Below are 56,174 nucleotides of genomic sequence, written 5' to 3'. Positions count from 1 at the left end.
TTGCACCGAAACCTTTCCCCAAAAAAAACCCAATCCAAAAGTTTAAAAAAAAATCATGTGATTCCCCCCCCCCCCCAGTTTCCTGTTACTACAACCTTGTGTCACTGTGAATTTGGGCTTGGTGCCAAAGTGACATCTGTCGTGCACATTGTCACGTTGCGGACCTGATCAGAATAGCATGGAGGATGGAAGTTTTCAGCTGCAGCTTTGTTTTCAGGATGTTTCACAGGCGCTATATTTAGTCTCCTTGGGATTTAACAATATACCTGCTTTATATGCAGCTTTCCTATCCGTCTCTTTATCCTGAGTGGAAATTTGTTTTTGAAAACAGGCATGGATGTAAGCTGAGATTTTAAAAAGGGGAATCCGATTACAGTAACTTCCACTAGTATTAATACCTATATTTTTTTTAAACATTTAAAATTCTACAACTATAAAGTTTAAAGTTTGACTGGGCCAAGAAAAAAGTAGTGCGTGATTTTGAAGTAGGTCGTAAATGATTTTCACTTTTCCTATCTCAAAACAAAAATCTGGAAATTGTGGTGTGCATAGTATTCTGCCAATGAATACAATCCAGTGCGATGACTTCTCTGAAGATCTGGCCTAATTAGATCACATGGCACAAGTACAGTCTTGCGCCATGTGAGCCCAAAAGGTCAAGGTAAGAAGAATGAGGGCCACAAAATATTGTTTTAAGAAACTGGAAATGCATAAATCCTAATCTCATATTGGAAAAAAAAGAAAGCTTTGCTAAAGGATGATGATAGAAAAAGCCTGTTTGTCACAAGGCACATAAAGGACATAGCAAACACGTGAAAGAAGGTTCGCTGGGCATATAAGAGCCAAATGGAAATGTTTGACTTAAATGTAAAATGTATGTGGCAAAAAAAAAAAAAAAACCTCTACATTACTCTCATAACACTACACCTACCTAGAAAATAATTAGTGGTTGCATAATGTTGACAATACAGCAACATTAAACAGACAGTCATGCTACAATGGAAGCAGACTGACTTTGATTTGAATGGACCAGTCAAAATCTAGCTGTCCAATCCAATTGAGGATCTGTGGCAAAACCTGAAAGTTAATGTTGACAAATCTGACTGAGCTTGAGCTACTTTACAAACAAATGGATGAAAATTTCAGTATCTACATGTGCATAGAGATACCTGTGATAGCAGTTAAAGATTATTCTGCAAAGTATTGACTTAAGGTGAACGGAAAAGCATGGCCTGTGTTTCACATTTAATTTACAAAAACATTGAAACTTGTATCATTTTCCCCTGCATTGTGTTGGTATCCTGGTAAAATACACTAGTGGTCGTGAAATGACCAAGTGTGAAAAACCTGAAGTGGTTTCAAGACTTTTGGAGCTGTGTACCTCTTTGCAACAGTGGTGAGGTAGAGGAAAAAATGGAAGCAGTGAAGAATTCAAGACAATAGAAACTTGTAGGCCAAGTAACATGCCAGTTATGCAGATGGGAAAAGTGAGCGATTACGTAATGCAACATTAAATGCTGCCCCACCAGAGAGTTCCTTTCTCCATTTTCCTTTTCCAGTCTATCCACCTACGGTCTTCTGATAGCGCCTGCAAATATAGAGGTGTGATTAGAGCAGAACCGAAATCCTCAAGGGATGCCAACACATTTTGAACACTGTTTGTAACTTCATGGAGCATTATCAGTAGATTGCTGCTTTAAAAAAAAAAAGAATTTTACTGCAGAACACTTTTCTTCTGTAATTATTACATTTCTTGAAGTCTGAGACCATGGAGTCTGCACAGAAATATTCTCCCTTAAAATTTATTTGGATTATTTGCTGTTTCACAAATTGTCAGTCTCTGACAATTAACTCTACATATTTATTTTCATATACTGATCAAATGTGAGCACTAGTATAATTTTTCAATACATATCTTGCTGAAATGAAACACAAAAAGCTAATGCACTATAAACTAAATACAATCTAGCCAAAACCTTCATTCCTAGAAGTAATGTGTTATGCAAGCCTTTGCTTATCACTGTTCACAGAGAGCTTTTGCTTCCAGGCAGGCATCTGTGGAGACAGCTGGCCTGTCTTTACATGTCAGGCCTCAGACTTAAAAAGTTTTTAAAAAAAAGGACGATGACATAAAGCCCCCTCACTGCAGGTCACTGGGAAGACAAGACTGGTCCCTTTTGAAGATTGCATTTATTCTAAAAGTTACATTTATGCAACTGTCAAGTTTAGCATAAACTTATTCCAGTTTAGCAGACTGATATTTATGCTTAAATCATTTATTTTCTATTTAGACAGTCTTTGTTCATTCCACCATTTGGACAATAGGCAGATTAACTGCACATACCATAAACTTAAAGCTACAGACAAAATGCATCTTGTTGCTAAAAATAGGTCCTACTGTTCTTTCTCAACTTTAGCTTGGATAAAACAACAGGAAGTTGAGTTCTTTGTGCGTTTATAAGATTGAATGTTAAAGGATGGTTCAGTTTAAAAGAACTGAGATAGAGTGAGCACAGTTCAGTTTAGAAATATAATTCTCAGTAGTTTTGTCTCCACTAGCAATCTTTTAATTGACTCTTAGCATAACTCCAATCCCTCGCAAAGCAAATGTTCAATCATTCTTTTCCCACCGTCATATTATAACCCCAATTTACATTTATCTATTTTAATGGGATTTTATGCTGTAACTTAAAGTAGTGTTTAATTTTTTAAGCTGAAGGAAACTGGTACTTTTTTTTGTTCCATTTGTTATCATGAAATTGTATTCAACCCCTCGGTCAACTCTTTTCAGAATCCTCTGAAAAACAGCTTCAGATTTTTTGAGGCATCNCTACCAGCNGGGCACATTTAACTTTTTTGCTCATTCAAAGTAGATCCAGCTACTGGACAAACTGCTGTTCACCAACAGCAATTTGCTGTTTGTGTGTTTAAAGCAATTTGCTGTTGCTGTTCAACAGCAACAGCAGCAGCAAAATGTGAAGAAATTTTTGTTTCTTCACATAACCAGAACAAAAGTACAGATTTCCAGTTATGGCAAAAATTTTCAACTTGGCTTTACGTGTTACTTTTTTAGTGTGCAGATCTAACACCTGGATTATGCTTTGATCCTGCTAAAAGTTTAACTTCCCTTTCAGTCTCAAGTCTTTTACAGCCTCTAAAGCCTGACACACACTGTACTGTTTCAAACATTTGACAGGATCTGAACGTGTCACACTGTACGCAGCACGATGGAACATGAGAGACTGCACAACTTGATGCTGCAGCAGAATCGTGTCCCCCTCACCACCACTAACACTGCTGCAGAGTCAGACGTAGGCACACACACGCAAACACACACTAAACAGCTCACAGCTGTAAATGCAGAGTTTTTCATCTCTAACTAAAGCAGCAGTCTTAGCTTTATTAAGCTAATCACCCAGTTAGCAGCAGGTGAGTGATAAACTGACGGCACAACAACTCTGCCAGCTATGTGAACTTTCTGCATTGACAGCTCACAATGAAATGACACCTAAAGCAAATCACCAAGAGTTTCTCTTAATTCAGAGAAGCACCTAACTGAGTTATCACGGGTCAGACCAAGTTATAAGAACTGAAGGAATCAACATAAAAACCAACTGAAGACATATCTTCATATTGGGAACAAATCTGTTCCCAGGAAATATCAAACACAACTTGACGTGTCGCAGGTCCTCTTTGTTTGTGGGATCCTTGAATCAGCAGGCGGTGCCTCTGTCACGCTGAGCAGCCACATATTTTGAAAGCATGATGCTGCCACAACCAAACTTCACAATGAAAAGAGTGTGTTTAATACATGTTTTTCTTTTGTCTAACATACTTGTAAATGCACAAAGGCCAAAAGGTTCAATTTGATTTCACATAACCAGAACAAATTCTCCCACATATGCAGTGTGTTCCCTGAAGTGTTGTGGGATTTCTTCATGCAACTCTTCCACAAAGGTCAGATTTGTGACCTTTGTCACGTCAAGTCAACATGTGTCGTCCCCATACACTAGTAAAGCAACTTCTGAAGGGATTTAGTTGCTCTTCATTTTATTTATCAGAGTAAAGGATGATGAATAGAAATACATGCCAAACTTTAGATTTTAAAGTGTAATATTTTATAAACCCTCTATCATTTTTCACTTCAACATTATATGCAACCTTGTGCAGGTCCATTGATTAAAATATCAAGAAAGGACATTGAAATTGGTGGTTGGGGACACGACTGTTCTGATTACATAATTGCTCGAAAGAGTATTTTCTCTAAACTGAAAAATCTCAATGTTTGTCAGTATTTATTTGCACAGAATTTAGCTTTTTGTATTGATAAAAAAAAAAAATCCACACGTATATCTATTTAAGGTTATCATATGTCTACAAGTCAAACATCAGCAACTAGAGGCTAATTTTCCCATGGAAGATAATGATTCCTTCCTCTTCACTTGTCCTCTCAATCAGAAAAGAAAAGAGTCACTCTTCTTAAGTGTGCCACAACTGTCTTTTTTTTTTTTTTTTTTTTTTTTTTTTTTTTTTTTTTCCTAGGCATGCCCATTGTAAGGCCTATCTCATTTTCGTTAATAGCTTTTGGAGCCAGTGTGTAGGTGGCTCAAGCTGATATTTCCTTTTTTGTGTTTTAGCAACTCTGAGAATGGCTGTTCAAGAATGGGAGGTGTGTGATAGGTACTTTTTCTCGAACCTATATAAAAAGACCACAGACAACGTATATGAATTTTATAGACAAAGCTTTTGCAAAAGGAGAACTCTCCGCCACTGCCTCTCCAGGCCGTTCACAGTGAGTTCTGATCTCCTTCCACGCGAGCCCCTGTTTTATTGTCAAAGCAGAACAGCCAAAAAAAAACAACAGAGGTCGTAAAACATTTAACCTAAACAAACCAGCAACTCAGTTCCAGGTGTGATATCTGATCTACGATCTGAGCCCAGTTCAGCTCTAGGTCAAACTGTCAACAAAGAGGGAGGATAAACAAGAGACAAAATACGACTGCTCACAGGCAGTTAGGAGGTATTCTGGTTGATAAGAATTAAGGTCTGGGAAACACAGAGTTAACTGTCTCACATGAAGATGAAACAGTCAGTCGTAACCTCCAGGTCAGTTTATACACACATAAGGAAGAAACACTTTAAACTAAAAATCACAATCAAAATGATAATACCAAAAATCTCTATCAGTGTGCATGTGAAACATGAATTAATTTACATTCCAAAGAACAAAAAAAAAAAAAAAAAAAAAAGAAAAAAAACATTTCCCAAGTTTTCACTCTCCATCCTTTGTTCCTCTTTGCTTCACAAACTGTTCTTGTGGCAGAATCTTAGGTTCCCATGGAGACAGGATCACCCACGTGTCTCGTCATGAGGAGCCTCTTATCCATGACAACACAGCTGTTTCCTCTTTCCTTCACATTTGGTGCATTGCTCATCACTTTGCATATTCTTCACAGGACTCGAATCAAAGGAGCTTTTGGAGCCCAGCATCCTGCCTAAACTGCTAAAGACCTTCAGCACTGCTGCCATGATAAGTGCCTCTCTGAACTGTCATTCCTGTAAGCAGATGCATCTGAATGAATGTGTTCAAAGGGAGCATTGATGTGTGAAAAGAAACAACATTTGATTTGTTGGTATTGGAACAAACACCTCTTTTTCTTTTTTGGCAATTTGAGCACAACTTTTAACCTTTGTTCGTGTTGGGTTAATAAATGATTATCTTACTTTAAAAGGAATAGAAAGGCTCACATTGCCTTTCCTGGCCACTGTCATGTTGCGTCAGCTTCACAAATATGGGCATTTCCGCAGCTGCTTCTTTAAGAACTAGTCATTCAGAGAAGTTATCTTACGTGAAACGTGAGCGCCCAGAGTGACGCAGGTGGTGATTAGAAATACAAACACCTACACATATAGATACTACGTCTGAGCACAGAAAGAAAGGAAATTGCATTGCCCACTCACTGTTTATCCTCCTTGTGGAGCTGCAAATATTTACAAAACAGAATCAGAGCACAGATAGAAGCGCCAGGTTTTTCAGCATTTAGACCCTTTTACATAAACTTTAAGCTGATACATTTTCTAGGAAATTGGAAGGGTTTACTTCACGTGAAGTGGAGACTGAGCCTCGTCTTGTGATGTCCTACAGCGATGTAAAAAAGTTTTTGCCCTCTTAGGAATTTCTTCTGCTTTAGTGTTTTTGTCACACTTAAATGTTTCAGTTAATCAGTTGAAGTCTAATATAAGGATCAGAATAGGCTTTATTGGTCAAAGATTGTGAACACAAACAAAGAATGTGACTTCGGTTTAATGGGCTCAGTGTGTACAGTATGTTCAGTATGTAACTTTTTTAATAATATATGTTTTCTACATATTTCTTAAAACCAACATGTTGTGACAGTGTAATAAGAGACAGATAATCTGTCTGAAGAAATGCACCGCTCCAGACCAAAAACAACCAATCAGAACCAGGAGAAGTGTCTTAGCGCTGTCAATCATCCATGTGTACTCATTGTTCAAGGTGCTAATAGTTATTTATAGGAACACAATGGCTGTGTTTGTCCACAGTCATTGGTGGCCATGCTAGCTAGCCTAGCATTCATGACAGGTGCTGCTACAGGAGGAAGGGGGGAAAGAGTAAGAGTAGGGTGATTAGCAGGGCTAAGATCCACCTCCTAATTTTGATTGGTTGTTTCTAGGTAGCACTGAGAGAAGGCAGAGAAGCTCAAATTTTTCACAGATTATCTATCTCATACCATTCTGTCACAACATAGAGACAGTTTCAAAGCAGAGTACCTGTCTACCCAGATGGTGTCCAATGTGTTCATCAGAGAGACATCCTGTTTCCTGCTTGTCCTTAAAGAAGATTTAATGGAACACATACCTTCCAAAAAGTTCCACTTTTGTCCTGCCAATCCACATAAAACCTGTAGTCTTGGGGGATCTTCCAAATGTTAGGGAAATGTGAGAGTAGCCTGTGTTTCCCTTTTGGTCAAGAGTGGTTGATGCCGTGGCAGCCATGTTTGCTGAGTGAATGAACTTTCTGTGCCTTTTCTTATTCTGTATCTCTATGACAGAGAGGACAACTCGACTCTTTCTCTTGCAGTTCTTACAGTTTCAAGATTGTTTTTCCCTTCCCAAAGTCATTCAGTGTGTGCTCAGCTAAAATTATTGTCTTTGTGCCTTATCTTTGTGTTTACTTTTGTAGTTTTAGTCTTTACACGAATGACTTTTTGGTGAAGAGTGTGTCAGGTATTCTCTGTTAGCTTATTTTCTCTTGGTATACTTTAGGAAAAATATGGTTCTCCTGCTGGTAATATTTAATATCTACCAGCAGGAGATGACTCTGGGTAATTTTGTCACAATAGGTGGAAACAGAGTTTAATATAAAATATTCAGAAAAAAAATCCACAATTCAGTTAAATTATGTAAGATTTTAGCATATTTATAATATTTTAGCTGGCTCATCAAAGTGATAGATCACAGGATAATGAATTACTAACAGAAAGAAACTGGCACAAAAACGTTAAACATGAATACACATGAAATAATTTACAGTTATGAAACTGAACTTTGTTCTGATCCTACGATTAAATTTCAGAATCTTTGGTCAGTCATGCACATATATCTTACACACATTGCATGAAGGCAGCCGGTGACATATTGGATCTGCTGTGCAGCGCTTCAGAGCTCAGTGAGGGGCCGAGTTCAGAAGCAGCCCTGCTAATTCCCACACTAACGGTTGATGCATGCTTCAAACTCCCTAACCTCACCAGCAACTGAGGAGACACAACAGATTCCTCACAGACTGCAGACAGTCGTGTATCAGCTCACAATGGCTGCATTAAAATGAAGTTAGATAGGTGCATTAGGAGGTGATTTAATAAAGAAACAGTTCTGGAGTTTTCAATTGTTGGAATTGGTACACTTAGCAGGAGATAAATGCACCAAGGGTCCTCGACTACTAAACAATAATACAGAGTTAATGTAAAATACAGGGAGAATGGTTACACCAAAAACTGTAATCATAACCAGGCTGTTTTTTCACCGGGGAATTATTTTGGCCTGTCCTTTATCTCTGCTTTAACATGCATCTTTTTATTCAGTGAGGGGTATGCTCTGTCTCAGAATGGGCCAAAAGAGGTTAATGTCAATTCATACTCAACAAGAACAGAAACAACTGTTCTTCTTTCCAAAAGCTGCAAGAACAAGATCACGTTTTTCTGTTCCTTCACCTCTGCAGTGGGAGTTCTTGCAGCTTGTGCATCAAGCATAAGAACTTCTTTCTTGTGTGGTGTCTGAGAAATAAGAATTGGGTGTGCTGCAATGGAATAGAGCAGAATAGAATAGAGTAGAAACTTAAGGCAAATAAATGTGGAAGCTCGACTTCAATAGAAAATTACTACAGGAGGTAAGAACAGCAATAAAAAGCTGCCATGCTGTGGAACTGAGACACAGCATGGCATAAGGTGTTACCTAACTTCTACCAAATGTGGATTAGACGTGAGCAGAAACAAAGAAAAACTGTACAAATGTTTCAAAATACAACAAAATTCTAAACCTATATCTGGCCTAAGATGGCACAAGTTATATGCAGAAGCTTGCAAAGACAGGCAAAAAAAAACTTAATGTAAAATGCCAACCGAAAAGAGATGTGACCAAAGATGCATATGAACAAAATTAGCATGAAAATATTATGTAACACAAGCTGGAACATGACAACATCGTAAGCAATAATGGGGTGCACAAAAACATCTCTATAAGGTAGATGTTGACAGCCTGAAACTATATGCATGATTTGTGTTTGTTTTGTCTGCTTCAGTTGAGGTGTCCTTTCATCATGGCAGAAATAGTTGTGTTTTTTTCAGTCCGTTCCCCTTGCCCACATCTGTTCAGATGAGCTCTTAAGAAGTACTTCAGCACCTTTATCCAGTAGAATCATACATAGGAAAAATAATGACTCTTCCACTGCAGCTCTTACTTCATAAGAGCGTCAGTGTATGAACACATGGTTGCTAATGTACCCTTAAAAATAAAACAGCCCCTTCTGAGAGTCTAGATGGGTGCATTTCAGAACCAAAATATTAGAGGTGTTTTATTTTTGATCTCACTAACAATTTTTTTTTTTTCTTATAACAAGCCATTTTTGTCCCCGAGCCACCTCTTATTTTTCAGGAAAAACATCACAAATAATTAACAAAACACACAAGACCTGTATTAGGAAAACCTTTCCTATTTAACCATCTTGTCGTATTTGTATGCTGAGGAAAAAAAGTCAGAGAAAGTACACATGCAAAAAAAAAAAACCTTTGCACTTAAAAAAATGAATTATGTTTCTTTTCTCCTATAGATGATACTACACTGTCTAATCCATCTGAAACTAGAATGAATGTGGCACAAACCTACCAAGATACATCATCTCAGTTAACTTGACAGGCTGGACTAGGAGAGCTTTTTCTATAGAAACCGGACAAATATTGGTAATGCATCCCACAATGCGTCAAAGGTCTATTTATACTTTCTAAGATAGTGAGTGGTTCTGCTCTGAGCATAATATATATTTGAAATATATTCAAGCAATATTCAAGTAACTTCACTTATCTGTTCTCATTCATACAAAATATTATATGTACTATAGGATCTGTTAGAGCAATCACAAAGTGCCTAAATGCAGCTTACATGTGTTTCTCATCAACTAATTCAATCTTGATCAATGCTTGCCGACGGAGGCTGCTTTCGTGGTTGTATTTATCTTCTTTGTAAACTGTTTACTTGCATCTATTTCCAGCTCATTTCATGGGCCAATGCAAATAGTGACACATACAATCACTTTTCATGAGTTTAGTGGAAATTACTTTGTTACCAAAAAGCACAACACCGTGTTTATGCTTAGGATGAATAATATAAACTTTCAAATGGCGAAGTCCTTCAGAGGAGTTTGTTGACACTGTGGAAACTGCTCTGCAGCTGCTCACTGTTTATGGTGGACTGAAATGCTCGGCTTGATAAAACAGACCTGTGTCATTGCGCATGTTGGAGTTTCCATGATTCATCCAAACATAGCACAGTGATAATGCACTTTGTGTTTTGTTGTTTTATTTTATTCTATTTTTTTTTGGGGGGGGGGGGGAGGGAGCTTCCGTTTTTTTTTGTTTTTTTTTTTTGCTGCAGCACTGCTAAAGATGGTGTATTAGCAACATAGAGAAAATGGAAAAATGCTTTAGCTGAGTCATCTCGAACCCAAAGCATCCACACACTGCCACCTGGTGGTCAGTTATTTTATGGAAAGCGAGTCCCCAAGTGTTCATGGAAAGTACACGGTGAACTTAAAAAAGCTTAAAACGGGAACAGGGTTCAGAACATATGCAGCAGGATTCAGCAATGTTACTATTTTGTCACTTTTCTATCCCATTAAACAGCTCAGCTAATAAGCGATTTAATTGCACAGATTAATAGATTTTTCTTTATTTAAAAAAATATTTTAGTCATGATGACTGATTTTTTTATAGTATTAATGACATTTAATTTTCCTCATTGTATGTTTTTCAAAAAAACTTCTTATTTATTGTTCTTAATTAAATTATATTTTATTTTATTCAACATAAAATATTATATTATATTATATTATATTATATTATATTATATTATATTATATTATATTATATTATATTATATTATATTATATTATATTGTATTGCATTATGCTATATACCATGCATATAGACAAGCTGAATTGATGACCACTTTAATTGTTATAGTCTAGCAGTTTTTACATTTCAGTCAGTGTGCCATTCCTAAACAATGCATGATATTTAGCTTGATCAACATGCAGTGAATCTCTCCATTTATTCTGGAGCATAATAGATGATCATCAAGTTGTTACAATGCACTATGAGGCACATCAGCTGAGTGGGTAGTTGCCGGACTGCTGCAGATTCAGTGTAGGTGTGGGCCGGTGTTAATCATGCGCTTCCGGTTTGCAGTATAACAATGGATCGGTGACCCTTTCTAACCCGCCTCTCCACAACCTACGTCAGAGAATAACTTGTTGACCTGGCAATTTCACTCATTAAGTAAGGGCCCACATATCTTCCTGACAATATTGTTGTGTGAAAGTAGGGATTTAAAGTGCTTTTAAATGAGTAATCATAGATTTGCCAGAGAGGCAGGGATGAAGGGGAACAAAACAGGTAGAAAATGCTGCTTTTATTTTACTGTGCTCATCACAAGGGACGCACCAGCTAAGAAATCCAACAAAAATTATGTTTGATGTAAACTAGCCAACTGCCACAATATATATTCTCTCTTTGTTATTTCTTTCTTTCTTCTTTCTTACTTTTTTTTCTTTATTATGAACAATGATATTCATAAACACTTGATTGCTATGTTTTAAATAAAGCTCTTCACAACATTCTCTTAAAATCAGTATTGTAATTTAAATATTTTGCATTCTCTTTTTAATCTACTTCAGCTTAATTCTATTTTTTGTTTTATTTTTGCTTTGTTTAGCAAATGTATTAAATTGCATGTTTAAAAATCGTCCTTGCTTTAGGGCAATGTTTGTTCAACACAACCAATAGACATCAACAACTGCTTGCTTGCCTGCTTGATGTCATTGGACTAATCACAGCTGAGATGCTGAACATCAGCTGACACCATTTTCTGGACAGAATATTTGTGCCACTACTTGTTACACAAGCAACATCAAGAGAACGGTTAGGACACACTGATAGTATGGTGATCTCTCTGATTGACTTGTACTCATTTAACAGTTTATGATATGGTTCAGAGGAAAGTTCCTCCCACTTTTCATTTTCAAATGCAAGATGCTTGAGAAATTTTGTGTATCTAATGTTGCTTTTACACCCAACAGTCCAAGTACCTGACCAGGTCATGCAGCAAGCAGCAAAGCATCCCAAACTATTTAGATTTTGTGAGATTCTTTTCTGAATATATTTCTCTCACTCCAAACACATACTTTGTTCTCCTGGTGTACAAATAAGTCAGTTTTACACTCATCTTTCAAATAAAACAAAACAAAACAAAACAACAAAAAAAACACATTATTCTAAAACAGCTGGTATTTGTCAATGATCTATCTGGCAAACTTTATTCTGTCCTACCAACACAAGTCTTATCTTACAAGGCGTTTTCTCTTCATTTCTCGTTGCACGCATGTCCTAAAATGTAAGCATGTATAGTCTTATTAGCTGATGTCATATGTAACTTAGCCATTTTAAGTGGGAAGAATTTGGGATTGTCTTAATTTATTCCCCATCAAAAATTTTATTTGTTTATTACATTTTAATCAAATGCATAACTTGTTCCATCCATCCATCCATCCATCCATCCATCCATCCATCCATCCATCCATCCATCCATCCATTTTCTGTACACTTTTATCCCGACTGGGTTCGGGAGGGGTCCTGGTGCCTATCTCCAGTGAACGTCTCGGCCGAGAGGGGGGGAACACCCTGGACATGTCGCCAGTCTGTCACAGTCATAACTTGTTTTCTTCTTAAATTCTTATTGTTTGCTTATATAATTTAAAAAGGTTCACAAGTATTAAAATTGATATTGACCCCTTAACTGCCATGCTTAAAGTACTTACATGTACAAAATACTCCCTGGTGTACCTTAGAAAAAAGACAAGCTTTCATAGGGTGCCCTAGTTGTTTCTCTGGAATGTATGGGAAGTGGTGTGAAGAGTAGTACATAATATTTACCTGTTAAAACCCTCTCATATATGGTTCAAGTATAACCTGTGGAGGGAGGTTCCTCTGAATAGTCTGAAACTGTGACTCATAAGTCCTCCAATGCAGCCCACACTGTTTGTCCTTCACTGGGGATTCCACTTTCCAGATTTAGAGATATTAACTTCCTGTGACGGCGAAACAACAATAATAATAATACTGTTTAAATAAATAATACATTTCATTAGATAAAATAATGGGGAAACTGTGTTTAATGTAGCAATGCCAAAGCACTGATAATTTAGGAAACAATGACATTTTCCCATGGCTTAGGAATTACAGTTACGTAAAATTAATATGTGTTTACGTAATTGTAAAATTACACAGCAGTTTCATGCATGACTGAATGATAGCTTTCTTGAGCAAGACAAAATTTCAAAAACAAAAACAAAAAAATGGCTCCCTGCACTTATTTTGCCTCCTGCTGGCCATTGTATAAGAAACAGACTGTTTTAATCTCTTTTAAGGCAATGTTGTAGAGTCAAATAACATTTTAAGGTGACTCTACATTTGATATTTCTATGTCTATTATGAAGATTTGTTTAATTTTTAAACAGCCAACTGCCGATGAAAAATTTAGAATTGAAAACTGAACTAAAATATCTGATTACAAATTTATAAAACATTTACCATGCTTATAAAATATACACATTTTATATAAATATTAGGTGCAAATGGAAGTGTTTGCCCAGCGCACAACTACAGAACGCTAATTGTTGTTTCGATGATCTGCTTAGGCGTGTGAAGAAACTCTTTTAAAAAGTTTATTATGAAAATATCACATTTTTTGCCATCCTTAAATGTAACTGAAACCACTTGAGAAGAAAAACTTTGGTAAAATTTAATGCATTAGGGAATAATAATATTGGACGACTATTGCATACTTTAGGTAAGAATGCCTTTACATTATAGACTGAAAAGGTTCAATAATTTGCCTATGGTCATTTTCTTAACAGGGCTCCAAAATATGTATTATGCTGCAAGGACAACGGAACGAAATAAATGACCATGTACACGACAGAGTTTTGGAAATGAGATAGCTACAATATGTAATAGGAAGAGTAGGAAATAAGCTAGTATGTTCTGAGACCGTACCAGGAATGTTCTAGCAAACTGCTGAAACTGCTGGTTCGTGAGGTACTATTAGGGTCGATGACATGACATCTATTATGTTCTGTATACAAAATTGATCTGACTTGTGCTTTTTTCACGTTTTCTTGAAATATTCATCTGTCAATTTAACATGTATTGATCATTGCCGTTACTCTGATCAGTGGTTGGTTTGACCGGCGTCACGACTACAGCCGTCACCTGGACCTCTGATTGGCTCAGAGCTCTCATCCGGGTATTGAGCTAGGACGAGCTCATTAGCTAAAGGTACCAATATGGCGGAGGTAAGAGGGAAAACAGGGGAGAAGCTCCCGGTCTTTAATCGATATTTTTTGTATTCACGTATTTTAGTTTTAATCTTTATGTTATCGATTGAGGAGAAAAACGTTTTTGCTGCATGTATAGCGTGTTTTATGCCATAAATGTCATTTTTATTCCTATAAAATATGCTTGAATGTCTGAAGTGATCCTTCACTAGGAGGCCTCTGCGCCTTCGCTCTCAGCTGCTTCGCAGTAGAGACTGTGTAAATTGATACGTAAATTTAACGCCAGTTGGCTGCTTAAAGGAAATAACAGAGTATTTCGAGTTTATTATAATTTAAGTTGTATTTAAATGGCTTGAGCTTATTTTACAGTACCTTTACGGAAAAGAACATCTTTCCCCACCGTTGACGGCGCGATGCAAACCAAATTAGTGTTTACATTTCTCGATGCAGAGGGTTAACATTAAGCTTTTAGGGTTAGCTTGGCGGCTAGCAAAGTGTTTCGGGAGCAGATTCAGTTCAAATCTTGCTGTTGTCTTTTACACAGGGGCCTGATTTATTTGGATGTAGTGAAGAATCCCAATTCCTTGCTTCAAATCTGAAATTGCAATATGACTTGCGGCTCATGTCAAATTAGCTACCTATAGCAGGTAACCATAACGGTATTTCTGAATATGTATCCCCCATTGTGGATTGTTAACTTGTATTCTGGATGAATGCATGATGCTGTTTGGAGCAGAGACATTTAAAATAAATGTATACCCACATTTGGCCCATCATAATGACTATTTCAGGTTTTAGGTCATTTGTGGGGGTATTTTCAGTTCTACTATTTCGATCAACTTACGAATTTTTGGAGCTTATCATTTCACGAGTTTGCTTCATTTTTATTACTGCAGCTGTAAAAACGTCATGCACTTTTTTGCATACAGGTATGTTGGCAAAATTCTGAAGATGGAAATGTTAACCAGTTTCATCTGAAATGCCATCAAATCATTTTATGCTAAGATTGTATTTGTAGTTTAATGCTTAATAATTTCTGGTTTCATTTATGCCTCTGAATTTTCAATAAAACATTTTTTTTTGGGGGGGGGGGAATTATAAAAAACAAATTCTTAGTTTTAAATATTGCTATACTATGAGAAGTGTGGTAATGCCATATTAGTGCTGTGATTTAAAATATGTGTTTGCCTTTAAAAATGGTGACATTATGCTGTCTTGAAATGAAAATGCATTCATCTTATTCTTTTTAAAATGAAACATTATAGTTGAGACCTAAATTTCATCTGAAAATTATGTCAGCATTTTAATACAGCCTGGTGTGTGGTTGTGTGTGCGGGGGAGAGACCTAATTAAGCATGTTGTAACCTATTAAATCATTTGAATTTTTGATATATCAGTATCTGAAATTGTCAACCAACAGTCAAACCTTTAAAAAACATCAGTTTATTTTCAGGTGAATCAAACACTGTTTTGTTAAACCAAAAAAAATTCTGTGTAACTATTGAAGCAGCACAATCACAAATTTGAAAGTTCTTAGCATCTGTGACCATATTTAACATGTATGCATTCTCTTGGTTGCATCTGTTAATGCTGTGTGATGTAAAGATGTTTCAATGAAAGTTACATTGATGAACAAAATGTTTATTAGCTTATAGATTCACATGCATCACACATTTCCCATATTCGTCCATGAATGTTTTTTGTGGTAGAGATTTTTTTTTCTCCTAATGACAAAGCTATATGGGGTTTATATATATATATATATATATATATATATATATATATATATATATATATATATATATATTAATGTTTTGCTCTTTTTACTTTCAGGCTTCTCTAGGAAGTTCAAGTCCAGGTAACTAATTCACCATGAATTATTGTTTTTATGTTTAATTTGCCTAAGTCTTTTTTAAAGAAATGCTTTTGTATTACTTAAATATTAGAAGGATACTGACTATTTTAGTAGCACTGAAATCTGAACAATCTAGTCTTGTGCTCTCTTGTGTTTTCTTGCGACTCTTGTGATGGTGTGATCTCCCTTAAACAATTTGTGTGCGATGCTGCTAAGATATTTCTGTTTTGTTTGTTCAGTTGGCTCTTTATCATCAGAGGACCATGACTTTGACCCAACTGCAGAAATGTTAGTTCATGAATACGACGACGAGAGGACCCTGGAAGAGGAGGAGTCTTTAGATGACGGGAGGAACTTCAGCTCTGAACTTGCAGATTTGGAAAGGGTAAACTAGTCCTCATTTCATTTGCCTTCAAATTACGTACTTAATCAGAACAATTTAGAAAAGACCAATCTGCAACAAATAAAAAGAAGTGAATTCATTAAAACATTCAGTATGTTCTAGTTTAATCTTAATTATTAAATTTAGCCAATTTAAGTTTATTATTTAAATTGGTAGAAATATTTTCCATCTAATGCAGCCATCGCATCACAGAAAAATTTACATTTTATTTTATTTTTTATTTTTTCCATCAGGAAGGGAACATGCCTTTGGAAGAACTTTTGGCGATTTATCGCTATGAGGCGTCAGCTGGCTCCAGTATAGACAGTTCCTCTGGGGACCTGACTGATGAGCTGCCTGACATGACATTGGATAAGGTAAAGACCTGCAAATGCACACACACATTAAACATATTAAAAAGTTTATATCTTGGACAAAATAATTAGTTGTGCTCTATCTAATTGTTTTTTTCTGGTCTTATCAGGAGGAAATAGCGAAAGATTTGTTATCTGGTCATTATGAGGAGGAGACCCAATCTTCAGCTGATGATCTGACCCCATCAGTTACTTCTCATGAGACCACAGACTTCTTTCCAAGAACACTTCGATGTAAGTTTACAGATTTGTGTCTGTTGGTGTTAAAGTTTTATGTATAGCTTACTGAGTGAAAAGTGACATATTTGCATTTGGATTGTGACTGAGTGACTTTGCACAATCATAATTTGCCTCCATTTATTTTATTATAACATTTTGTATCAGATTTTAGAATGGTTGATGATGTGTCCTTCAATATTTAACATGGTGACGATCAAAGTCAGAGTGTTTGCCCTGAAAAAGAAAACTATGAACAGGAGATCAATGATATGTCAAAGTCATGGGAAAATAGTCAAATACTTTGGGTGACATTTAAAATGTTTACCAGTTTACACTAAATCCTGACACTATTTGTGCGTTCAGCAAAATTTTACAGACAAATGAGATCATCTTGTAGATTCTCAAAATTATATGAAGGTTTAAACCTCACGCTTCTGAGCCAGAAAGTAAAGGAGTGTGTTTATTAATATGATTTTTTTTTTTTTTTTAGCCAATGCCATCTCTGATGGGGATAAAGAATCAGAGTGTGACGATCTTGGGCCAAGCCCCGACGACTCTGGAAAAGTGAGTGATGGATTGTATTATATATTGCGTAATAATAAACTTCATGTCACATGAAGCCAGACCTTTTGTAGTTACTTTCAACATGATATTCTCTATTTTTCAAGGAAATCATGGTGGGGGCCGAGTACCAAGCAGAGGTGCCATCTGGCCTCTGTCACTACAAAGATGAGGAGAAAGGTGAGCGCTGCTCTTTGCATCTGTACATGCTGTCTAGCCAATTCCTAACAACATCAAGGGGAATTAAGCAGCAGCTCTAACTCTAAACCATTTTAAACAGTGTATGAAGATGATGACGAGTTACTATGGAGCCCAGACGTTCTGTCCGAAAACAAGGTTAGGAGTTATCTCTCTGAAGTATTGTCAAGGACAACGGATGAAAGCACAGGATGCGACAAACCAGGGATGCATGTTCGAGATGACGAGCAGGTAGGTCACATCTCCTTGACGATCCTTTGATGTAACATATTGAAAAATAAATAAATCAAGATTTCTATGGGTAGTTTTTATCTGATTTTTTTTTTTTTTGTCCAATACTTAATTTTTTCCAACTTAGGCTTTGTACGAGCTTGTGAAATGCAACTACAACATCCGTGAAGCACTAGAAAGATACTGCAACCATGTGAAATCCTCTAAAGGTAAGCAAACAAGGAAATGATCTCACTATTCCATTCAATAGGTCCTTTATTTATAAATATGTATGTTTTTTTTCAGATGAGGTGTAATAGTAAATCATGGAATATCCAAAGTTTGTCTTGTCAGATGTTAGATCAATTAATAAACTTAATTCTTTCAGCCTTTAAGCTCAGTTATTTAGACTGACTCTGTGGTTAAGACATCCTTTACTTTTCAGATGATTCCAGGAATCGCTGTTTAATATTTGTCGTGTTTTGTTTTAGAAAAATCTCCTCCATGGTCGGAGGAAGAATGCAGGAACTTTGAACATGCTCTTCAGATGTACGACAAGAACTTTCACCTTATTCAGAAGCACAAAGTGAGACTTATTTCTTGTTTTTACTAAAGTATTTATTCAAAAGTAAAAAAAAAAAAAAGAAAAAAATATTGAATTTGAATGTTTTTGTCCCCTCAGGTAACAACACGGACAGTAGCAGAATGCGTAGCGTTTTATTACATGTGGAAGAAGTCCGAGCGCTTCGACGTGTTTGTGCAGCAGAATCGGTTTGGGAAGAAGAAGTACAGCAGCTATCCTGGTGTAACGTAAGTGACCGGAACAAGTTGGTTTGACCTGTTTGCTCCGTGTCTCACACACAGGCTGGGGGAAAACATACGATACCTGATGTTGAAGAAATTGTCTCGGTTGTGATTTTATTGCGCAGTGACCTGATGGACAGGCTGGTGGATGAAGCAGAGGGCTTGGCGGTGGACAGCTCGTCATCTGTGTGTTCAGGCGCGGGTGGAGGGGGAAGGATGGAGGCCACAACAGAGCAGCAGCTCAGTCTGCTCAACTCCATCACTGCAAGCGATCTCACAGGTTTGTGTGGGGATAATGTGAAATTCTTCGTAGCATTGATTTTCTGACTTGTCCTATTTTTTTTATTTTTTTTTAAACGTAGTTGTCAACTGTAGATTTTCCAAACTAACACAGTTCTGTGTCCTCACAGCTTTAAGCAACACTGTAGCCACAGTATGCGCCCCTGGTGAGGTGAGTTGCTTAGACTCCTACAGCTTTCCTCCTCTGGAAAGTCTCCACCGTGGATCCCTGAGCCACGACGAATCCCTCGGGTTCCCTTCCAACGGCGCCGACCCCGACTGCCTCAACATGCTCGACGCCGGCTTCTACTCCGACCTGGGCCAGCTCGGAGGAGTGTGCGTCAACAAGGACTGCGAGCGGCCCTCCAAGAGACTCAAGATGACACTGCCTGACTCGTTTATCAACGACGTTTCCGTCGCTAACCTCGGTGTGGACTTTGAAGCCCGACGGACAACGACGCACCACCACCGAATCACCGGCGCCAAAATGGCCGTGTCCGTCACAGACTTTGGAAGCTTAGCCGGCAGCGGCGAGCCCAACGGGTTTCTGGGAGCACACGCGCGGCACCACACACAGCATACTGCAGCACTTCAGTCAGAGTGATCTTCCTCGTCCTCTTCCTCTGTTCTTCCCTTTTTGAAACCTTTTTTTTTTTTTTTTTCTTGCTTGTACATAAGACTGACCTCACTGGAAAATCTGATTTGTTTAAATTCTATTATATAAATATATACATATCTATATATATGTATGTGAATATTCCTTTTGTTTTCATTTTTTGTGTAATATGACATCAGTGATGTCTACCATATAGAACTAAAATCTTGATTTCTCTCAAGAGTTTATATAGCCATTTATTTTATTTTCGTTTGCGTTTACGAGATGTGTAACGTCCATGTACCGTGGGGCCCAGAAGCTGCAGTAGGAGAACCGTGAATCTTCTTCCCTGACATATACAAGCATCTTCAGCGCTACAGTCTGTTACCCTGCCGGTCTTTTCAGCTGCCAAAACAGATTTTCTGCCTCTAGTGTTAGTAGTTGCCTGTCTTTATTTGATGTGGTACTTATATTTAATTTTTTTTTTTTTTTTTTTTTTAAATTTTGTTTGTTTTACAGGTACTTTTCAGTAATCAGAATGGTGCAGATGGTGTTGTTGACCCCCCCACCCCACCAACTCCAAAAACCTGAGTGGAAGTAACACTAGCATGCAGATTCGCTCAGAGGCCAGGAAGTGTTTTGACTTGCTGCAAAGGTTCTTCAATTTGAGTTAATTTATGGAGATGCACCAATCAGAATCTTTGTTACATTTTTTTTGTAGTACTTATACATGTTTTTTCTGACATTTTGATTCGTCTTGAAGAAGCAAAACTCATCCAATCCCATTCGATAAAGAATGCAGACTAATTAAATTTTCAAAAAGGCAAATCTGGCATGTTCCATTACTCACAAGCACTTGAAGGAAAGAAAAAAAAAAAAAACAGAGTACTTTAGCTGAGTCAAGTCTTGCTCTTTTGCAGCCTAATTTATACATAGATTATAGAGGTTTAATTTTCAAACACTTTGTTGATACTAAAATAATTAGCTTCCAGTCTTTCTCTCAGCTACAACATCAAAACCCCGAGGAGTGCGACGCACAAAACATGTCATGATTTGAAACCGTAAAGAGGCAGTCTCTTGGTGCAGCTCATCTTTAAGTTCAGATTAATTTAACTTGGCATGTGCGAGCCTTTGCAGCATCCTAATTTTTTATTTTTTTCTCCTCATGTCAAATCTAAATTTCTGGCCCTGATTTGTTGTTTTATCATCGTGCTTCTACACAGCTGGTGAAGAAAACGTTTTGCAGCCTCAACGTAATTGGGGGTCGCATTGTTTTCCTTTTCTCCTTGTTGTGAAACCTTCTTTGGAGCAAACTGTAACAGCAATATAGCAATGCAAAGATTTGTGGTTGGGTTAATAGCCATGTAAACACTGACACAGTAAAGTTCTGTATTTATTGAGTATACTTTGACCTTTGTAAGACTTAATTTAATACTTTTGAGTTTGTTCATGCTGCTCTTTGGCAGGTTTACCTGTATATGACCTTGTTATTGTTAAATATGGTAGAATTTGTTCCTCAATCAAGTAGCTCCATTTTTTTCCCCCCATTACTAGCAAGCTTTGGTAAACCTGCTGGTGGTGTTATGTTTATTTAAAGCCTCTTGAGTTGCGTACGTAACCTCTGCTTAGCCTGTACTGACGAGAGATGCCTTTTAAAACCCGATTGACAATTTCATGGGAGCAACGTAGCAGAAATGGAGCGGTTTTTACTTGACTGAATTCCATAATTGTAAAACAAAAACAAAAAACCCCCCCAAAAAAAAAAAAAAAAGTTCAGCGGATCGGCGTCAGTGAATTGGATGCAGTAGTAGTGTTTACTTAATTTATCTATGCATCGTGCTATGAGTGTTTAGTTTGTTTCAGGGGAACATCATGTCTGTCTTGTCCAGTACATGCTTGCATTTCTCCCATAATGTTTGTGTAAAGATCAAATTCACGCCCACTAATCATCACTAAGTTTCCATCATGTAAATTCAGTTCGAAAGCCCAGCATCAGAGAGAGGTTCTTTACATCTGCATTTCATGTAAATAATTAGCAAATAGCCTTTAAAACGCCTATTAACTGACCTCTTACACTTGTGAGTTTGTGTTGATACAAAGCTTTCAAATTTGGTTCTCTGTCAGAAAGGCAATAATTTGTAGATATGTACAGTCATGGGTTATTTTTATTTTTTCTGCATTTAAACATTTGACTTGTTCAAATCTCATTTCTCTGTTTGGATTGTCACAATACCCAAAAACTCCAGGCGGCAGCTGAAACCACGCATGCCAGCTGCACCTGCCTCTCTAGTGTGCCACAGAAAACGGCTTTACCTGAAGACGTGCTGGTATTACTCAATGTTGCGGTTTTTGCAGCCATGTGTAAAAGACACTCATCTTTCTTTCCTAAATCTTTTTACTCGTCGATATTTGTCTTGATGGTTAAGGGATGGCTGCTGAGTCTAAGTATGCGAAGAGCTCGTTTCTCTTTTAATGCAATGTGCATAATGCAGTAGGTCCTCCAAGCTCTTCTAGCTTTAGCAGTGCAGTGATATTTATTTCACATGTGGTTTGTACAAAGACTAAAAACTGTCAGAATGTAAAGGCCATTAAGTAGTTTGAGTAGGTTCTCACCTCCCTGTGAACTCGGAAAATGTGATATTTTATTGATCTCTCTGGCTTGAGATTTGTGTGTGCAGGAAAGCACTAAACAAATTTATTTTATATTTTGTATTGTGTTTAGAAGTTTAAAAGTTAAACAGAATATAGCAGTCGTGTTTTGAAACTGAAAATTCACATCCTTTAAAACCGAAAAACACCTTTGTGAATAAAAAAAAACCCTACAAAACGTAAAAATGTATATCCAGAAATATAGACAATCAAAAACTTCACTATGAGAAATGTTCAAGAAGCTATCTTTATTGTTTATAAGAATTGTACATAAACATTGCTGTTGTTTTTTTTTTCTTTTGTTAAACATTATTTTGTATTTTCTGTTGTACTTTAATACCTTGTGTACAGATCCAGAAATAAAGCTCTGGAAAAACTTCAGAGATGATTGCATACTTCTTTTTGTCTTTAATAATATTACAGAGGTCAGTATATTGAACAACGAAATTAAGAAAAAGAGAAAAGAAAAACTGTAGAAGAAAAGTTGACATCCCAGAAAAATGGGTGTCAAGCCAACGGTCAGAACTTGTAAGATTCATCTGACTGAAATTGAGAATTTTGAAAAAGGCATCAAAAAAAATAAATGCAGATAAAAGTTGCCAAAGCATGATAAAGCTTCAATTCATAACTTCTACTAAAGATGAAAACAGTGATAGCAAGCCCCCCATTCCTCAAACATGAATACCTGAGGTGAATGTTTTACAGGGAGATTTGTCCAGCAAGTAGAAGAAAGTGAGAACAGTTATCTTAAAGATAAATATTGAACATCTAATAAAACATTCATTCCTACCCTGCAAGTTTATTAAAAGCCCAACCCTCCAGCAAGCGGTCATTTGTCAATAGCCGGGCGTTCGGACTCGCTGTTTGAAGCAAAGCGTAGAACAAGGAGCTGGTTTTTATCAGGCTAACCGAGTGGAAGTTTCCTAACGCCCTCAACAACTTGCATGCTGCAATTAAACAATTGTCATTATATACTTGAGTTATTAGCAAACATTTACTGCAGTACAGGCAATTAACCTTCATTTACCATCAAACAGAAGTTATGCCAGAACCTGCTGGAGGACTTGAATTATTTGCTTTTTTTTTTTTTTGTTTTACTTTAAAGAAAATTGAGAAAAACAAAAAAGCATTCTAAGAAAAGCTTTAGAGTGTATTTGTATGTCTGGGTAACATTTTGGTTTACAGTGAACAAGGAAATGACAGTCAGTGATAAATAAGGACTAAATGACACACGTTAGATTAATCATATCCACTTAACTGGACGGCTGTCTTTTGAGAGGAATTTGAATGGTCAAAAAGTCCTCTGCCAGAATCACCTCTACCCCACTGTCCTGTAAAGCCTGGTCAGCTTGCTTCTTGAGCTCTGAGACTTCGTCCTCGTCTCCCTCCTTCTGTAGGGAACTGGGTTTGTAGCGCTGACTGAAATGATAAAGGACCAGCCTCCGTGCAGAGCAAGTCCGAGCCACGGCCGCTGCCATCTCGGGCGTGCTGTGTCCGTGGTCCACAGCTTTCTCCCGGTGCTCGTTCCCAAGGGTGGCCTCGTGGACCAGAACGTCTGCCCTGTCGCACAGACGGAAAGCTCCTTCACCAAGCACCGAGCTGCAGTCACCGAAAACACAGACTTTCCTCCCGGGAATGTCTGCTTCCAGAACCTCACTGGGATGCAGTAAGCGTCCACTGTCAAGAACCAGAGACTCGCCAGCTTTGAGACGGCCGTACAGAGGTCCTGGTTTAATACCTAAAGTTCAGAAAATACATCAATCATTAATAAAATTAGAATAATAACTTTCAGTTACACTGTCTAGCTCATAAGCTTAAAAGCTTTCAAAATTACAAAGTTCCTGTTTATAGTTTCACACTTTGTTACCAAACTGAAATCGGCCAATGATTAACAGCATTGTCAGTTTGGGAATGTGAACAAAAATACAAGAAGTCTTAAATTTGCATTGAAAATGTTTTCTCCCCGTTTTCACACTTATTTCTTTATTATTTTGTTTCCCTAAAATATTTTAGACACACTCACACCACTTGCATCAAACCTTTTTTTTTAAACATTTTTCTGGGTAAAAAAAAAGTGTATGAGGGTAAGGGGTTTTAAAAATATACATCGTGATGGACATTTTCTTTCAACATAACCAAGAAAGTTAAAAAATACAGAAATTACTGTCCAAAAATGTCCCTCATGTCTCAAAAGTCCATGAGGTTGTGATGTTAACCAAAAAAGGAGTATATGTACTAAACGCACTATTACAAAAAAAAGAACTTTAAATTCATTCTTTGGTTGTTTGTGGTAAAAAGTGGATTTTTCTATGGGAAATTGAAACGTCTGTCCAATGGCTGGTTCAGGTTGATAGTAAATCAGGAGGTATTTATTACCGAGCTCCTTTAGTAGTTTTGTTTTCAGTCTTCCGGGACGATCATGTTCCTGGATGCAGAAGCCAAAGGAAGGGATGCGGTGAAACAGCCGGAAGGCCTTGACGACAAACTTGTTATCTTGGAAGAGGAGGTAACAGTCGCCGGAGACGTCCAGAGGAATCGTCCTGCCAGGCTGCTCCTGAGGATGGGGAGGGCTGCAGTCCACAGTCATCTGTAATGTTAGACAAATGTCAGAGCAAATCGGAAACCTACAAGCATCACTCAAATAAAAGTAATAAACAACAGATGTCGTTTCAATGCATCCATTTTTAAAGAAGTGTAAATAAATATAGGGAAGCTGAAATAATCTTGATGCATTTATGATTGAGGAACTTCATCTCAACAGCTTGTTGAGATTTCTCAAGATCAAGATAGAACAATAAATAAGTTTTTTAGTTTTTTTTCTGTTTGGCTTATTTTTTCACATTTAACTCCTTCAAAAAGAGAAAAAAAAAAAAAAAAAAAAAAACATACCTCCAGACTCAGCTGTCCCTCTTCAGGACTCTGGTCTGGTGTGGGCTGCAGCTCATGCACTACAGCAACAAGAGGCAACCAATAAGCAATTAACAAACGACAGCAAAAAAGGACCAGTTCTAAACTAAACAGCTGGATACGTCATGTACTTAATACTTCATGAGAATGCATTATATTTATTTTTCCAAGTCTTTAAAACTTCATAATAACTGATTCTCCAGGCAGCAGCTGAGATGTCTGACAGTATGAAACGCCTGTTTACATGAACATGAAAGGAAACAAGGTATGCTTTCATGTTTTCAATTCGGTCCTGAGTTTTGGCAGCAGGAGGTTTGCGTTGCACCTGCCTGCATACGGGAAGAGCAGCTGAGATCCTGTGAGGCCAAGAGTCACTCTGAGAAACTTCCTGAGGCCCCGGGGCCCGTAGATGTCCACACATTTCAGGCTCTGCTCGACGTCGGGGTTGGTGTTGAGGCTCACGGTGCAGAGGAGACCAGGCAACCCGAACAGGTGATCGCCATGCAGGTGGGAGATGAAAACCTTAGTGATGCGCCCTGTGTGGACACCATGACGTGACAATGATCTACCAACAATGAAGAAGTCCCGATTGAAATGAATCTGATTTATTACCATCTCAAACTTTTTTTTTTTTTTAACTTCAAAAGACTTAGCGGGGTTCGGCTGGTTCCTCACCGGCTCTGAGCTGGCTCTTCATCAGTTGGGTCTGGGTTCCCTCTCCGCAGTCAAACAGCCAGCACTCCCCGTCCGTCCGCAGCACCACAGCCGAGGCGCCGCGGTGAGGAGACGGGTAAGCCGACCCGGTTCCGAGGAAGGTCATATCCATGGCCATCCTTCCAGTTACAGGAGATCAGTCCAAAATATCGAAACTTCCACAAACAGTGACGTGAGCCATGTTGCCTGCCAGAACAGGTCTCACAGTGATGACGCAAAATGTGAGACGGCGCGGCGCTGGAAGATTGGATTGGCTGAAAAGACGCGCTAAAAACACAGGGCTTAAATTTTCTTTGTGTTTGTAATGCTTTAATTGTGACAACAACCCGACATTTTTTTTTCCTGTAATGTTTATGAAATAAAAGCATAGTGTTTAAAATACTTTTAATACTTAAGTCCCTATTTAAGCAACAGACTCTAAAAGTGGTTGCTTGTTGTAATATCTCTATAAGGATAAAAGATGATCAAAAGGAAACTACAAGACCAGTGAGTCAAGATACAACATAATTTTATTCTGCAGCAGTACATCAATTAGATTGGGCGATATGATTATATCAGCGTATTCATATCAATTAACAGATATTGATTAGTTTTTTTGTTTTAAATATCTGAAATACTGCCAAACTGGTGATGTGACCTGTACTCTCAATTTCCTTTTAAGCTGTTGCATTCATATTATCACTCTATGTTGTTCTAAGTTGAGGCACAGTGGCGAAACACAAAACTGCTACTGCGCAAGTTACTCGCTACTAGTAACCAAAAGTGAGTTAGTTGTCACCCACCTTGGTTAGCTGGCTAGGAGACTGAGTGGATAAAGCCTTTCATCTACCTACATTTCCCAGAATGCAGTGCAGTTTTGTATAAGAGTTCAGTAAAATTACCAACATACTAAAAAAACTAAAGTAGCACTATTAAAAAGAAAAAAGAAAAAAAGTTTAGGAACACAACATTGGACAAATACTGCCAGGAAATGGCGGAACGTCACATGAGCTATTTCAGATTAATTTAATTTTTGCATGTATACATTTATAAATATAAATAACACTTTCCCTTTAGCAACACATCACATCCTAAAGCTGCAGAGAAAAAGCTGCACATTGAATATTGAAAACCATTCAGTACTAAAACCAAAGTCACTTTTTGTTCTGTCGGACCATTTCTCAGCTGTCTACAGTAAATATTACCTAAAACAATACCTATGGCTATAAGACTGTATCTAAATGCTCAATTTTGCCAAAGTCTTTAACAACACAACTGACACTTTGGTTTATAATAAAGTTTATTATATTTGTACTTGTGTGTGCGTGTGTGTGTATTTGTACAGTTATTCCCTCTGTGAAAATCTTGATATTTGTTTTTGTATTTCATATGAGGTAAATCATCTTTATTATTTCTGCTGTATTTAGCTGGCGCTAAACTATATTTCCAGGTATTTGTATCTTCTGTGGCTCCGCAACTTCTTGCTGTGAGCCGCAATCTTCATCTGTGGCCACAGCTTTCAGGATGGATTAAAAAAAGCCTAAATTCTCAACGTGCTCGATTGCATGTGAACAAAAGAGAGAGATATTAAAGTAAAAAAAATAAATAAATATCGAGTCAAAAAGTGCACAGTATCTTAAGAAAATAATGTATATTCTATAATGTTATACTAATACGGGTAATATATTTTCTTCAACACTTAAGCCAAAGGAAATGTTTTAAGGGGATGGATTATCTAATATAAAATTACTAAAGGAGTTTTAACACAACATTGGTTGTAATATCTAGATGCAGTTAAAAAGTTTGAACAAAGTTTGTGCTTAATAAATAGTTGTTCATTTGGAGTGTAGACAACAATTGGGTTACATTTATTCTGTCAGATACCTGGTGAAATCGGTTTTAAAAGAATTAGGGCAATTGCTCAGTAGCCAATGTATTCTTATGTTCAAAAAAGCATGTATTGAAAAACAATAACTGTATGTCTAACCATTTTGTTAAAGAAATTTTAAACTAAAATAGTTGCAGTATTCCTTGTTTTCCCTTACAAAATTGCTATCTCGGTGTTTAAAGTGTTTGATCAAAGTGTTGCTGGACATAAAATGTAAAAAAAAAAAAAAAATAATAACACAATCACATGTTTTCTACTTTCAAACGAAGAAGAAATGCAAAGGGCATTTAAATTTCACTAGGTATCACACACTGCACCTTTCCACCACTAGGTGGCCCTCTAGTTGACATTAAAAAACAGTGGAGAGAAGCCGTGGCTCCTTCTACAGTCTGTCTCTAGTCCAATTCTCACAGATCTACTTTGACACAAACTAACGTTTGCCTCAGCATTGCTTTAACTGTTTCACGGGGGAAAAAATTGGGGAGAAAAATGAAAGAGAAAAGGGGTCCACCAAGACACTGGCCACTTTGAGGATGTGCTTTTCTACTTCTAGTTGATAGGACTGAAGCTAACACCTGGCCAGTCATAAGTATCTGGCAGTAAGGAGTCGTAGTCTGTGTTAAACGCAGTGGCACGCACAAAGCCGTTCTTGTCTAGAGGTTCAGGGTAACGGAACGCCATGCCTTTGGCATAGACGAACTCCATCACCTGCAATGGAGAAGAAACACATCAGGGAGACATGCAGTGCTGGAGACGTTTTTAAACCTTTGATATCACCACGTTTAGATATGTTCAGTTTGACATTCAAAGCTGAATTTTTAATACATTTACAAAGTTATATCTAGTTTCTTCAGACAAGGCAAATAATCAGGAATTTTGCCAAGGTAATGATTCCCTCAAGGAATCGTTACATAGATAGAATCTGATAGAAATCAGATTCTATCCAGACAACATAAGCCTCTATCAAATAAAGATTACATCTGAAGGATTTGACTAAATTAAATGACTTTATACACGGAATCACCAGCAGTCGAAGCATCAACTAATAATAAATGAGCAATTGACAAACGGGTATTGTTCCAGGGTTTACCTTGACGGCAATCTGAAGAGAAACTTCTCTGATGTTGGCGAGAGGAGGATACAGCCTTCCCTCTGCAAGCTCTTTATCTGTTAGCTGCTCAGCAAGAGACTGCAACAGATATGGAAATACTTTAATGTTATATTTCTTCAACCTATGAAAAAAGAATATATTCAGTACTATAATCATTTGTCAGTAATTTATTCTGCTTGCCAATCATATCTTATTGCAGGCATTAATTTAAAGTGGTTGAGTAATAAAATAGACATTAAACTAAAACTGTGCAGAACCGGTTCTACCATTGCAATACAGACACCTATTTCAACATGAAAGCATTGTGTTAATCATTTGCAGTGAAGAGTGTTAATCGAAATGTATCCCAGAAAAAGGAAGCACACAGATGGATCAGCCTTTTAAAAGCTCTTCATCTGATAGCTGTTATGCCAGAGTCTAGAGAGAAGGAAAAGGACACATCAAAGGGTTAAACGAGGTTGAGAGAAGCAAACACACAAGACAGTCAGCAACAAAAGGAAAGCTGGAGAGAGTGTGACGTAAAGGAGAGGTTCAGCAAAGTCTGAAAAATGATTTGAGAAACACTTTTTTGTACCTTGGAAGCCTCCAAGAACACAGTATCACAGATATGTCTCACTCCACTCAGGATCACAGCCATAGCAACACCTGAAGCAAAAAATAGGATGAGTAGGATGAGCTTCAATACACAACATAGGGTCATCAGTCATCTTGACAAAGTGAAAACAAAGTATAAGTTATCTTTTTTTATCTCTCAAGTTCATGGAATGTGCAGATAATTTATATCCTCTTAGGCTCAATTAGGTACATAATAAATATCCATAGTCATTTTTATTATAACCTGGGAAGATGTAAACATTGTTCCCTTGTCCTGGTATAACCACACGACCATCACTCAGTGTGACTGGACCAAACGGGCTGCCACTAGCAAACAGACATCTACCCTGTGAGACACAGACACAGAAAACTAAGCACTGGGGTAGCCAGCAGACTCCGTTTTAAACTTACCTACAACAGTTCAAAAAGTAAGCAAGTTAATAAATAGAGGGCAAAAAAATAAATAAAAAAAATCGAAAAATGCATACATTAGTTATTGTGTAGGCTTCCTCTGCTGTGCACTCTGCTTTATTCGTTGGATTACTCAAGGCAAATATAATTGGCCGCTCATTTAAGGATCCCATGGCTTTGATGACATCATTTGTAAAGAGACGCCCTGCTCCTGCCACACCTGGAAAAAAACAAAGACACCAAACCTTAATCCTTATGCCGAGTTGAAAATAAAAAAAAAATAAAAAAAAAAAAACAAGACAGAAAAAATAAACTTGTGATTGAAACCTCAAATAAAGGCCTTGTGTTTTACATCCAAGAAGTAAAAAAACTAGACTGTAATCACCAATGATAGCAGTGGGCTTGATAGTGTTCACAGCATCTAGGAAGGTCTGTACATTCCCCGGACTGTCGTGAACAAAGAGCTCCTGGTTGGCATCCGTTTTGTGTTCTCTGTCCTGAAGGTTCACAAAGAGGAAGCAGCCATGCTGGTCAAAATGTAGCTGTGTGCACACAGAAGGTTTTGTTCTGCTCACTAACCTTCACGAGTAAACCATGTGCGTCATACATCCAGATCTTTTCTCTGGCCTCTGCTTGGGTAAGCCCCAACTCCATCATGGCCATCACTATCAGATTGGCAATACCAAGAGCAGCCTGGAGGGAAAGTATTCAGACATTGTATATTGAAACTGTTCCTTTTTATCACATTAACTGAGCAAATCCATGTCTTACTGTGTTTCTTTTGTCAGTGTGGGGCAGTGTGACTCTCATAAAGAAGCTGAGTTTTAAAAACTTGGGAAATGTCGACTTACCTCGCCAGCTCCCAGGAAGAGAACACGGTGTTCGGTGAGGGGTTTGCCAATGGCCCTCTGAGCTGCTAACAGACCAGCCAGTGCTACAGATGCAGTCCCTGGAAACATGCAAACGTACAGAGCCATACAGAAAACAATCAATACAATAATGATGCTTTTGATCTGTTTATTATTTTTTCTTAAGTTGTAGTAACCAGTGCACAAGACTAAAATATAACCATAAGTTGAATTTTTACTAACTGATTCAGATGAGTTAGCCAAAACAACAACATGCTAGTGTTAGGATTGGTGTACCTTGAATATCGTCGTTGAAGGTGCAGTATTTTTCCCTGTACTTCCGAAGGAAGCGGAATGCGTTGTGATTCCCAAAGTCCTCAAACTGAATCAGTGTGTCCTGTCCATATTTTTCCACAACTGCTTCCATGAACTCATCAATTAGGTCATCGTATGCTTGAGACCGATCCCGTCGCTGATACAGGCCCATGTAGAAGGGGTCTTTGAGAAGAGTCTGACAGAAGCGCAAAGATAAAAAGGAGGAACAGTGTTACAAATCTGCTAAAACTGAAACAAGGATCATAAATGGAGCAAACAAAGTACTGTATGTATAGTCTGCCTTCCTACCTCATTGTCTGTGCCAACGTCTAACACCACAGGAAGACATTTCTCAGGTCTAATGCCAGCACAGGCGGTGTAAAGACAGAGTTTCCCAACAGGTATGGCCATTCCATAACAACCCAGGTCTCCCAAGCCTAAAATACGTTCTCCATCAGTTACTACTACAGCCTTTAGAAAGACAGCAAGAGAAGGCAGGGGAAAAAATTGACATTAAATCATTTTGCCATTTATCTAAACATGAAATCATTTTACCATGTATCTAAATGCTCCTGAATAAAATATATTCAGGAGCGTCACAGGTATCAGTTTTAAATATCCTCAAAAACTTTGTGAAATCACTTGTTTGTGGATGTAGGAAAGAATAATGCCTTGATGAGTGATATTTACAGTGTTTTATTAGTACTATCTGAAATGAATGTGTGTGGTCAGGTACTCACTGCCACATTTGTTGCTGGCCAGTTATCAAGGATGGAGCGGATATGTCCTCTATCCAGAATTGAAATAAACAAACCCCTAAAGAGAGAAAACACACATTGTTTTTAAGCCATTTTATTTTAGGACTAATTCTCAACTAAAACAGAACAATAAATCTATTTTCTAAATTAAAACATATTTTTCTTCCTGCTTCAATAAAAGTATAAAAGTAACTAATATTTCTACAATTTATCATTACATTAAATGTGCAAAGATGTATTAGTTATTCCTGCTTACTTTGGTCTCCTAAATATGTGTCCATACTGTGTGCAGGCCAATCCCACAGTAGGAGTGTAAACTATGGGCATTAGTTCCTCGATGTCTTCCATCAACACCCTATAGAAAAGTCTCTCATTCCTTTCTTGGATTCCCATCAGGTAGATGTACCTGTGCATTAAAAGAAACAAATAAGAAAAAGAGAAAAACTAATCCAAAAACTCCCACCCTAACAAGTTTTAAGGAAAATATGTCATTACTTTTGCAGGGGATCCGTCATCTTCTTGAGATTCTTCTGAAAGCGCATAGCCTGAAGGTCCTGAGACTCCACTTTGGGAGGCAACATACCATGAATCCCCAGAATCTGTCGCTCCTGCAGGGTGAAGGCCATACCCTGTGGAGTAACATACAAAATGCAAGAAGAGCAAGACCAGAATGAATAAGTGTTGGAAGAATCTCTGCAAAAAAAAAAAAAAACAAAATAAAAAAAACAGTTTTTGCTGGAAACTAATATTTGAGTTTGTCCAATTTTTTCCATTCACTTTTTACTACTTAATTACTTCTGCATACTTTGTGCAATTTTAACCATCCAACTTTTACCATATTCTGCTCACTCAGGACGTTATGGGTTACGTCTTTTGATACTGTATCATAGGGTTTGTGAAATATTTCAGCTTTGTGTGATCATCTTGGGCCCCACTGAAATGAAAGGAAAATCCTATAATTTCTAAAAAAAAATAATAATAATAATAAAATACTGCTAAAAACTTTGCACTCTATCACAGCTAACTACTTCCACAAACTTTGAGGTAGAAACTTTAAAATGTAGTCATACTTCTACTTATTTCAGCTTTTTTATATATTTTACAGATTTCAATAAATCCATCTTCAAATGTTTGCTTGCATTATGCTCAGTTTTCAAAAAAAAAAAAAAAAAAAAAAAAACACTGACCGTTTGCTCTGAGGGTTCCAAACCTAACCCTTTCATCCCTCCTTCCATCCTTAGCTCCAACACTTCATCCAACCCTAGTCCCAACCATCCTTTCAATCTTAATTCCAACCCTAATCTGATCACTCCTTCAAATCCTAATCCTAACCGTCCTTTCAACCCTAATTCCAAACCTAATCCTAACCTTCCTTCCAAACCCAATTCATCCTGGGTTGCTAAACAGAACATATACAGAATGACAAGCATATGTTGGCACTTGCGTTAGCTAGGCTTCAATTATTTGCACTTTCTTGCATATTTACAGTAACATTGTTGTGTTCCAATAATGCGTTTATTGGAACGCTTTATTGAAAGTGATTTTAGATATGCTTTTATGCCAGGTTAGTCGATGTAGCATTTTAGACATTTTATCTTCCCAGATGAAAAACTGTATACCATTTGGCTTCTATGTTTGCTGTGAAATGTAAAATGTTGATCTTGTTGAAATGATTATTAAAACTTTTCTGGATGCATAATGGTATACAGTATCTATCACTAGAGGGCACCCTATATGGGTTTATAGGGTTGACCTATGGGCTCCTGACAGCAGAATGCGAGATCTGGGAGACATGAGAGAAGACAGAAGAAAGCAATTTGCCCACAGGAAAATAAAACATGGAGTCACCTTAAAGGAGCCAATGAGGGACACGATTTTTAGAAACACCCCTTTATAAAAGATGGGGCTCTTGTTGTTTGTGTTCCTGTAGCATATGTGAACATGTGTGCACGTGTAGTTACAGGAATGGGCGGAAAACAAAAAAAGGCACTGAGTGAGGGGCTGGAGAGGGGGCTGATTGTGCTGCAACAGTCATATGGAAGAGGGGCTGCTTCACAAAAAAATGCCAAGTCATGCTGAGTGAGCATTTACTTCACTCAGCTCCAACATGAGCCGCTCTCAGGATAAGGTAACAGTGCTGTAAACATCTGATAGCGTTTCTGTTTACATGATTGTAGCTGTTTAGAATGCATCAGTTCTCCTGAAGTGTTTTAAGCTAAACCGAATAAACAACAATATAAATATTTTCTTTTTACTTGTATGATGTGTCCAATTCCATAAACATATTCAGCATAAATTACATTATATAATAGTCCTTGACGACATGTTGCTTCCCCCACAAAAACAAAGTTTACAGCAGATTCCTTTTACTGCTGAAGACCAAAACAACACAGTTTTGTTGTTGACTCTGGAAGACAGCAACCTTTGACTGTCTAACATATACAAGACAAAAACTTTATCTGTTTTAGGTCAATAGGGATTATCAGTTACTTCTCTTTTGTACCTGAAGTCCCAAAGTAAAGGAAGAGGATTTTCTATTATAGTCTTCCTCATAAATTCTTTACATATACTAAAATAAATATATCTTTATCTAAAATAAATAAATCTCAAGCTTCTGAAAAGAATGTTCATTTTTATTCACTGAAAAATTGATTGGACCTCCTTTTGCATGAATCACTGCATTAATGCATAATTACTGCACTGTTGAATCTGGTATCTCATCTCCCTAAGAAAATCCCAAAGACTCTTCAGACTCAGAGGATTGAGATCAGGCAAATTTGCTGCCCATCAAGTACAGGAACACCATGGGCACGGAAACAGTTTTTGGTACCTTCGGCATTGTGGGAAGTCCTGCTGGATAATGAAATTAGCATCTGCGTAGAGCTTGTCAGCAGAAGAAGACATGAGATTTGCTAAAGTTTCCTTCGAGATGATCGCGTTGACCATGAACTTCAGAAAACACGGTGGACCAACATGAACAGATCACCTCAAATCATCACTGATCATGGAAACTTCACACTGGACTTCAAGCAGTGAGGCTTCTGTGCCTCATCACCCATTCTCCAGACTCTGAGACATAAATTTCTAAATAAAATGGAAACTTCACTTTCATCTAAACAGAGGACAATGGGCACTGAGCAACAGTCCAGTTCTTTTTCTCCTCAGTAAGACCCTCGTAGTCCCTGTGTGGGATTTGTCTGTTTTGTGGCTCTTGATGTGCCGACTCAAGCCTCAGTCCACTCTGTGTGAAGCTTCCTCAAATTCTCAAATGAACTGTGCCCAAAAAACCTCCCTAGGTTGCAGTTTTCCCAATAGCTAGTGGATCTTTTCCTATCACACATTTTCCTTCCACTGAACACTCTATGCTTGGTCACAGTACTCTGAACAACCAGACCCTTTAGTAATATGTTTTGTGGCTTGCCCTCCTTCTGGCACATGTGACATGTCTTCTAATCATCAAAATTACAAAAAAATATACTGGCTTCAAATATCCCAGTCTATGTCTAATAAATCTATTAAAAAAATAAGCGTTTCAGTCTGTGCAGTGATCAATAAAAACATTGAATAAAATGTTTTTTCAGGAGTAATTTTAGTTATTATTAGATGTATATTATTTTGCAAATAAGTAACTACACTTAGGTGCCATGCTTCAGAAATCACAGCACTAATGTATTGTTTTAGATTAACATCATTACTGCGAAACCTTAGATCTTTTTCCATAGTTTGGTCATGATATAGCAAACTATGAAAAAATATGCAAATTTCTTAATTCATTACTCAGAATTGAGTATTGAATCATATAAAATTAAACCTACAGAGGCAGTGGGTTGAAACTGAGCACGGACACACAGAAACAGTACAGGGAGGCCTGAATCCTGCCCTGGAAAGCAGACTCTGTGCACCTGCTTTCTCCCTCAGTAACGGCCCCTGGTGTTCTCAGTAAATTACACAGGTTTGATTTATAAGACGATAAAAATGACAAAAGCCTTGAGTGTTCACAGCTGCACTCTCATAGCAAGCTGGATATATCTCAGCTGTTCCACTTCTTGTAGGCGTCCAACTACAGCACTGAGATTCTTATTGTATTTTAGCCTCAATGTTGTCTAAAAGGAACCATTTTCAAATTGTCGCACACCAGTACATTTCAACATTATCTGTAATGTCTGTAAACTTTAGCTACATGTTTTTTATTTTATTTTTTACAAAAACTAAAACCCAAAACAAAATGTAAACAGACACAACTAATGTGAGGGACTGGTACCACCTGTTGCACAATAGGTGCAGAGTGTCTTTAATATGAATAGTACAATATGTGCAGACTGCACCTATTGTACACATATTTGTTTATTATAGGAGCAATTAAAAAAAACTTCTTTCTGTCAGTAAATATTCTCCTACATAACTGATGCAAAGACCAGAATAATTTAACACTACTGCCTGGTTTTACTGTTACCATCCATTGTGAGCTTAATTGTGCTTCTGCATTCTTTCTCCAACTTTTTTGTTTCGTTTTTCCATTACTGTCTTTGTGGATGTGAGCCTTCCTATCTATATACCACATAGCTTCCTGGAATTCCAATAATTGGGATCTGATCAGAAGAAATCTGAAAAATAAATAAATTCAAGGAGAGTGAGGGAACTGCTTCAGGTTCTGATATTATTGTTCCTGTGCATAGTCCTGAATAAATAACTAAACTCAAACTCAGCTAGTTTGTCTGTTGCCTCATAATTTAGAACAAAGGTGCACCAGGTCATGGATTATGGTTTTCATGGATGCATGAAAACCATAAAAAGGAGGAACATTTTCTAGATAATCAACATTTATTTTGTCTAGTGTTCAGTTTCGGTCTAAAGTTCTTCTTTTGTGCACTGTGGCCTAACAAAGGAACAGGTTTCCTGCTGAGCAATGCAGTTTTCACAACACGTACAGATCAGACCGCAGTTTCACAAAGTAAACCTAGACATTTATGGATAAATCTTGACACTTGAAGGCAAAGTCAGACATAGTCTACCTTGTTGGTGCGAGGATTAAGCATTAGGGGTCTTCCCTTCTCTTTGGTGTGGGCCCATCTGCAAACGGAGACGCAGGGCCTCAGGGACCAGGATGTCCTCAACCTTGACAACATGGTGGACTGTCAACGATCTTGAAGGAGCACTGATGGAAACTTTCTAGGGTTAATAAAGGACAATGTTTACCAGACAGATGTTTACCAGATGGATCCATAATTGTTTTCTTTAACAATTCTAAAAATCATCAGCAAATGACAGCAGTTCTAATGTACACAAAAACTTTTTGGCTGACAATGCATATATGGCTTGTGAGAAAACACATGCCATCATAATCATTCTTCTACAGCCATAGCAATCTGAGGTTTGTTTAGTTTATTAATTGTTAATTACATGTCAGCAGATCCCACTATTCTCTTGACATGATATTAAGCTCCAACTAATACCATCAATTTACCATCCCTGTCAAAGCCAGGTTATGCTTGTAGTGTGTGCAGACAGTCCTTCCACTGAGGATTACAAATGCTCAGTGTCTTTAATCTGAATTCTGGTTTTAAGCAGTTTGGCGTGAGCCTGGTGAATACAAAGCTTTCAAAGATTATCATAATCCTTTTTGAGAAGAAAACAATGGAAGACACACAACAACAATAAAAAGGTTGAAAAAGAATCAACCAAAGCACAGAATTTTTTTTTATATTTTAGGCTAATGTACACTACATACCAGACATCAAACTCTGGCTGATTAAAAATAACAATCTCAACAGATTATATTTAAAAAAAAACACTACTATATACTATGTACTTTGTTGAATCCGTTATATATCTAATATGACTTTACCAGAAACTGAAATTGTAAACCACAATCCAAAATGAACAGAAATAAATTCCTGAGATATATCACGGTGTGTAACAAACGTACCCAATAAATAGGTTTAAACTTGAAACAAATAACTAACAATTGACAATTTTCTTAGTTACATAGCATGTACATGTATTTCTGCAACATTGTTCAAATCTGACTGCATGCTTGATGAAGTGGAAAAAGGTCAATACAGTTTGGAAACAAGTTTGGAAGTGCTTGTTTGCAAAATTGTGAAGAACAATAAACAGCACCTTGGAGATGTGCATTTAGACTTCATCAGTTGTGCTGTACAGTAGAAATAAATTAAGTGCACATAAGACAAACCTCATGCATCCAATTAATTGGTTTTTGGAGATAAGGGAACCCCAAATAATTATGTACTAATAAAAGTTATGAAGACATAACTAACAGAGCAATCTGTGTATTTTAGTGGATGCATCTTTGCTTAGCTGAACAAGCTAAATGTCCTCTTCACGTGCCTTAATGTGTAACCTATGTCTACATTTTATTGCTTTTATGAAAGGACATAGTTCTCTTCATCCTCCTTTTTTAAAACAGAAACGTATTTAAAGAATGTTTTCATTGTTCTATCGACGGGAGTGTAGCTATATAGGATAAACCAACTATGTAAATATTCCAATGACCAATGCAGAAGAATGGAAGCTCTGTTCACACCTAATTTTATGTTGCCACCGCTTTTTAAAGAGTTACTAATCAAACTTAGACACAAGTTTCCGCTCAGCAATCGGTAGCTGGTAATAAATGAAAGCGTGGGAGGACGAGGTGGAAATATAACGGTACTATCAACATGAACATGGGAAAAACAACTAGATAAATATATGCCAATCTTAAAAAAAAAAAAAAAAAAAAAACTCAGGGAATAAAACAGGAAGTTAACAGGTGCTGCAAGCTAGCAACTTGCTAACTAACAGCCTTGTCTATACTTGGATATCACTCCAGATTTCACACCAAATGTCACCAATAGAAACACACACAGAATGAACTTTTGAAATATCTAAAACTGCTGCTGTTCATTCAAGCACAAATTATCATAACCACAGCAGAATTTTAATTCTTGACCTCATCCTACCCATCATCAACAAGCCCCTCGCACGCTAATTTAGTCTCGGAAACGGGAAGTTCTCCGTTCGTGACACGGAGCTTTCTGTTCTTTAACAACAGCGACTTGGTTTACCTGCTTTCGGGTGTGATAATACCGCTTTCCTTCTGTTGGACAGCCTAATGTTTATTCAGCATGTTTCTTCGGTGTAACTTTCGAGGTTTGACACCCTGGACTGGGCTGGAGTATCCTTGGACAAGAGCTACTGCTACAGACGGAGCCAGCTGAATGACTGAAAAGAGGGGAGGGACTGTTGTACACAAGAGGTTGGCAGCTCATCCAATCACATGCTGGGGTTCCCTTCTTGGTTGCCGTAGAGACGGTAGCGCGCGTGACAGAAGAGAAGCATCATTCCTTATTACGGTAAGATTGCAAAAATATTTATCAAACTTTGGTGCATTTTTCTAATTAAAAAAAAACTGACATGCTTCAACCTCCACAACACTAGTACTTTGTTCATCATAATAGCAGTTTGTGATTACTTGCAAACATATAGCAAATGTTTATCAAGATACAATTCTCTGCTACTTTATGACATTATTTACTTTGTCGTGTCAGTCAAAATTAACTATGCTTATCAATGCGCAATATTTATAGATACAATTTAAAGTCCCCAACGTTGAAATATGTCAATGCTATGTATTTATTTATTTATTCTTTTCTGAAGATGTTGCCCAAATTGAACCATTTCACAGAGAACTTCACCTATGACACCAGGACACTTTCATAGGCATGAATGTGGAACTTTAGAGAGATCAACTCCTCATTTTGATATAGTGACAAAATGTAACTTTCTGTCCTACATGGAAATTCAATGCTCAGCAGGGGATTAACACTATGCTTATATAGACACTAGGACAGACAGATCTTTTTTCAACATTCTTTTATTAATTTTCCAACAAAGGTTGACACTCAAAAGAGATGCTATCAAGCCGATACAATAAAATTCCCACAGATTTTCTCAAATGAAAGGCTGAAATCCCCCTGAAGCATAAGTATGATAAATATGGAATAAGAAACCAGATAATTTGTTACTGTTTCAGAGACGTACACCATTAAGACATGGATTAAGCTACCTGCATAGCCATACAGAGATGAGGGCATATTTTACATTCAGCAAGCTGGAAGCATCGAGGTGTACCGAGGCACATTTTCAACATTGCTTGATAGAATAAGGATTTTTACTTTTGGCTCAGTAACCACATGTGTTTCAGTGTGTTTGTGTCACTCAATAAATGGCATTATTGCTGGCTTAGGTTGCCTCTGAAATAAACTGTGCTACAAATGTAGATTATAAGACGTGGTAAAAGTCAGACTGTAGACCAACTTATCTATTACTGGATCAGTTTTTACTTTCTTTGAGTGCTCTAAATATGTCAAGGTTTTTGTTCTTATTGAGAGGTACATCGCTGACAAAAGAAGACAATACAGAGTCGTAATGTTGATGGTGACCAAATGCTGCCTTTGTTAATGTGCTTCATATTCCACGTGTGCTTTACTGTAAATTTAACAACAGAAATATGTGATATGACTGCTGTTTCTCTGGGTTGTACTGAGAGTATATCTTGTGTTAGTATCCTTTGGAAATACTTGACTACCTGCAGGTTACAGTGTGCATAAAATGAGCAGATTGATATGAAACTCAATGCTTGATAGCAATATCACTGTGGTTTATATCATGGTCATTCAGTGAAAGACAAACATATGACTAAACATGCTTGTTTTGCAGTATTGCTGGCAGTGTATTTTGATCTCAGAGTTTTACCTCTGGTACTTTCTACAGGGTTACTCCAGGACAGGTGCAACTACACTCTGCATACACATAACGATAACTTCACAGCAAGGCATTGTGTTTCAAATTGTTACAACCGTTGACCGAGGACATATGAAAAATGAACTGAACTTAGCTGGCTTTTTCCAACAGCCATACAGCACATCTCAGCAGCACCACCCTCCACAATTATTGGCACCACACATATTAAGATATCCTATTGTAAAATTATAGCTGAAACAAAAATCAATATTACTTGATTTAGAAAAAAAATATATATTATTTTTAGGGGGTTGCCAGTAAGTGTGCAGGGTGCTGTGTGTTTTCCAGTATGGTTGACTTGGCTGAGAGAAATAAAAGAGCCAAAATACCATTAAAAAAGTGAACAAAACAGAAGCATCTACAGTAACAACCTAATAAATATATAAAAGAGTTCAGAAAAAAAATGTACATTATAAATAGAGCTACTTGGCAGACTCTACATTTCCCAAATTATAGATAATCGTTATACATGCTACAGCTTTTTGTTGCTAATATTGAAGTGAGCAGAAGGTATTTAGGCCCGTAGCCGTGGAAGAAAACTGTTTTCATTGTGGAACAGATTTGGTACATCAGGCAGGAAACAAATTACATGTGTTTAAAAATGAGTCCAGCTGGCAGAAGAATCATAAAGCACTACCATAGATTAGCTCACTACAAATTCAAACAAAATCCCAGCTAACTCCAAAATCATTAAAAAGATCATACTTTCTAATATTTAGAAAATATTGCAGAACTATTTTAGCCACAAAAATGTCTAGTGATATATTACATGTTCTTGAAAATCCAATATGAACATAACTTTATACAAGATTCCATTGTTAAAACTTAGTAACTCATTGGGGGAGTGTAAAAGCAGCAATAAATAAAACTAACAGTTGATCACGCCACACTCTGTCTGGTTTCTTCTTAGTTAATACATTCAAACGCTTAGAAAAAGCTTTTACTGCGTCACTTATTGTCGTCATTTGGTAAATGTTGTTGGAAGACTGACAGATTCTTTCAAGAGTTAACAGGATGGAGTTTAGAAAGATAATTACAGCATGTTTTAAGCACATAATAAGAGTCTAAGAGTGCTGTTATCAGTGACGAATTTTTTGTGACGTGTATTTCGTGCATTGGATTAAGTTGGATTCTTGAACCTTGGCACTACGTCACATCCCCACAAGCTGGTTACAATTTAAATAGCAAAGGAGCATATTCAAAATCAGAGGTTGTGCATTAGCATGTGTGTCACAGGTTTCATTAGACACAAGCGGACAGAAGCGTTAATAGCTGATTCCTGCAACCTTCACTGTTTTATATATACAGCGGCTATAATGAAGACTGAACTCGAGGCTGTTCAGATTGTGACTTGTTTTTGTACTCTAAATTCAGATTTCCCAGAATTCCCAGTGGGATATACAACAACAACCACTGGAGGCAAAATTCTGACTGGGTAAGTTGTAATTCTCCAAACATCCCAGAGTTCAGTATCTAACTGGAAGAGAGAGAGGGAGACAAAGAGAGCATCCAACATGGCAGTCATTTTATTACCTTTAAGTTGTGACAGCGGTATAGAACTAAAACAGTTAGCAAACCTCACAAATTTTCTAATTTGCTAATATGTTGCTCTCAGTTTGTCTTGGAGATCTGAGTCTTAATTTGAGAGAGTTGTAGCCTTAAGTCAGAAAACTGGTGTGACTGGCTGTTTGTCTTTGGGGCTAACTACAACTGATATGTTTTTGGTTTTCATGTTTTGCATTAAAGCACTACGCTTACATATTCTCTAACAGTTTCACAGTTAGAATTTTGATATTCTCGTTGCATTTCAACTGGGAATTCGGAAAATCCAACTTCCTATCGATAAGAGAACACACCAATGGAATGTACAAAACTCAGGTGCAGTGTCATTTTCTCATCAGAGTGTCAACGTGAGAGAAAATTTAACAGGAGACCTCTGACCTTCTTAGTCATAATTCTAATTTTAGGGAACATTATTCTTTATCAGACTCGTGTGTGAAGTTGTTCTCAGATCGGAGCTTTGACTTCCAAAAACAAACACACCAAGAGACCTTTCACTTTACTGACAGGAGATATGACTTCAGGGAACATTTGTGTTGTATTTCCAACTGGGAACTCATTAAACCCAAGTTTTAGTACAAAGACAAAGCATCATTAGCGATCATCAAGTTTTGAACGATTGATAGTTAGCTTTACTACCTGTTGGTACAGGCATAAAGCAGAACTACTCACATCGAGTAAATGTTTAGTATTTATTAGAGCCGAGTGTGTTGATTTATATTTTACTCAAGTTTCTTCTTAGCTTTTATTGCCTGAGAACCAAAGCTGCACAACTGCTGTTTTTAAACTGAAGGTTTTGTCTTGAAGCCATTTTAGTGCTAAAAAGACAAGCTGCTACTGTAGAATGCAGAACATCCCTCATTTGCAGTATATTTTGAAGTGTGACTAATTTTATAGTTATTTTGTGCTAACTCTGGAACTGAGATTAGGAGTTGGGAGTCTGTGATGGGGAAGTCCTGTGCTCTGAAAGCCGGGGCACCTTTCCTTTAATGCTCGCTGTTTTGCTCTCCTCCATCCAGCCTTCATCTTTTCCTTTCTTCACATGAACTTTCTCTTTATTCTGCCGGACCAGCTTCAGAGCTCGGGATATGAACACATCAAGGTCAAACAAGCGCTCTTTTTGCTTGACTGGCAGAGATTCTGTGGAGTCTGCATTAGGGGACTGAGATACAGAGGAGGTAGAGGACAGCGGTTGAGATGCTGGGAGCTGCACAAGTGGAGTAGGTGGTGGCGATGCTGTTTGAGGTGAAAATATAGCCGTGGGCGACGATGGGAAGAGAAAGGGGAGGGTATTGGAGGAAGATGTGCTGGAAGGAAGCGGGCTCAGTCTGTCCTCGTCATAGTCAACTGATGGAGGGCGGATATGTTCGTTGTAGTGGAAGACAGGAGCTGGGAGGTCCGTGGGAGACAGCGGAAGAGGGGGAGAGGAGGTGTAGCAGGAGGGTGAGCAGTGGTCCATTAATGGACTGGTACTGGGCGAGTGCAGACGAGAATGAGCACTCTCCACCCAGCGAGTGATTTCCTGGAACAAATCCCCGGTTTCCTCCTCTGCTTCCTCTGCTTCCTCCACCCTCACCTCTCCCAGGTCCTCCATGCTGCCACCAATGGGCTCGGCAGGCGCGGGGAGTCTGCCAGTGTTACGCTTCCAGTGAGACAGATCCAGAATCAGCTTAGGCTCCGAGTAGTGCTGGGGCTTTCCCTCTCGCCATGCAATTTTATCCAGATATGAAGGAGAGCCCACTTTGTAATCGCAGGAGCGACCGCAGTCAAGCTCCCCGTATCCTAAAGCACAGACGCGCTCCAGAGACGAGTGAGAGCTCTCCAGGAAACGCTCAGCTGAACTGCTATGGGAATATTTGCGGGGGTCAACCTGTGATAAGGTGGGTGAAGAGAAGAGAGATAAAAATCAGGTCAATCCTTTAGAAAAAACTCTTTCTGCCTTCCCTAAGTAATCATACGCTTTGTCATTGTATGACCACAAACGTTATAGCATTTTGCTGATTTTTCATGTGACAGACCAACACAAGGTAACAGACAGTTGCATAGTAGAATGAAAGTGATACATGGTTTATAACATTTCTTTTTATGAACAAAAATCTGCTTTTTAAAGAGACACGTATAAACTGTTTTCTGTTTCACGAACAAACGCATGAGCCCAAAAAACCATTACCAGCAAATCCGTTGCTGATTAAGTGAGGAGAGTATAAATAAGTGAAGAAGTCGGCAAATAGCACATCCAACCTGCGCCTCTTCTGTCAGAGAGCTGGAAATGGCCCTGGGGTCCCGCTGCACCTCTTCGTTATCTATGGTGTCTCCCAGGTCAGCTGGAACAGGACCAGAGGGCAAACACCGACACCTCTCGCCTGAGTATGGTGCCCATATGTTGGTTGATAAACTGTTGTCGAACCTGCAGGCAAGAGATATTTTTTTTATTCAATCTAACGATAATCGACACTTGCTTAGAAATATTCTCGTTACTTGTTTTAGTGCATGTTTTAGTGTTTTACTTGTTATGGCAGTTCCCAAGAACATTTACAAGCTCAGACTAAAGTCATGAACAGTTGAACACAGATTCATTATGTCACTTGTAAATCTGGATGAATTACAGTCATTTTTTTTCCCGTGTATTGTAAAAAAAGAAAGAAAAAAAAGAACATAAAATGTTCATCTGAAGATTATCAGGAACAGTACACACCCACTGTTGAATACACCCACAAGCCAACATGACATTCTTTTTTCTTCCATTCACATTTATGGAATCACAGAAGGCTCTTTTCTACAGCAAATATACCAATACTCAAGATCAGGAAAAGACGTTGCACTAGTTTATAATGCATACCCTTTTTCCTCTTGTAAACAATTTCAGAAGACGATTTTATTTATCTCTTGCTCCTCTTAAGCAAAACATAAAAAATTAAATGTGAGCTTCCACATTTCCATGAGTTGGTTTTTAAAAAAATAAATAGAAATTCAACAGACTTGATCAAATTCATTAGTCTCTTCATAGCATGACAATAGCATGAATGTTCTCCCTCGTGAAAATTTAAATCTTTACCTTTCCCAGTGAAAGCTGGAGGCCTGACTGTCGCTGCTGCTCAAGCTCTGCTCGGTGATGAGGCTGTCCAGCTCGTCCTCAATGTGGAAAGGGTGCGAGGAGACAGGCTCATCCTCAGGACAGGAGTACTGCTGAAGGAAAGGGTGGGACAGAGCTTCTTCTGCTGTCAAACGGTCCATGGGGTTAAATGTCAAGATGCGCTCGAGAAAATCCACCGCTGAGAGGAAAAACAGGGAGAAACTGGTGAAGGAGAAATAACAGGTAATACTGCATTCCTCTGTCTGTCTCGAGATTAATTATTAATTTAAGTAAAAAACATTTAAATCAAACCTTCTGTCTAAGTCTATCTATTCCAAGGGGGGAAATCCTATGTAGTGTTTTTTTGTTGTTGTTGTTGTTTTTTTTATTTTTTAAGCAAAAGTAATAAAAGCCATTTTGTAAAAAAAATAAAATTCACGAGTATCAAAAAATGGAAACAATGCTGCATATTTTACTGCTTCTCTGCCTTTTTGTACTCAGTTCTCAATTAAACTCCACTCACCCCAAGGATCCACTTCAGGCAGCAGCTCAGAGAAAGGTTTCTTGATTCTCCATCCATGACTGACATATGAAGGCATCACCTAAAAAAAGAGCTTTAGAGTTAGTTTCTGGTTCTTCTCAGTCTAGAATGAAGCCATTTCTTTTCTGCTTCTTGAATATCCAGCAGATGAAACAACATCAGCGCAGAACTACTAAAAAAATGTATGGGCAGATTTAAAAAAAAAAAATCTCTCTGTGGGACTGGGATGTGGAATTAATTAACTTTGATATTACTCCAGATGTGGATATAGGAAGATCTCAAAAGTTCAGCTGTGACATACAAGTTTGAACTGCTTTTAATCTTTGCTTCTTTAGAAAGGACTATAAATTGGTCCAAAATGCCCTCAGAGGTGTTGTGTTTGCAGACATTCACAAATGTCAGATTGCAGTTTTGTGGTTCGAGTTGCCCTCTGAGGTGTCACCTGTAGGAGATCCTGCCTGTCCTCCTCTCTCAGTACGGGCACTGTGTCGAGAATCAGCTGCATCTGCTCCAGCTCGTGAGCTCCTGGGAGGGAGAGAGAGCCAATCAGAGAGAGGCAGAAAGGAGAAAAAGGCTTGGTTACATAAGCATAAAAAAAAAAAACAATAAAAAAAACATAAAGTCAAACGAGAATAACCCAGAGGTGTGAGCCGACAGGAGACAGGAGACGATTCGATCTAAACGAAGCAGACAGGCTGCAGCACTTTGTAGCAAGCTGCTAGGAGATTTTACTACTCTAACTCTATATTCTATAGATTTTTAATGTTCCAAGCTTGTTTGTCGAATCACGTGGTCCTGATCACTGAGTCGGAGACAGAGCCAATGTTTTGTGTAGCAACAAAAATGTCTGAACTTGAAATACAAATACTTCAAGGACAACAGCAGGTGGTGCTACACAAACACTGTTGGATGGAAGTAAGCAGTATGTTTGGATGTGGGTGCCTCATTTAACCCCCCTCGCCCCCCTACCCCATAAACAAAAACCTAGCGAGTCCACTGCTCTTGTGCTTCTTAGGAGAAAGTTGCGGCAAACGGCTCCGACACCTGATGTGTGAAAGTCTCACATAACACGAACAGCGGGGGAAGGAGGATGACCTTTTTGAGTTTCTGTGGTCGGCCCTGTGGCGCAGAGGAGCCAGTGGAGGTCAGAATCAGCTGGTCAGCTGGAACTTCGTCTGCTTCAGACAGACAGCATTTCTCCATTATCATTGTTATTCTGCTCAGGCAAAGAAGCAGCCCACAAGGAGGGAGAGAAGTGTCTTTGGTGGAGGACAGAAAATAAAAAAAATAGCTCCTGTCTGTGGAAGCCACCAAAACTATGATAAAATCTAAAAAAAAAAAAAAAAAAAAAAAATGGAAGGAAGCTAGAGACTAGTTATAAAGGAGTCCAAATTCATTCATGAATATGATTCTGTTAAATTATTAGTGGTGCATCCAACAACTTTGTCTGTATTTTTGTTTTACTGGAATCACAACAGCCCTTTGATAAAGATTTCATCACAGTACCTGCAAACAGCATGCGTCCAGTGAGCATCTCAGCCAGTATGCAGCCAGCAGCCCACATGTCTATGGCCTTCGTGTAATTGTTGGGGGACAGGAGCAAACGGGGGGAACGGTACCACTTCGTCACCAAACCCTCAGACAGATAGCCCTTATGGGAGGAGTTGGACCAAAATGGAGCAGAGAGAGAAATAAAGAAGTTTGAGCTGTACAACAGTAGAATATAAATACACTGAATTTAAGCATTTCCAACATTTTCCAACAGTGCAACAACAAACTTCATAACTGATTATGTGACAACACAAAACAGGGTAAAATTATGAATACGATGTAGAAGGAAAGCTTTCAAAGTCTGAAAAACTGAACAGTGTGGAGCGATTTTGTAACCAGACCCTTTTACTCTGATACCCCTACATCAAATGCCCCTTATTATTTATTAGTAAATAGAGTCCATCTGTGTGTGATTTACACTCAGTGTAAATCCAGCTGTTCTCTCAAAGTCTCAGAGGTTTGTTAGAAAACCTCAGAAAAAAAACAGCATCATGAAGGAAGACGGAGATGTCAGGGAAGAATTCGTTGTGGAAAATTTTAAAGCAGCAACAGAGAGCCAATTTTCAAAACATTTTTATATGGATCAACATCATCAACTCTGACAATATTCTACTCAAATGAATGGACCATTTCATAATGGACCAGTTTTCATTATGAAAGCAAAATATTTAATCATTCTTAGTAAGAATTAAGGATTTCTTTTTTTTTTAAATGCAGGGTTTGTTTGTTGTATTCTTCATGGTGAAGTATTTTAGTGATAGCATGGAGATCAGTTAACTAAACCTCATCAGTTACATCAGTTTTCTTGAAAAAATACACCTAAGAGGCCCTTTTTAATTTCAGAGTCTAAACATGTTTCTAAACATGTTCTACACACTTTTCATGGATATGTTGGGTTTTTCCAGTTGTAAATAAAAAAGAAACTGTTTTTCAAAATGTATTTGTCAAATGAGCAGTTAATTATAAGCCATTCATTGTAGGTCACTCACACGGTTCCCTAACCTTTACTCGTATCTCTGTCTCAGCGGGGAAACTCTACACAACTCAGCCTGACTCAAAGTTGTTCTGCAAGGTTTTCCAGGCCAGCTTCTCTCTGTATGAAAGTAAATCTTACAGAGACACTGGTGTTAAATCTTCCTTTCCCAGTCGTACAGCACAACTTAACAGCTGTAAATAAGTAACTACAGGTATTTTTGACAGGTCTTTTATTTGCCTATCACATCTTACTGCTCTCTTTTAGCACCATTTTCTCTTGTGCCACCTTTAATCCTTCAATTTTTCCCCTCTGGTACACTAGTCCAATTATTCCTATTATTATTCTGTCTCTACTTCACATCCCTTTTCTCCTGTCTTTCCCCTCCCTCCTGTCTGTTCTTGTCTTTGCTGTAGCAGATAACCAAACTGAGGACTCTTTGACCTTGCCTTTCTCAACCCCCTGTGTTGATCTCCGTCTTTATCTGAGCTCTCACTGCTGCTTCCTGTCAGGCATAGACTAAATGTTGTAAATTTTAAGGAGATACTAAAATGAATAAAGGTGATCATATTCAAAGTTAGTAAAACACTGTTTTTTTATATTCATAGTTTTCACATTATTTCAGAATACAGCTAAATTTGGTGTATACTTCAAGAATAAATTTTTGAAAACTGTGATGTGCACATTTACTTAGTTTTTGAAACTCTACAGGACAACCTTTCAATTTAGAAACCTATTCTTTACACAGCAGCATAAGCTGAGCCAGAGAGGTATTGCTATATATTTACAATTAGATTTAGGTTCAGACTTTAATGGGGAGATTCCAACAGATGAACACCGTTCCACTGCAGCTTTGTCAGTATGCGTATGGTCATTGTCCTGCTGAAAGGTGAACCAGAGTCTCAGATTTTTTCCAACCTCTAAAAATATTTCTCACAAGAAATATTTTGATGGAGCTTTTCCTGAGCTCCATCAATTTTCTCATCAACTCTGACTAGACATCTGTCCCTGCCCAAAGCAGGATGCTATGAGAAAGTTTTAGTTTTCAAGCATTTGCAGTTCGACCTGAAGTTTCATATCAGTCCTATCTGACCAGAGCATCTACTTCTATATGTGTGCTGTGTGTCCCTTATACATTTTTTTGCGCCACACTTCATCAATGGGTATCGGAATAAAGAGGAATAAATATAAAGATTTCCATCTATTAAAAATTACATGTATCTGTTTCCTTCTGCAACACACCTATATAATATTTTTGCCTTGATATGTCACATAAAACGTTACAATGCTTTTGTGAAATCACTGTTTCCTGTGTTTAAAGTGTAATCATCTTTTATGCACGGACTGTTTAAAACGCTGCTCAGACTGTGCCTCACAGCTACTCGGTAACATAAACCTTTCTTCATCTTCTCTCCTTCACCTCCTACTTTCCTCTCATTTGATTTGCTGCGACTGTTTTCTCAGTTCTTCCTCTTTGTCTTCACATTCAACAGAGTCTCACTGTTGTTGTTTTTTTTTTACAGCTTTACTTCCTTCCTCACCTGTATCTTCTTCGGCTGCTGTCTCACACCCCACATGTGAAAAACTGCTTTTTATTTATTTAGACTTTTTCCCAACTTTCTGTCTTTCATTCTGGTTATGATCAGTTTCTGGGCATCTGAAACACTCACTCAGCGTGTGACATTAACACACCCACCTTCACAGAAGCACCAAGTTCTTTACAGTGTAGGATGTAAACAGGATCCCAATTCATCTGCTTCTTATATCTGTCCTCCATGTTAGCTGCCTAAACAGACTGTTTTCTAACAAAACATGCAGTAGAACAGAAGGAACCTTGTTTCTACTCCCTTGTATAACCAAATAAATTGAATTTCAATCAATTTTTCTCTCTGTTTGAGTGTTTTTTTTTTAGCCTTTTCCATTGTCCTGTTTGTTTATGTTGAAGGATTTGTTCCCCCTCTGCTTCTGCACTTTTCACCTCCCTTCTCCCCAACCCTCTCTGGTTTAAAATTTCCCATCCTTGCTTCTCGTGTACTCAGCATACCTTCCTCCTCTGCTGCCCCCTCCATCCTCTCCCTCCTCGCTCTCCCAATGCACCCCTGTGTCTGCACCCAACTGATCCCAAAGTCCCGAGCCCTCAGTTGACAAAGATTTCCTTTCAGGAGAGCACCTCCTCACACGCACAGGCCCGAATCAAACCTCGCAGAGACACAAAACGGACACAAATGCATGCTTGCTAGTGTTACAGTACTGCTGTGGGACCTTTGAACATAACAAAGCTGGACAACGGAGTTGTGAATTGTCCCATTAATCTTTCAGGCGTTTTTTATGTACAGCTGACAGCCTAATTACAGAGCTTGATTAGCGCAAAACTTGACACCATCTCTGGAGTAGGAGTTGGGTTTGGGCATAAGAGGAAGCTTCATTTGAAGGACTTAGAGATAAGTAATCTGAGAGAGCAGAAATAATTGTGCCAGTAAATAATACAGCTTTGCCTGCACATCATTTGATACGAAAAGTATTCTGGAAATGATGACTGAGCTCAAAGTCTTTGTCCTTCTAAAAGGCAGAATCAATGCAGTGACATCTTGATACCACTAGACTAAAGAGAACAATGAGTTTCATTCAGTACTTTGCAGAAATATGAAGTTGCCCTATGTTGTCTGTTTACAGCCAGATTTGTGTCATTTATGCTTTGCAAAAGTTCAGATTCAGTGAGATTAGAGGGACAGTGTTTGTTAACTTCAATTTTCTGAACTTTGACTGGGCCAAACTGACACACGAATATACTTTGATCTAAACTTTTCCATCCTTGCTCTGACTCATGTTCCCAGAAGATAAGCCCACCCTTTTTCACCATGGGAACAGCGTATTCAGGTTTGTGAGCAGTTTCCATTCTGTTCAAAAACATCCATCCATCATTTTCTAAGTCAAGAAATGGTAAAGCGAACCTCCTCGGCAACAGCCGAATGTCCTTCTTCACAGACTCGTAGGCTGTGGCTGTGTTTTTAACTCCACAGCCACAGAAAATCACAGAACATAAAAAGTCCTCCTGTCCCTAAAAGGAGGACTTTTAGGGACAGTCCTCCTGTCCCTAAAAGTCCTCCTGTCCCTAAAAGGAGGACTTTTAGGGACAGTCCTCCTGTCCCTAAAAGTCCTCCTGTCCTGGGTCAGGAGTTCTCATTGGCAAACAAGCCCTGAAGACTTACATACTGATACTTGACAGTTTCAACTGAAGTTTGTCCAACAATAGATCCTTCACCTAAAGGTTTTCTACTAACAACAACTTTATTTGTGTCAATCTTTGCAACGTACTGCAAAGTTTATGTTGTTAGAGAGTTATGAGGAGGATAGAATGTCTGTGCAACCACAAACGTAGTGCCGTTTACACACTGCTACATAGAGAAAAATATTAATATGACCCTGTCTAAAAATTGCACAGCCCCAGAGGAGTTATTGTCAGTTTCTTGATAGCAACCCAATCTAAATGAAGTGAAGAGATAACATGCACAAGTATTACAATTTTCTCTTTTGATTTATTCAGCGGCTGCAGAGAGCATAAAAGCAATGAGAATACAAAACAATCCTTAAATCTACTGACTTGAATATTAATATAATAAACTATTTTGTAACAGGAATGATATAAATATAACACTTCAAAACATTACACATTCAAAGGAGGTAGTACAAAGATCCAACGTTTTGATGTTCTCGTTTCATCCATGTAGAGATGGTTGATTTACATAATTATTCCACAAGATTCAAAAAGAGCTAAAAGCAAGATGATTACAAGCATTTTCTGGCACCCAAACCTATCATTTTCTATCTGACCTGCACTTGCATTCCTTTTAAAGTAAGTATGTGATATTTTGATCTGAACAAACCAACATCCATCGAATGCTATCCAACTATAGGTAAAACTAAATGGTAAAAGGGCTACATTTAGTTGTGCTTTACCCTTCAGCCACACACAAGAAACACAATAATATGTAAATCTGGGACACTGTCCTCTTATTAGAGGGCAGTTCAATATGTGGAGGCAAAGATAAAGTAATGCTAACAACGTCTAAACTGGTAAATGTCTGTTTTTCCTCCGGAGCAACAGCTGCCTCGTTTTAGAGATACAATTATAAATTTCCATCTTACATAGTGAAGCATAGAAATACAAAGATCTACAAGGTATTTGGAAACATCTCAGAGGCCCCAGCTACAAGTAAACCCTTGTATCAGAATGTGTGGGAGTGGGACTCTTTGCTTGTTTAACACTCACCTTATGAGAATAATGGGGGTCCACTATTCTGGCAAGTCCAAAGTCTCCGATCTTGAGCAGCATTTGGTCTGTGTTGATGAAGATGTTGGCAGGCTTCAGGTCTCGGTGGAGGACGTTGGCTGAGTGGATGAACTTTAGGCCCCTCAGCAGCTGATAAAACAGCAGGGTGGCATGACCTGTTTAACGATAAAAGTTAGATAATTTAACACACAGCATCTAAAACTAAGGTAGATAATTTCCACTTTTTAAATTAGACTGATTTCTTTACATATCACCTTTTGTGGATGCATTTATCTGAACATGATCCATATAACCCATTCAAAGCTAAATTATGGAATTATATATCTGTGTGCTTTATGCATCAGTGTAAATCCTATAGAATAAATGTGTCATGGTGTGTAGATTGAAGAGGACACAAATGTTGAGAGGTAAAGACGGAGAGTAGTTTTTGAAGCTTTAATAAATAAAAATAAAAAAAAGATGAACATAACTTTTAAAATATCACAGGGAGCCAAAGCAAACAAAAAACAGGGACCCATGGGGAAAAAGATAGCAAGGAGATGACAGGGAGGAACCAGTGAAGGGTGAGAGGAGAAGAGGTGCTTAAATACTGGGAGTGTGAATGCTGGAACAATAGACCTGGCTGATTGACAAACAGGTTGTAGGTGTGATGGGAGAGAGCCAAAGACAGGCTGATGAGAGAGAGAGAGAGAGAGAGAGAGAGAGAGAGAGAGAGAGAGAGAGAGAGAGAGAATGGCACAGAGGGCGAGGGAAAGTACACAGCAGGGGACCTATGAAAATTAATCTAACATTAAAAAATATCTAAACCTAAGACTAACAAAGAATAACTAGACACAAGAAATAATCATAAAAAACTAGAATCACTAAGGAAGGACTGAACTAAAGTAAAACAGAAATAAGGCTGATCTAATCAAATAAAGAGACTAAGGAACAAATAATAATAATGAAACTAGAATTAATAAATCAAACCCCCAAAACCTCTCAAAACAACCCAGGTATGGATGAAGAAATTTGTATAGTTGTCACTGAAGAAAACACCTGCAGGCTAAACAACTTATTTGAAGGTCAGTTCCACATCTTTTTATCATGTCTGATGGTACAACCTGAGAATTTATCTGACACATCATTGGCTGCCATGTATAACTCCTGTATTTTGTCACTTAGGTTTTACATAGCTTGTACTAAGTATCATGGGTTCTTGTTGACCAAGGGTTAAAATCCACATTAAATTTGTCACTTAAATTAACACATTAGCTTCTACACCACTGAACCCAGGTGGACTACCCATATGGGTTTTAAAAGGTCTGTTAATGGGAAAGGCATGAATGAACACACAAAAGGGAACAGGAGATGAGACCATTTGACTTTCACAAATCATCATGTGCTTGCTCTTTATAAAGAGCAAGCACATATGGGAGCCTGATCCCAACTAGTTTAATATGCACAGGATGAGCATCTACCATGGTGACAGATTTAGCAGAAAACCCTCTGTTAGACGAGCCTTTATTTTATTCTACGATGGACAAAACATACAAATTTTCTTGTTTTAATTTGTACAAACAACAAAATTAATAAACAAGTGTTATGTTACCACACCTCTACTTTATTATTAAAGTTCTTCATCAATAAAAGTTGTTACCTCTGCTGGTCATTGAAATGTAACCAAAGGTTTAGCAAAAGTTTCAAAATCAAAATAGTACATATTATAAAACCAATCTAGTAGTAATAGTCAGCAGCTTTTTAACAGACGTAGAATTAACTGTTGCAATTTGTTTTTAAATTTTAAATAAAAATGTTTTTACATCATAGTATTGCTTGAATCCATTTTTTTTTTCTCATGCTTATTAGGCAAACTCAGTCTCCTTCTCTCAGATTACTTATTTTCATTAAACCCGTTAATTAAATAAACAATTGAGCGTTCTCTCTTACTTGTAGGTAGTGGTCCCTGGTCCAGTAACCGGGCCAGATCGGTCTCCATGCACTCCTGGATGATGTATATGGCACTCAGCTGGGATGGGTCCTGGGGCAGCGGCCATCCGTATGGCGCTAAGACCTCATGGACACTCACTACGTTCTCATGGTGCAGTCGTTGGGTGATTTTCACCTCCCGCAGAGCATGCTTCACTGTGATTGCGTCTCGCATCGACAACTTTTTAATAGCTACTCGCTGTCCAGTGCGCTGGTCGACAGCAGACAGCACCAGCCCGGTGACACCGGTGCCAAGAGGTCGAGGGTCAACAAAATGACCGCTGAGTTCGAAGCCGTGGAGAAACATAGGGGTGGCCTGGCTGGCCATTGCAGCTCAGATTGAGGGGATAGGTTTGCTCTTGTTTTATGCAGAAGATGTTACATTTTGCTGGTGAATCGTCATCTGCACTTTCTTTAGGAACCTCAGCGTGCAAATGTATTTCCTGCTGTTAAGGCCTCGTATACTCCAAAATATTTTGGAAAAGCCACATCTGGTTTACATCCTCATGAAAAGAGATGTGCTGCAGCAAAAATAAGACATATCTTTATCTCCTTGCAGCAATTCTCACATCAGATCTGCTACTCATCTTAGCATAAACAACAAAGCAATGGGAATATTTCTTTGTTGTCGTTGATCCGATCCAAAACAAGAAGAGCTTGAGCTAAAAACAGAACCTCTGAACTTAAAGGAATCAAAGGTGTGGTTTTGTCAGTCATCCTTGAGTCTCATGTGTAAGCCTGTGGTGGTGGTAAGGTATCCACAGCAAAGGTTTAAAAATATCACTTTCTCTTCAGCATCTTCCTCTTGACACTTGATGTTTTGGGGGGGGGTTTCTGCTATGGCTGCAGGATTTTTTAAAAATGAAGTTTTCTCTGTATCTCCCAGATGAGAATGTCAGCTAGTCTTTTTTTTTTTTATAAATCAGGGCAGGGGTAGGCAGAAATATGCAAGCAATAGGTGAGGCTAATACTACTGCTAAGCATCAAGACATTGTGGGACAGTCAGCTTTGCAATTTAAAGCTTTCCGAGCCTTTGATGGTGAGACAGGTGGAAAGAAGGTGGGGTCAGCGGACAGAACATTCAGCGAGCCTCTGTTGGCTCCTCCTCTTCTTCCATGATGCCTTTGGAGTCTCTCAGTCAGTCAGGGAAGTTCATTCAGATCAGTTGGATGGAAGTTAAATCCCGGAACCGTAGTACCCCACTGCGTTTGCATGTGCACACGTGTGCATGTGTTTAATCCCCCAGTAATCTTCTTTCTGTTGCCTTCTCATGAATGTAGGGCTTTCAGCAGCAGGCCGTGGTCAAACAGAGAACATCCTGCACAGCACATCTGCTACTTCTTCTTCTGCTGCTGGTGGGTAGAAAGAGGAGAAACGGGGTGAAAGCCGAGACACACAGACGACAGACGAAAGTTAAACAGCGACTGGGTCTGTTAAAGAGTAACTGTTACATAACATCGAACAGCAACGTAACCCAATCCACGCAAGCAACTTTGTGTTCTCAGGCAGGAAGTACAGTCATGTCAGCTGTAAACTGAAGATGCATCAAATCAGAGTTTTGCAGCCAATTCCTGATCTCTGTTTTTTTTTTTTTTTTTTTTTTTAAAAATTTGGGGGTGGAGATTTTTTTTTTTTTTTT

At 38.0% G+C, this 56,174-nt stretch overlaps 4 protein-coding genes across 5 annotated transcripts; 1 reads left to right on the top strand and 3 right to left on the bottom strand.

Annotated features, from left to right (window-relative positions):
• The first annotated feature begins 14,078 nt into the window (after nt 1-14,078).
• LOC106939709 (mesoderm induction early response protein 3) lies at nt 14,079-20,468 on the top strand. Of its 2 annotated transcripts, none has more exons than XM_015022212.1 (13): nt 14,079-14,143; nt 15,959-15,983; nt 16,220-16,365; nt 16,617-16,739; nt 16,847-16,970; nt 17,446-17,519; nt 17,624-17,696; nt 17,797-17,945; nt 18,073-18,154; nt 18,416-18,510; nt 18,607-18,734; nt 18,854-19,008; nt 19,139-20,468. In XM_015022212.1, the coding sequence occupies exons 1-13, from the start codon at nt 14,135-14,137 to the stop codon at nt 19,609-19,611; spliced, it is 1,656 nt and encodes a 551-aa protein (XP_014877698.1). In that variant the 5' UTR covers nt 14,079-14,134; the 3' UTR covers nt 19,612-20,468. The 2 variants fall into 2 exon arrangements, with proteins under 2 accessions (XP_014877698.1, XP_014877699.1); XM_015022213.1 differs by lacking the exon at nt 14,079-14,143 and adding an exon at nt 14,152-14,772.
• Nucleotides 20,469-21,770: 1,302 nt separating this feature from the next.
• elac1 (elaC ribonuclease Z 1) lies at nt 21,771-26,285 on the bottom strand. Its single transcript, XM_015022214.1, has 5 exons — nt 25,834-26,285; nt 25,488-25,694; nt 25,141-25,199; nt 24,628-24,838; nt 21,771-23,989 (listed from the first exon to the last, which is right to left on the bottom strand). Exons 1-5 carry the CDS (start codon nt 25,988-25,990, stop codon nt 23,505-23,507), a joined length of 1,119 nt encoding a protein of 372 aa, XP_014877700.1. The 5' UTR covers nt 25,991-26,285; the 3' UTR covers nt 21,771-23,504.
• Nucleotides 26,286-26,366: 81 nt separating this feature from the next.
• Nucleotides 26,367-39,021, bottom strand: me2 (malic enzyme 2, NAD(+)-dependent, mitochondrial). The gene is made up of 15 exons (XM_015022211.1): nt 38,841-39,021; nt 36,789-36,945; nt 32,272-32,405; nt 32,033-32,182; nt 31,759-31,834; nt 31,328-31,489; nt 31,001-31,214; nt 30,707-30,804; nt 30,435-30,548; nt 30,241-30,352; nt 29,933-30,075; nt 29,689-29,791; nt 29,425-29,495; nt 28,830-28,928; nt 26,367-28,447 (listed from the first exon to the last, which is right to left on the bottom strand). The coding sequence occupies exons 2-15, from the start codon at nt 36,900-36,902 to the stop codon at nt 28,289-28,291; spliced, it is 1,749 nt and encodes a 582-aa protein (XP_014877697.1). The 5' UTR covers nt 36,903-36,945; nt 38,841-39,021; the 3' UTR covers nt 26,367-28,288.
• A 610-nt stretch (nt 39,022-39,631) lies between these two features.
• Nucleotides 39,632-55,982, bottom strand: mapk4 (mitogen-activated protein kinase 4). Its single transcript, XM_015022215.1, has 8 exons — nt 54,497-55,982; nt 52,547-52,722; nt 47,259-47,403; nt 46,195-46,277; nt 45,735-45,813; nt 45,194-45,410; nt 44,380-44,545; nt 39,632-44,008 (listed from the first exon to the last, which is right to left on the bottom strand). Exons 1-8 carry the CDS (start codon nt 54,861-54,863, stop codon nt 43,064-43,066), a joined length of 2,178 nt encoding a protein of 725 aa, XP_014877701.1. The 5' UTR covers nt 54,864-55,982; the 3' UTR covers nt 39,632-43,063.
• Nucleotides 55,983-56,174: the final 192 nt, after the last annotated feature.

The sequence above is a fragment of the Poecilia latipinna genome, unplaced genomic scaffold (genome assembly GCF_001443285.1).
Source record: "Poecilia latipinna isolate Pla-1442-1.1 unplaced genomic scaffold, P_latipinna-1.0 Scaffold2959, whole genome shotgun sequence".
Classification (NCBI taxonomy): domain Eukaryota; kingdom Metazoa; phylum Chordata; class Actinopteri; order Cyprinodontiformes; family Poeciliidae; genus Poecilia; species Poecilia latipinna.
This window is presented reverse-complemented; position numbering and strand designations above follow the sequence as displayed.

Bases quoted from the DNA above. Each gene is read 5' to 3' on its own strand.
- LOC106939709 (XM_015022212.1), top strand. The intron at 16,366-16,616 runs GTAAACTAGTCC...TTTTTCCATCAG, and splicing joins AACTTGCAGATTTGGAAAGG to GAAGGGAACATGCCTTTGGA. The intron at 16,971-17,445 runs GTAAGTTTACAG...TTTTTTTTTTAG, and splicing joins CTTTCCAAGAACACTTCGAT to CCAATGCCATCTCTGATGGG.
- elac1 (XM_015022214.1), bottom strand. From the start codon at position 25,990: ATGGCCATGGATATGACCTTCCTCGGAACCGGGTCGGCTTACCCGTCT. The intron at 25,200-25,487 runs GCAGGTGCAACG...TTGTTGCTGTAG, and splicing joins GCTGCTCTTCCCGTATGCAG to TGCATGAGCTGCAGCCCACA. The intron at 23,990-24,627 runs GTAATAAATACC...TCTGAACTTTAG, and splicing joins AAAACTACTAAAGGAGCTCG to GTATTAAACCAGGACCTCTG.
- me2 (XM_015022211.1), bottom strand. From the start codon at position 36,902: ATGTTGTCAAGGTTGAGGACATCCTGGTCCCTGAGGCCCTGCGTCTCC. The intron at 30,076-30,240 runs GTGATTACAGTC...GTTTTTTTCCAG, and splicing joins CAAGCCCACTGCTATCATTG to GTGTGGCAGGAGCAGGGCGT. The intron at 28,448-28,829 runs GTAAACCCTGGA...TCTCCATTGCAG, and splicing joins CTCTTCAGATTGCCGTCAAG to GTGATGGAGTTCGTCTATGC.
- mapk4 (XM_015022215.1), bottom strand. From the start codon at position 54,863: ATGGCCAGCCAGGCCACCCCTATGTTTCTCCACGGCTTCGAACTCAGC. The intron at 45,814-46,194 runs GTGACACCTCAG...CTCTTTTTTTAG, and splicing joins ACAGGCAGGATCTCCTACAG to GTGATGCCTTCATATGTCAG. The intron at 44,009-44,379 runs GTTGGATGTGCT...ACCTTATCACAG, and splicing joins CTCTGACAGAAGAGGCGCAG to GTTGACCCCCGCAAATATTC.